Consider the following 64726-nt stretch of genomic DNA (forward strand, 5'->3'; position numbering starts at 1 on the left):
CTTTTTCTGTATGCGGTCAGGTTCACTAGGTAGCTTGGTGACACTTCAGTTCATAAGCAGCTGAAAAGTGAAGGGTCTTAAGCAGACATTTGGGTCCCAGCTCCAACACCAGCTCTTACCTTCCAGGTGTCCAGATGGTTCCCATTAGCTGGTGTGAGATGCAGTGCCCTAAGACTCACACTAAAGAATTCCGGAAAGTGGCCCGAGTACAGCCTGAATTCTTGCAGACCTAAGAAGCTACATTTTACCCCCCAGGGAGGGGTAAGCTGTTTCCAAGAGGATGTGTGTGAACCCAACATCAGGATGCCACGGTCTTTATTCACATACCTTGGGTTGGCCAACAACCACCTTTAGAAATATCTACCAGCAACTTTAACTGTCCGAATATTTTTCTAAGGAATCTTGCAATGGATTTCGTTCTCTTGAGTGATCACTTTCTCTTTTGGAGGTGCCAGCAAATGAACTGTATAATGTTGGAAGTAATCTGTTCCTTCTGACAGTCTTACAAATACATATTTTTTGTGTGACAAAACATTTTTACTAAAAGTATTTTATGTTTTCTCTTGTCTTGAGTAGAGAAAGGAATCTTAAAAGCATCATGACATGGGGCACCTGGGTGGCTCAGTGTGTTAAGCATCCAACTCTTGGTTTTGGCTCAGGTCATGATCTCCCAGTTTGTGAGTTCGAGCCCCACATTGAGCTCTGTGCTGACAGCTCAGAGTCTGCTTGAGATTCTCGCCTTCTCAAAATAAATAACAAAAAAAATTTTTTTAATAAGTAAATAAAAATCATCATGACATTTAAAGCATGGATTTGCCTGGTTGTATCTGTTAAATGACGTGTGTCAAGTGCTTGCTTACTCTGGAAAGGCCTCATCTCAAGGTTTTTTTGGGGGTTTTTTTGGTTTTTTTTTAATATATGTTCCTTTTTAAGCACTTCTGCTTATTGAGTACTTACTATGTGCCAGGCACTGGGTCAAGCAAGTACTCTACATACATCCCCTCATTTAAAGAGATTATGGCTTAGTAAATTACTAAGGGTGCATGTGAATAGTTCTGAAAGTAGTTAGGTAAATACAGTATTACTGAGTACTCCAGGAAATGCTTGTTAAATCTAAATTGAAAAGAGGGTCAGAAAGGGGCGCCTGAGTGGCTTAGTTGGTTAAGCATCCAACTTCAGCTCAGGTCATGATCTCACGGTTTGTGGGTTCGAGCCCCACGTTGGGCTCTGTGCTGACAACTAGCTCAGAGCCTGGAGTGTGTCTTCAGATCCTGTGCCTCCTTTTCTCTCTTCCCCTCCCCCACTCACTCTGTCTCTCTCTTTCTCAAAAATAAAAACATTTTAAAAAACTAAAAAAAAAAAAAAAAAAGGTCAGAACACTGTTTTGTGAGGTGACCAGGAAAGATTTGTGACGTGAAGTAAAAGGAACTGAAGAACTTAGGTAGTGAAATGAAGACATTGAAGGCAGACAGAGAAACTTAAGCAAAGTGCAGAAGCAGAAATGAACATGCAGGCTTGGGGACGAGGAAGGGATGAGGGTTAAGTATGGACAAACTCAGAGGGAACAGAATGAAAGAACTAAGAGGTATCAATTCTTTTATTTTTTTAATCTATGTTTCTTACGTTTATTTATTTAGTTTGAGAGAAAGAGAAGGAGAATCTCAAGCAGACTCTGAGCTGTCGGCACAGAGCCCATCGCAGGGCTCAGTCTCACAAATTGTGAGATCATGACCTGACGCGAAACAAAGAGTCAGATACTCAACCAACTGAGCCACCCAGGCACCATGTCAAGAGATGTCAATTCTTGAGATTTTTTTCAAAGAGCATTTGTCACCATACACATGTGTGTGTAGTGACAGTGGTTACAGGTGAACTCTGGAATCAACCCAACTGCGTTTGTATCCTCTAGCTGCTAGCCAGAGTAGGTTAGGTTGTTTTGTTTGTTTTTGGGTTTTGGATTTTTTTAACGTTTGTTTTTGAGAGAGAGAGAGACAGAATTCCCAAGCAGGCTCTGCACCACCAGCCCAGACCCCGATGTGGGGCTTGAACTCATGAACTGTGAGATCAAGACCTAAGCTGAAACCAAGAGTCAGACGCTCAACCAACTGAGCTACCCAGGTGACCCTGCTTGTTTTTCTTTTTTTTTTTTTTTTAATATTTATTTTGAGAAAGGCAGAGGAGGGGCAGAGAGAGAGGGAGACAGAATCTGAAGCAGGCTCCAGGCTCTGAGCTGTCAGCCCAGAGCCCAAAGCAAGGCTCGAACTCACAAACCGTGAGGTCTTGACCTGAACCAAAGTCAGACACTTAACCGACTGAGCCACCCAGGCGCCCTCTTCGGTTGTTTTTTTATTGTTGTTGTTGTTGTTGTTGTTGTTTAATTAGAAGAGTATTGGGATCAATGTAGCTCCACGTGCAGTTTTAAGAAATAATACAGAGAAATCCCTGTACACTTTGCCCATTTTCCCCCAGTGGTGACACTGTGCAAATTACACAGTATGCTAAAATAATCAACATGTTGACTTTGATAGTAGTGCAAATTATTTTTGTTTCTTTTAAAAAGTCTGTTTCCTTTCTGGCTTAGTATGATCTCATAGGGTTATTATGAGGAAGAAATGCAGAAGTTCCAGTAAGTAGCACTATTATTATGTTACTGTTACTATTATAGATCTGATCATCTTCTAAAGTATCTATTAAGTTCTACGCCTTATGCTAGACATTTTGATCTAGTTTAAATAGTCCCCTTACTGATGAATATTTTAAACTTTATAGGTTTTTCTTTTACATGTTGCAGAGAAAATCCCCACACCATACATCCTTGTGCTTGCCTAGGATTCTGGGGCAACACAGATTCCTACAAGCGGAATGTGCTGGGTCAAAGAAGGTGCATATTTTAAATTTTGGTTGGGTTGTCCCATGTCACCTGCAGGAAGATGCTACCAATTGATTCTCTACAGTATTAGCCACTGTACTTATTTTATCCCTGAACTTCCCAGTAACCCTAGCATGTACTAATCGTTTCCACATTTTGCAGAAAAGTAAACGAAGATTTAGAAAATTAGTTAACTGGTTTTAAGTCACACATACATCCAAGTGGCAGAGCATTAATCTTTGTCCTGTACCTTGTTGCCTCCTTTTTCCAAGTATTGGATAGGACATTGCACATGCAATTAGAGGCTCTTCAAATTGACACTGGTTCATTAATGATGAGTGCTTGTTGGGACATCATTCAAATATGTTGAGCCATTATTCTACCCACCAGTGTTTCAGGAACTAGGATGTAAAAAGGTGAACATGATAGAATTCTTTCCTTGTAGAGCGTAAATTCTAGGCCAGGGGGAGGGGGGAGGGGTGCCTGGGTGTCTCCGTTGGTTAAGTGTCCAACTTCAGCTCAGGTCATGATCTCATGGTTCATGGGTTCAAGCCTGTGTTGGGCACTGTGCTGACAGCTGGGCCTGGAGTCTGCTTCGGTTTCTGTCTCTCCTCTGCTCATGCTCTTTCTCTCCCTCTCAAAAATATATAAACATTTTTTAAAAATTCAAGTGAGGAAGACAGGTGATAACTAAACAAATAAATGCTATAATAAAGTGTCCTAAGGAAGAGCATTTGAAACAATTGGGTAATAACCCTGTCTGACCTGCTGAAGAGCAAGTTAGGTTTTCTCACTGTTGACCATCCAGTATTATATTACAGTGAAGTTTATGTGCCTGTCTTCCTTCTATAGCCTGAGCTTTTAGGGCAGGATTCTGTCTTTGAACCTTCAGAACCTGATATTGTGACTAACACATAGCAAAAGCACAACAAAAAAATTTGAATGTTCTCATAGCTGACTGAACAGCTGTGTCCAAACAGTGATGTTTAATGATATTTGCCAATCTAAAATTGGTTCTAGAGACAAGGATTTCTGTGCGTTGGAATTGTGGTTCTCAGCCTGGGTTAGATGAAGTTCAAAATTGTCTATGAAGTAGGGCGCCTTGGTGGCTCTGTCGGTTAAGTTTCCATCTTCACCTCAGATCATGATCCCCTGGTTCAGGAGTTTGAGCCCCACGTCGGGCTCTATGCCTGGAGCCTGCTTTGGATTTTGTGTCTCCCTCGCTCTCTGCTCCTTCCCTACTCACACTCTCTCTCTCAAAACTAGACATACATTTAAAACTTTAAATTTGAATTGCTCATAAAGCTTTAAATAAAAACAAACAGAGCTCTGTCTCTGCTTTGGAATCTCATGAGGGAACCCACAACAGGGATTCAGGGTGTTTTTCAGCTCGGTGGGGGATTATGATGTGCTCCCCTAGGTAAGCCCAGGCTTGGAGGGAGTGGTTGTTGCCCTTCTGGTGGAATGATCAATGCTGCCTTCCTGTTACTTTCCTGCCATAAGAGTTCTAGTCAGTGACCGAAGACGGCTATAAACTCAAGTGATGTCAGGATATAGAGGAACTTGGATCTAAACTGCTCCAATCTGACTTGTGTGAAAAGACTCAATCAAAGAAAATTATCAACTTTTGGTTTAAGATTCATTATCGGCTAAATAAACATTCCACAGGCTCTTTAAGGTCGTCCTGGGGTTACTCTATAGATCAAGTGAAAAACTAAACCTGAAAAGCAAAATTAGTATTTACATTTTAGAACAAGGACTTCTAGTTCAACATCTTTCATCTGGGTTCCAGTACTTAGTATATATGTGGCAGTTTCTGCATCTCTTTCAGCCTATTTCCTCTGCAAGCTCGGGAAACCAGCTCTTTTAGAGGTTGTCAGGATTAGAGGTTATGTAGCTGGCACACAGGAGCTTCACGAGAGCCTAGTATGCTACTTGCTCCTACTAGAAGAAAGGTATTATGGGCTTTCTCTTGCCTTGTAGGCTTTCATGTTCACCATCTTTTCAAAAGCTTTAAAGAGAAGGTAAATGTGAGCAATGTCCCTTCCCAATTATGTAGACCATGTAATATTCCTTTTCTTCTGTATCATTTTATTATAAAGTTATGTGTCATTTTTGAGGATGAAAAGTGTGAATCCAGTTTAGAGATTTCAATTTTTGAGAGAGCACAAGCAGGGGGAGGGGTAGAGAGAGAACAGAGGATCTGAATCAGTCTGACAACAGGAAGCCCAATGTGGACCTCAAACTCACAAACCTCAATATCGTGACCTGAGCTGAGTTGGATGCTTAACTGACTGAGCCACCCAGGCACCAAGTTTACATATTTCTAATAGAAAAATATTAGCTTTTTAAGGTAAACTTTACCTTACTCAGAAGAAGGCATAATGGAATTTGAGAAGCTGACCACTCAAGAAGTATTCGGCCAACACACTGAGCAGGTGCTATGGAGGCAACAGGGACGGAGGGCTCAGCCAGGAAGACCTGCCCACCCCGCCTCGGCTCCCATTCTAAGGTAGAAAACCTAGTAAGATACACCCATTTTGGGGCCAGGCTGCGTAAAGTAACTGTCCTAAAGCTCTTAATCTGTCATCAAGTTTAATGTTCAAGCTGACCGCCTCAGACAAGAGATTACTACATCACATAGAAGATATTGCACATCACTCCTTTATTATACTGATCTGGAAAAAAGACTTAGTACAGTTACACTCAAAATGAGTACTGGGCCCAAGAGGCAGGACCAAGCAACTGGGACATGATCAGAAACAGATACAGTGGAAGACACACTTGGACTTTATCAAGAGGCAATCACTGCCATAAAACATTAAGGCGGGGAGGGGCTCTAAAACACCCAGCGGAACGAACTCCTAGGCCTCGGAAGTCAAGGAGCTTATCCCACGTTGGTGTGAGGAATGGCTTATTTTGGGATGATTGCATGTGGGAATGTTTCAACCGCCACTAGAAACCCCAGAAGGGTTTTTGGTTTGTATTATTTTATATATATACATACACATACTTTTTTTTTTTAAAGTAAATGTAACACAAAACGTTCAAATTGATCCCAATCTTCTGGAGCCAACTGCAGTCAGAGAGGAATGATTGTTTCAATCATCTTTCACTGGACTGACTGGAGCCCCCAGTCACCTGACTACAGAACAGTACAGGACTGGCTCCTGGGAACACAAATAGGCTCTCTTGCTTCTCATCGGTCACACCTTAATGTGATTCCTCCCTATCCCCAACTCAAGCAGGTCTTAGTAATAAAGCAGTAGCAAAAATCCCCGAGTTACTACCTCTCTACCCTTGGGTAAAAGTTTTCCCTTAGCTTGGGACTGAAGACCCATGCCCCAGAAGTGCCATTCTGACTAGATTCTATGAAGAGAGTGGGTGCAAGAGACAAAATGGCTAAACAAAACTAGAAGGCACTGGTCCCCATCTGCAACTAAAACTTTCGATGCTGCAGATGTGGCCAGTGTGACATGTGCAGGGAAGCAATGTGGAGGAACGGAATGGGCAGGGAGGGCGTCCTTGGGAAAGCATTCTGCCTGCCCGCCTTCACTTTTTGGCCTTGCCCTGGGCAGCCACAGCTTCCATGGCTTTACGCACGGTCTCTTCATCCCCCAGGAACTGCATGGGCTTGATGGGCTTCAAGTTCTTGTCCAATTCGTAGACCATGGGAATACCTGTCGGCAGGTTCAGCTCCATAATAGCCTCTTCGGAAAGACCTGAGCGAAATACACACCATGATCAGCCAAGCTGTCCCTGCTGCAGGTGACAAAGCTTTGGTAGAAATTAAGACACCCTTTCTGATACTTGTAATGACAGTAATGATCTGTATTACAGACCAATCACCCAAAGAATGCCTCCAGTACTTCCTTCTCAGATACTGAAAAGAAAAACGTATATAAGGTGGTATACCACAGATCTCTCTCCCAAAGTGGGGTGTGAAAACCGACAGTGAAGCAGGACTACAGACATCTCAAATGTCCTACGTAGTCCATCCAACCTGCCAAAAACCAGCATATGTAGGCCTCTAGGCCCTCAGGCAAAACAACTTAAGATGCAAAATGAGAGGCTATCAATATGCCTAGCCTTTCCCTAGAAAGGAATAAGTCCCTGATCTCTGGCAGTTCTGCTGTGTCCCTCCTCAAGGGCTCCCCTAAAAATGTACATACCCTCCAGATGCTTAACAATGCCCCGAAGGCTGTTGCCGTGAGCTGCGATCAGTACCCGTTTCCCCTCCTTGATCTGGGGAACGATTTCTTCATTCCAGAAGGGCAGAGCTCTGGCAATGGTGTCCTTCAGACTCTCACAGGAGGGGAGCTGGTCTTCGGTGAGGTCTGCATACCTGCGGTCCTAAGCAATGAAAATCAGTGCCCGCCAATCAGTAGTGGTTACATCTGCGCTGCCCACTCCTCATCCCCTGAGGTGTGAATCAAAGTGATAGGTCAAAGTCTCCCCGGGGCACAGAATGGAGCGGAGAGCTTAGCAAGGGGAATAATTATCTTGCTGCTCTTCCTACCACCATTACTGGATATTGGGAAAATTAACAGTTCAAATGAAACAACTTAGAAGAAAAAAGGTAGGTATAAGGCTCTTCCCAATTCACTTAATCTTACAGTTGGCTTAAGGAGGCCCTACAACCCTAAGGGGCACGTGGGTGGCTCAGTCAGGTAAGTGTCCCACTTCAGCTCAGGTCATGATCTCACAATTTGTGGGTTCAAGCCCAGAGTCTGGAGACTGCTCCTGATTCTCTGCCTCCCTCTCTCTGCCCCTCTCCCACTCACGCATTCTCTCTCTCAAAAGTAAATAGACATTAAAATGTTTTTAAAGGCCCTACAACTAGGAATGGGTTTTTATAAGGTATGGCAATGGAGATAACAAAAAAGGAGACATAATTTCTTTTTAGATAAACAACTATCAACTAAATCTTTTAACAAGTGAAGGTCATTCCTTGGAGAAGGGGAATTACAATTAACTAGCATAAATTATAAACTCAGTGGGACAAGGCAGGCAGTAATAAAAGCTAAAAGAGTGAGGCCCAGGTTCTAGCACCCTGGTCCTAGGTGGAGTGAGTCAAACCCGTTTGTCCTTACCTTACTGATATTGCTGTAGAAGGGATGGTCAGGTTCCATCGGAGGTGGCGGGACATCATAGGAGCGTCTCCAGATCTTTACCTGGGCCTCGCCATGCTTGGCAGCAGTTTCTGCTTTGTTGAGGCCAGTCAGACCCCCATAGTGCCGCTCATTGAGGCGCCAAGTCCTCACCACTGGCAGCCACATTTGGTCAATGGCATCCAGCACCGTCCAGAGAGTCCGAATTGCTCTCTTCTGCACGGAGGTGAAGCAGATGTCAAACTCATAGCCAGCATCTGGGAATCATAAATTCAAAGTGATAAGCCAATCAGGTCCACTATGGAACCAGAATTTTCTCATATATAAATTGAACTAGTTTGTATACCCTAGAAGAAAAGACAGTATTTCACCTTTACAGAAGATAAAATGTTTTTTGTTATAGTTGACAATATACCTCCCAGTGGTTCCCCAATAATTCCTCTAACCCAAGACCTAAACATTGTCAGGAAGCTGACCTGTGCCTTCCATCTGTGCTGCTTTCCTAAACCCCAGAATGCTGTGCTTATGCCCATTTTAAGAACATATTTCTGCTTCAATTCTTTCAAGAAAAGGATCCTTAAGAACTTATAATCTCTTACTAAACAATAATAACCAATATTTATGGAGGGCTTACCATTTGTCAAGCACTGGACTATTTTGTGCGTGTTTTATTTAGTCTTCATTACAATCCTGAGATTACAATCCTTGCACCCCATCTTACCAGATGAGGAAAATAAAGACTAGAGGAATTAAGCAAATCAGTGAAGGTCGTAGCTTTTACACGAGAGATTAAAACCCAAACTCTGTGACTCCAAAATCCAACTCATCACCTCCATCTCCAGCTACCTCCATATTTTTCTAAACCCTAAGGATCTAGGTGTTTGTATTTTTTTTCATCTTTTTTTAATGTTTTTTATTTATTTTTGAGAGAGAGGCAGCTCGAGCAGGGGAGGGTCAGAGACAGAGGGAGACACAGAAGTCGGAGCAGGCTCCAGGCTCTGAGCTAGCTGTCAGCACAGAGCCCGATGCGGGGCTCGAACCCACGAAGTGTGAGATCATGACCTGAGCTGGAGTCAGACGCTTAACCAACTGAGCCACCCAGGCGCCCCTAGGTGTTTGTATTTTAGTTAAAAACAGGACTTCTGCCCAATAATTACTAATAGATTTCATCCTCACCTCCTGTCTATGGGAAAACATTTTTAAACCCAACAATCAGGACCCAGCAAGAGCTCTTAAAGGATGCTGATTAAAACTTCAGTACGTTCCATGAAATTATATTTTCACTATGGAGTGGAAATCATCACAGTCTCTTAATCAGCAGTGCCTTTCTGCTATAGTCAAGTGCCAGCCTGTACATACTTAGGTCAACTGTTAGACCAAGTTTAGGAGAAGCCACTCCCTAGAGAAAGCAGAAAGAGCAGATGCTGTGCCATCTGACTCATTTAGAATCTCTCCTCCATACACTGTAGTTATTAAGGGGTGGTAATCAAGAGTTATGTTGCCCCAACCAACAGATTGCAACAATTAATCTCATGACAGATTATCCCCCCTTCCCACTTTAATAAGGAGATGGCCCTTCATGTAGTGTTTTTCTCCATGAGGCTACAAGGCCCTCTTTGAAATTCAGCACAAACTTTCCTGGGTATTGCCTCATACTGAGGTTGCCAACAGCAATTAATGCAACGTGAAGTGAATTCTCCTGCCAGTCGTTCAACTGAGAATGAGGCCAGTAAGAACTATGCTGATGGGGGAGGGGAGGATTAATCACCAGGAAACCCATCACTACCCACAAGGGAAAAGATGACAAATCTCATCACAGAACCCCAGGACCAGTCCTAGGAGACTCCATTACCATCTCCTCCCTAACTCTAAAGGGACGAATGGCTCCCCAATAAAAGGCTGAGTCATTGGCAAGTGCAAGCCTCATCTCCCATGCTGAAAAGCTACTGGCTGTTTCACTGCAATTATTTCCCCTTGCGATGGAGTGTCTCCTGTTGTATGCACAAACAGGTCCCCAAGGAGAAAAGCAGTTCCACTCAGAACTAAAGCCTCTTCCTTTAACTTCCCCATAAATAAAAGCATAGCCTAGGACCTTCCCAAGGGTGGGGTGGATGGTGCGGTATGTGGCGTGGACCTCATCCTCTCCCAAGAGTAAGACAGCATGCAGAAACTCAGTTCTCACTAGCTTCCTCCTGAAACGATTCGAGAGTTCCTAAACCCTACTGTCATTTAAAGCTCTGAAGAATTTAATATATTTACTTTAGGTTTTTTATGTTCACAATGATCTTCACCATTCAGATTTCTTTTAGCTTTTTTTAAATATAATCATTTGTGCTGCCCATCATAGGTATTAATCTTTTAAATGGCGTTTTTTCTAAACCAATACTACCAACATTTACTTAAAAAGTGAAATGGGAGGGCCCCTGGCTGGCTCAGTTGGTGGAGCATGCAATTCTTGATCTCAGGCCCTTGAGTTCCAGCCCCACATCGGATGTAGAGATTACTAGAAATAACTAACCACCAAAAAACCCCTGAGATGGGGGTTACTTTAAAGAAGAGATTACAAGTTTAACCATTTGATCACTCAGCTGCAATTATCTTTGTCCTGGGCTAGTCATCAGCAAACCACCACAGCCCCGTACAGTTCTTCCTGCTAGACAGGGAGAAAATGGCCTCCTTTCCCAGCACTTTCCCTTGACCAGACTCTCCTAAACGTAAGTCACACCAAGCCAACTCAAAGCAGACACACAGCCAGCAGGATTACATTTCCTACACTTTCTAAACCTCTGCTTCAATTCAAAAGGATCTAAAGTGAAGGCAAGAAGCTAGAAAGAGTAACCTGAGGCCAAATACCTGTTCCACATCAGGCTCAATGACCCTTTTAAATGGCTGCTTCAATGTCCAGGGGTTAGAAGAGATGCCCTTAACCATCAGTGGAAGCACCTCAGTACAGAAGGATTCTCTGAGTTGCTGGCAGCTTATAAAAGGCATTCCAAAACCTGAGCGCTGTTCGCAGCAGGGGGCAAGCCGGGGTATACGAGTTTATCTCATTGCCGCTTCCACCTTTGCCCAGCGTCTACCTGTTACTCAACCCAGAACTGGAGCGAGCGGGATGGACTAGGAAAAAGGAGATACGACCTTGACCAAGTCATCTATGCAATCCTCACTTTTCCCAGCTATAAAAGAGGACCAGGGAAGGAAAGAAAAGAAGGGGGTAATGATCTACTTTATGAAATCATAGAGAAGATCAACTCAAATCTTTCATTCATTCATTCATTCAGCTACATTTGTGGATGCATTTCCGGCACAGGATTTGGGGGATGCTGCTGAATAGCAAAGGCCTACCCAAGCACGTGGGTTTGAGGCCTGTAGTCCGCCAGCGCCGCGTTAACGCCGCCCCCCCCCCCGCAAGCCCCAGCCGGGGGACAAGCGTGTGTTCTGACGCTTCACTAGCATCCGCAGAAGCCTTTTGAAAAGGCTTGGTTACAGCTGCTGAAGGCAGCGGCCATCCAATTTAATACCCCGGCCCCCAGTTACTGAATGCTCAGACTAGTAAACGGGAGAATTTCGCAAGATGCTGTCGTGGAGAATGCAGTGGGTTGCGGGACGACCGCCCCCAGTCCTCTTCCCGGAGTGGCTCATCACACCACTGGGTGACCTTGAGCAAGTCGCCCCCCCACCACCACCACAACACCCTGAAACCATTTTGCTAGCAAACTAAACTGCAGGAGAACTGAAGCACAAGGTCAGCCCTCTCCGTCAGGGCGCGGGGGCGAACCAGGCGACCCTCAACTAGCGGCGCCCGCCCGAGCCTCCGCAGCACCCTCCCCCAGCCCGCCCCGGCCCGCTGCTCACCTCGCAGAGCCTGCCCGCCCCGTTTCGCCTCCTCGTGCCCGGCCGGGCTCAAGTCGGCGTCGTACCAGCCGCTGAAGCGGTTCTCCAGATTCCAAGCGCTCTCTCCGTGTCGGATCAGCACCAGCTTATAGGCTGCCATGGCTGCGGTTCCGGGTGCGACGCAGACTGAGTCTCGCTGAGATTCCGGAGTCGCTGTCCGGCCCCAGCCGCGCCTGCGCGGTCTCACCCCAGCACCCCGCTCCCGCGCACTTGCTCTTCCAAATCTTTCCACTCCCTCGGGGCCGCCCTCCGCCCGCCGGCTGTGCGCATGCGCCCCATGCCTGAGCTGCAGCCACCAGGGGGAGGGGCGCGCTCGAGGGCTCCAGAGCGCATGCGGTCTCAGCCGCCTGCCCCCTCGTCCACCGCGCGGGTCACGGAGCGCACGTAAGCGCCGAAAGGCGGTGGGACTTTTGCGCGGTGCCCGGGCGTGCGTGCGGCCGGTAGCGTTAGAAAGCGGCCGGCTTTCCTAGTGTTGCTACTATTCATAGGCCGATTGTCTTAATAAAGTGGCTATCATTTGAACCGCGCTTAGCTACGCCAGGTCACTTTCCCACCCGTATGCAGAGTTTGATTCACACACCTCTGTTTGAGTCTTCATTCTTTTATTTTATTGCTTTGTATCTTTGGGCAGGTCGCTTAACGTCGCCCAGCCTCATTTGTGAATGGACATAATAAATACTCAGCTGGTGCCTGTCCACCTGGAATGTGCTCAGTAAATAGCCGTTACTATTGCGATCTCATTTTAGCCGATACTGATCTATTTTACACGTAAGAGAACTGGCTCTGACCACTGGTTCCAAAGCCCTGCTCTTTACAATAAACACTGGGCTGTTTGTCCCACCTCTTCGAGAGTCTCATGGCTTGGCCTCTCTCTAGTCAGTGTCTGAGCCCTTTCAAATATTCCAGAAAGAGGAGAATCACTGCCTGTTCCTCCCCTACACCCAATCTGCAGTTTAAGATCTGCTTATCTGGACAGCTGTCTGCTGCCTATGCCTTTGTCTCCTGGTTTATTTCAAACAGGTCACTTTATTGAGCACCAAACAAGTCAGTCAGTGGACTAGGGCCAAAGATGGATTGAATGCGTTTTCTCCCCATTAGAGCAAGTGAAGTGCAAAGAAGACCCACATGTAAACAGCTAACAATAAAATGTGTGGTGTGTGCTACATTTAACAGATTCTAGAAAAGTTTTTAACATGCAGTAAAAAATAAAAGTGCCAGACAGTGTTATACGTGCTTTGCAAACATTAACTCATTTAATCCTCATATCCTCATAATGATCCTATTAGGCAAGTCTTATACATTTTTATTTACTGAAGAGGAAAATGAGGCATGACGTGAATTGCCCAAGGTTACAGGACTTAAGATTCAAGCTGAGGCTTGCTCCTAAATCCATGTGTGCTCAGACCCAGAGATATAAATTGGTCAAAATCACAGCTCAGAAGCAGAGGAGAAACCAAGATTCAAACCCAAGCAGTTGAATGGCTTTGGGTGCCCTCTAACCACAATGCTCGTGCCTCCCTCCTCTGCAGCTGGGAGATGGAATTCAATGACCAGAGAGATGACTGGGCTGAGGTCCGGCTCTAAAAGCTACACCCAGAACTCACAGAATCCCAAAGCTGCAAAGTGAGAAATGGCCCACATGGCCCACATGGGGATCCCTGAAAGACTCCTTTTGGAGGTTCTCCCTCTGCTGGCTCCTACTGCTTGGACATCCCAATCCTGACACCCAGGCCCTCTCAGGGAGAGCTTTTCCAGCCTCAACCTTGGCTTTTCAGACTGTACTTTTTGTCCCTCTGCCTTGGCCCTAATCCACTCCCAGTCATGGCTCCTGCCATGTCCCTTTCTCCTCCCCCTGCTCTCTGCTTCAAGATTTCTGTGCTCTTATCTAGTTGAGGTCTCACATTTATGCAATGAGTAGGAGATATAAATAGGAAGAAACCTGAGTTCAAATGTCTCTCTGATTACCCATGGGACATAAGATGGGTCACTCAACTTCTCACCCTCATTTTTCCTATCTGTAAACTGGAATAATAATCATATTCATAGCTACCTAAAACACTGTTGTAAGGAATAAGTGAGATGGTGCTTGAGAAGCACTTAGCACGTGCCTAGCAAATAGTCATACTAATAACAATAAATATATTATTAACATTAATATAACATCCTGTTATCAGCAGTATGATCAAGAAGACAAAATAGATCAGGGCACCTGGGTGGCTCAGTCGGTTAAGCATTCAACTTCAGCTCATGTCATGATCTCTCGATTTGTGAGTTCGAGCCCCATGTCAGCCTCTGTGCTGACAGTTCAGAGCCTGGAGCCTGCTTTGGATTCTGTCTCGTCCTCTCTCTTTGCCCCTCCCCTGCTCACACTGTCTGTCTGTCTGTCTCTCTCTCTCTCAAAAACAAATAAACTTAAGAGGAAGAAAGAAAGAAAAAAAGAAAGAAAGAAAGAAGGCAGGCAAGAAAGATCTGGGGTGTCTGGGAGGCTTGGTCAGTTGAACGGCTGACTTCAACTCAGGTCATGATCTCCAAGTTCGTGTTTGAGCCCTGCACTGGGCTTGCTGCTATCAGTGCAGAGCCTGCTTCAGATCTTCTATCCCCCTCTCTCTGTTACTCCCTCACTTGCACTCTCTCTCTAAAAAATAAATAAAACATTTTTTTAAAAAGGCAAAAATGAGGTGCTTGGATGGCTCAATCGGTTAAGTATTCGGCTTTGGCTCAGGTCATGATCTCACAGTTTGTGGGTTTGAGCCCCGCATCGCGCTCAGTGCTGACAACTGGCTCAGAGCCTGGAGCCTGCTTCAGCTTCTGTGTCTCCCTCTTTCTCTCTGACCCTCCCCTGCTCGTGCTGTCTGTCAAAAAAAAAATTTTTTTTTAATTTTTTTAAAGGCAAAAAAGATTTAATAATGTAAGAGTTGCCAGGGGAGGGCGACTAAGCGGCCAGTTTGCTGGGAGAGCTGCATGCACTGACAACCCCCACCTGCAGACCTGGAATGACCCGCACCATTTGAAAAGCACCAGCGGCCATTTTATAGCTGGTCAGGTAATAGTTCCAGGCCCTGCCAGGGACCGACGACCCCCACTCTCCAATCTGGACTGTCTCAAACTGGAATGCCTCACCATGGAATTCCAGCATCCCTCACCTCACCGAAGTGAACAGCCAATTGAATCCTGCCACAATCCAAAAATGCCCCTACTTGGCTATCTGCCCACCTGAGCTCACACCCGGAACTCCTGCACCCATAAAACACCTTGCTCTCCCATACCAGGCGCGACTTCCCTGACTCCCCACTCCAGAGTCTGGGAAGTCGCCTGGGAATTGCAGACTCCAATAAAGGCTTTCTTGGCTCCATACCTTGGTCTCTCTCTTTCCTCTCGCCTCTGCCTCCATCTATTAAACCTTACAAATAAAAGGCATCAACTCAAAGGGTATGAGTCTGGGGACCCATGGACGGATTTCCCTTCCAGCAGGATACCTGGTGGAGGACGGCTTACCCACGGGATAGGGACGGGCAGAGAACTAGGATACTTTGGGCAGGAGGCCAAAGCCATCTGTGCCACCAGCCTTGGCAAAGAACCTAGGAATCCTATTTTATTCCTTCACCAACACCCCCCTGCCCTCCCCCTGCCTCCAGAAGGAACCGTTCATTTCCTTGAAATGCTGGGAAACTGTGATAACTTCATGCACCTCACAAATAGGATAGCTTGCTTAAATCTTCAAAGCTTTTTATGCATGCATCAGATCAACTCAGCTAAAAACTCCTTGACGACAGGCACAACGCCTTAACTATATTATCCAAACTCCCCGTCATGCACTTACGTGATGCCTTTGCCCTTGGGAGACCCACTGAGTGTCAGGGCTGGGAGAGACCTCAAAAATCCTTCACTACAACTCTCCATCTCCTGCTACCCCTATTCCCATGTAACAGAGGAGGAACGTGAGATGAGACATTCCAAAAGAGCAGGAGATGAGATGTCAGTGAGAAGTCAGAGGTGATCCGTGGGGAAGGGCCCCGAAGTTGGAGTTTGCAGTGTCAGGAAGGGAGGCAGGAGCTTGGAGAGATCTGGAAAGCGAGCACTGTGGGAAGACCTTGAAAGTTATGCACCTGAAAGCCAGAATTCCCAGGCAGAAATGGTATTCACTCAGCCTCAATCACGGCATCACAAATCTGGGAAGAAGCTTAGTGCCTATCAAACCAAAGAGATCTCTCAAATGTCAGTGAAAGGTAGGGAAAAACCAGTGGGGTTTGCCCTTGACTACCGTTTTTGTTTTTTTTTTTTTTTTTGTAAGCTGAATTGTTATCTCTACTGAACACTAATGCACAGACATTTGTCAGGGCTGACTCCTGGGCCCTTCTAAAGAACTGGGTGGGTGCAGGAGAGAACTGGTACATGCAGAGGACAAAGCAGGAGTGAGGGGCTGATTGCAGTTGGGGTCTGGCTCCCGGAGGACTCTAAGGGACCCATTGCACAGCTCCTAACCAAGTCCCTGCCCTCACTTTCTGCCCTGAGGGGAGCAACTGTGGCCAAATAAGACCTTCTTCCTGGGTGGAGTGTGGGGGCAGGGATCCGCGCTCCAGACTCTTCTCATCTGTCATCTCCTGGGCCAGGGGCACTCATCAATGTTGAGTCCTCATCTCCCCCGAGGCCTCCAGTCAGCCTGGAAACCTTGAACTCTTAGGGCAAAGAGCTTCCCTTCCAGCTCTGCCCTGTAATTCCCCAGGCCTGGGGGAGCTCCCAGGACTGTAGCAGCTTTCACCCAAGCAGCATGTTGGTTAAGCTGTTACAAAAACTCAGATAAGGATAATCCGCAGGCACAACCTATTAACCTCCACCGTCCCTTAAAACAATAAAGGACTCTCACAGCCTTCCCTCCCTATTTATTTCTTCCACAGTAGCATAACTTCCTTATCAAGCCCCGAGCTTTTGGTGAAGGGCCCAATTTATAATTGCAGTGCGGTAAACCAAGTTTTCTGCTGGCTGGAAGTGGGGCGGCTCCCCATTGGGCCCACAAGGCTCCCTGGCAGGACAACCCATGTCCTTACTTGCTGAACATCCTGCAAATTCATCCCCTGATGTTCAGATGTCCCCAGCTCAGCTGCTATCTGCAGAAGAGAGGATCCCTGCCTCAGAGAAGGAGTCCAGGGGATTATGGCTAATGCCCCAAGACTGAGCGTGTAAGGCAAGTGCTTCGAGGAGGGCTGAAATGCACCATCGGACAACAAACAGCAGGGATCAGTGTGGCTGGAAAAGAAAGAGGACCTGTGGTTCTTACAACCCCCTGGACAACACCCTTCCTTCTCTGGCCTCAAAACCTAGCCTCGGGGGCCTCTGGGTGGCTCAGTTGGTTAAGCATCTGACTCTTGATATCAGCTCAGGTCCTGATCTCACCATTCCTGAATTTGAGCCCCATGTTAGGCTCTGTGCTGGCAGTCCAGAGCCTGCTTAGAGTCCTCTCTCTCTCTCCCTCTCTCTCTGCCCCTCCTCTACCCAAATAAATAAAAATAAACATTAAAAAACAAAACCCACCCTCAGACCTGAGTGTCTGGCCCGGCGTTGGCACAAGCCCTTCTCTCTGGGTTCTAGAACTCCTCTGGTCTCTAAAACCAGAGGGGTCCCTCTGCCTCTAGGCCCTGCATGTGGGAATTATGATAATAAAGCTGCTCAATGAGCAAACTGTTTTGACACTTCTACTTCCCTTGGCATAGAACTATTTTCCTAGTCTACTTCTTCAGATTAAACTTTAAGTACAAAACAGGCAGACATTTATTTGGGAATAGTTCATATTAAGAATGACTAAGAGATCAGTGGTATTAGCTAATACAGGATCCCTGAGAAGCAGTTATGAGACAGGATTTGCATAAAATGTATGAGGGGAAATGCCTGAGACAGAGCACGGGGAGGTGACGGGCTAACAGAATAGGTGTGACCCTCATGAAGGAAGGAGGAAAGGAAGGTTGTGTGGGTGGAAGCATGGACTGCAGAACATTTCCGAGGAAATTCAGGAAGGCTGTTGAGGAATTCTCGAGCCAAGAGCACTCCTCAGAGCAGGCCTTGCCTTTGCGTCGCAGGGATACTAGTGACAGGGGGACAGCCTGTGAGCAGCCGGCGTGGCTTCTGTCTGAATGCTGTGAGGGATTTCAGAGTGACACAGCCCGGGCCCTGGGCCAACCAGCTGTTTGAGATCTGAGGGATGTATTCTAAGGACCGAGTAAGGACATTCTACACACTTGTCAGAATTAGTGCTGGGGGTTCGGGGCTGAGAAATACTGGGTATGGAGTTTTTCTGTGAGGTGACAAAATATTCTAAAATTAGCTGTGGTGATGGTTGCACATATCCCTGAAGTGAACTAAAAACATTCAGTTGTGCAATTTAAATGGGTCAAGTGGATGGTATTGTGAATTCTCTCTCAATAAGGCTGCTTTAAAAACTCTGTGAGAGCTTACCCCCCAAGAGCCATTGCTCAAGGGCAGGGAAGGGGGTGCGGGGATAGTTCGGGGACATCTGCCAGGAAGCAGTTCTGGGGCAGCTCCGACTCTCCTCAGGCAGCTCCAGGGACGCCCCTCAGGGTGTGGTTGGGCCTGTGCAGTGGTTCTTACTGAGCCAACGGACAGACTTGAAGGCGGTGTGAAGGGTGTGAAGGCGAGGCCTCCGTGGCAGCAGGGACAAACACTCTGAGGTCTGGCCTCAGGCCCCAAACTCTGTCCACAGGCACCTCATGTCTCCTTCCAGGCAAGTGACTGGGAGTTAGGCTCCTAGATCCCATTTCTGACTTCACATGTGACCCCAGGACAGGGCCTTCCTGGGCTTGCAACCAATTTTTCTCCCTGATCCTTGTCTGGGGAACACCCAGCCCCAGGGCCTTGGTGGGAGGTGATGGACACCGGACCTTCCTGCCACAGCCTGGACCAGGCAGGGGCCTCACACCAGACAGCTCAAAATCCCCCAGAGATCTATCATCTTGCGCAAACGTGGTTCACTGTTAAAGTGAAACGCCCTTGGGAAGGTGAATGGGTTTGAGCTAGCAGTCACTTGAAGGAAAAAAGGTTCTCATTTCCCAAAGATTGTCCTGTTGCCATGGCAGCGAGTAACCACCAGAAGGGTTTTAAACCATTGAATGGATGACAGCTCATCTCTGTTTTACTGAACAAGGACAGTTTGCCTCCGTGACCACACTTCTGTGAGCCAGCCAATCAGCAACGGCCACACTGCGTCACCAGCAGAGCCCTACACTCTGCCTCTTCTTTGTCCATCACTGACCTTCCCCCTCCCAGCACCTCAGAGAAGATCCTTGCTCCCCTCAAAGAGATCGCACCTTACAGGCACTGCACTGCTCTGCTTAAGGAAGTACTAGATTCAGCTTTTTGTTTCACACATTAAGAAGTGGTCTCTTCTATAAACATGTGTTCTGAAATATCCCCTTCCTGGGAGTAATGGAGTAATTTATCCTCACTTCTAGGGCCATTGCTCCAGTGTCCTTGGTGAATTAGAAAAAAGCCAACTCTTAGACAAGGGCCAACAAGGACTGGGTTTCCAATCCCTCAGCTGGGAAATGAAGCAGTCCACAACTCGCACAACTGCGTACAGCAACCCTGTTCACCCCTCATAACTGGTCAGCCAGTGAGTGCTGCCCATTCTCCCTCCTAAATACCTTTTCTAATTGGTCACCTCCTCTCAGCCCACTGCCACAGCCTTGGTGTCAGGCCCCTTGGTTCTTGCCTGCGCTAGAGCGCTAGTCTCTAACTGGCTCCTGTGGCTCCAGTCTGGCCTGACTCTAGAGCAAACATCTCATGCTCCTGCTGGCCCCTGTGCCTTTGCAGTTGCTGTTCCCCTGGCTTGGCCTGTGTGTCCACCGTCACCTTTCTGATCAACTCCTCCTCGTCCTGCGCGATTCAGCTCCAACATCACTGCAACAGACTGTGTATGTCCCTCCTCCCCAAATTCATATGTTTAAACCCGAACCCCCAATGTATGGTATTGCAAGGTGGGTCCTATTGGAGAGAGGTGATTAGGTCATGAGGATAGAGCCCTCATGACTGGGATTGGTGCCTTATAAAGGAGACAACACACACACACACACACACACACACACACACACACACACACACATGAGACACCACAGAACTCCCTAGCACCTTCGGCTGTGTGAGGACACAACAAGAAGAGACAGTGGTCTATGAATCAGGAAGTGACCCTTACTTGATGCTGAATCTGCCTGCCCCTTGATTTTTTAAAAATATTTATTTATTTTTGAGGGGAATGGAGAGGGAGAGAGAGAAAAAAAGAGGGAATCCCAAGCAGACTCTACACTGTCAGCATGGAACCCAATGCAGAGCTCAAACCCTTGAACAGTGAGATAGATCATCACCCAAGCCAAAAGAGGGAGTCTGAGGCTTAACTGACTGAGCCACCCAAGCGCCCCTCCCTGCACCAGGATCTTGGGCATCCTAGACTCCAGAACTGTGAAAAACAAATTTCTATTGTTTATAAGCAGCTCAAACAGACCCAGACAGTCACCTTACCTGAAAGTTGTCCCTGACTCTCCCCCTAGGCCTGACCACACCCGGCCATGCTTGGGGCTCCCACAGCTCCCGGGTGCACAGGGGTGACTGCACTGATCATCACCACCAGGCACCTTTGCTGCCACTCCAACTGGCCTGTAAGCACTGGACCTTTCATCTCTCTGTGACCAGATGGTCGCAAAGGACAGGCCCTAGGAATAAAGTAAGTTACAATTCCAACTCCATCACTTAATGTTGTTGGGAACGTAAGCCAGTTACTTGATTTTTCCTAGCTTTGGTTTCCCCTTTTGTAAAACGTGGATAACCATTCTTGGCATCTTCCAGGAATAGGAGGCCAGGATGGAGGCATCATGAGTCTGGTTTTCAGTTGAGATAGAGAGAGAAGATAGTGGTTATATCCACAAAGTCCAGAATGGGGTGTAATTACCTCCAGGACTGGGCTTCATGACAATCCTAGACGTGGATTCTTTAACAATAAAGAAAGTGATAATACAGTTTTCAAAACACGATAGCACCTAATGCACAGTGTCAGTGTGAGGTCTCGGCAGAATCGTGCAAGTAAAATGCTGGGCATAGTGCCCAACTCTGTAAGGACTAGTAAATAGTAGTTATTGCTATTATTACAATGAAGAGTTCGACACAGAGACATTCATTAAGTGTCCATTTCCTCTCCCCGTCTCCACTGCAATGCCCAATACACTCAGTGGTAATGTGTACCAGCTGAATAAATGGAAGACCAGTATCCCTAAGGTACAAGCCCCTTAAAGTGTTCTCCCAGATTGTAATTTTCAAAAACTCCCTATTAAAATCCAGATTCTTCATCCAGACCCTCAGTGCCCTTCAGGATCTGCTCCAAATGTACTCTGTCAGTTTCCCTTTTGGAAAGTCACTTCCTAATTGAAGATATCCCTCTGACGGCCATCCGAGGTGAGGGTGTCTTCTTGGCCCCCCAAAGCTTTACTTGAACCTCTCTGTGTCTCTAGCTGAGCTCTGATTATGTCATGTATTCGTCTGGCGAATAGATGTACTGCACACCTCCTATGGGGCACACACTGAGGTAGGCTCTGATGACACAAGAGTGGACCAGATGTGGTCCCTGTCCTCAGGAGGCCCACGGTCAAGGAAGAGGCAGAGAAGCAAAATATAGTCCTACATACATGTACTGCCTAAGTGAGGGCAAAATGCAGTTCTATGACTTGAGCTTCAGTGAGCATGAAAGTTTCAAGGTCCTGGAGAGAACCAGGTACAACATCCTCAATTGACAAAGGAGGAGACTGAACGCTTGTCTTTGTGCTTGTGTCTGCACCACTAAGCTGTAAGTTTCTTAAGAGCAGAACACAAGTTTTCTAGCATCTTTATGTACCTCCATGTGCTTGTTTAGTACAGTGTCTTGCATATAATTACTGCTCAAGAAATAATTTGTGGGCATGTAACTGAGTTAAATTGTTTCGAACCAGGGGCACCTGGGTGGCTCAGTCAGTTAAGTGTCTCACTCTTGTCTTCGGCTCAAGTCATGATCTCAAGGGTCCCTGAGTTCGAGCCCTGCATCTGGCTCTGAGCTGACAGTGCAGAGCCTGGTGAGATTCTCTGTCTCCTCCATCTGTCCCTCCCCCACTCATTCCCTCTCTCCCTCTCTCTCTCTAAAATAAATACATTTAAAAAAAACTGTTTAGACCCAGTCTTCCCAACACCTAGCTGAGCTCCAGAGGCTGCTCAATGCTTACTCCCTGTAAGTTCTTCACTTCTACCTTAGCAATGGAACGCCCACTGGGGCAGAGGGGCTGCAATGTTCCCCACTAAAAGGCTCCATTTCTCAGCCCCTCTGCAGTTAAGTTTGGCCAAATTACTAAATTCTGGCCAAGCAGGTGTGAGCAGAACTGGCTTAAGGGGAGCTGACTTGGCTGAGAGTGCCCCTCTTGGCTCTTCCTCGCTTTCATCTTACTCAGTCTGGGCCTGGATTGTAAATGTGATGGTTGGAGCTCATGCAGCCCATCTCTGGAGTATGAGGTGACACGGAGGATGGAAGTCACACGCCACGGAGGGTGAAGCAGAAAGAGAAAGGAAGCCCAGGACCCTGAAGATTCTGTGGAGCCACAATATTAGCCTGGATTTGCCCATCTACCTCCTGATTTGCTGAAGGTGGAGAATTAATCCTGTGTGTTTAATTAAGCCACTCTCTTGGGGTCTCTGTCACAGCAGCTGTGCATAATTCATTCCTGATACAGAGGCCCTGACATGAATGGGGAGTTGGAAGGAGTAAGTGGGGGAAATGCCTAATTCTGGAGTAAGAATGTATTTGGGGGCATTGGGATGCCAGGTTAGAGTGCCAATCACATGGTCTCTGCTCACCCCTATTCCCTTCTGCCTATCATGGACTCCCACTGTCAGGTGGCAAACAAGGGTGGAGTCTACCTTGGGGGCAGACATCCCTTTGCATAAGAGCACGTCTGTCATACCCCAATTTCAGTCCTTTTCAGAATCTGGGGTCCTCCTTTGCACACCAAGCCATCTGCTCATCCCCCCCTAGACTTAGTCTAGGAAGCAAGCTCTTCTTCTTCTTAAAAGCTCTTCTTTGGCCAAATGGAATGTTAATGCCCCGGAAGCGGAGGGACCCGCAGCCTTCCGTCACAGTAATGCCCCAGGCATGGGGCTAAGCTTTCTGCATGTAGTATCTCAACTCAGCCTCAGAACAGCAGCCCCATTTTCAGGTGAGGAGACTGTGGCTCAGAAAGTTCAGTCACCTGCCCCTGGTCACACCTGGGACGTGGCTCCAAACATAGGCTTGCCTAAGGCCAAAGTCTGGGCTTTGACTCTGCTCCAGCAGTTAGGACAGTCCACCGGTGCAGTTGTAAGCCCACTGCCTTGCTCACGATCGGCTGCCCAGGGTGACAAAACCTTCTTCCTCCCCCAGAACTTGAGCCCCAAGTTAAACCCCCAAATTATCCATCTGCTTCCTCTTTGTTTGGGGCAAGAAGCTAAGCCTCAACTTCCCTTTCCTCCTGCCCAGTGTCATAACAGATAACAGCCTGATTGACCTAAAAATGGCTTTCCTGTTGGCCTTGGGCTGAGCGCTTTGGGGGTAGCAGCCCTGTCCCTCCACGTGAGCTTCACAGACAATTTTGAGAGCAGTGGTTACAGAGGAAGCCCCTCAGCTAAGGGTTGGATCTCTTGGCTTCTGCCCATAGACCAACTGTATGATGTTGAGGGTGTCGCTGAACCCGTTGGAATCACATTTCCCCATCTGTGAAATGAGGACACAGCTCTGTCCTCCCCAGTTACGTAATAGGTTAGAAGGTACTTAGGAACTCAAGAAGAGCTTTTCAGATAACAATAGTGAGTTCACATTTATTGCCTTCTCATTAAGTGCTGGGCAGTGTGCTGATAAGCAGTATACATATATTATCTTACTTAGTGATCATAAACTATGGGTTGGCATTTTATAGCTGAGGGAAACTGAGGCTCAGAGAGTAAGGTGACTTGCTCAAGGTCAGACAGTAAGTGGTAGTACTTGGATCCTAACCCAGAGCATCTAACCACAGGACTCATTCCAGAAATGTGAGTGGTCCTTATTAGCCATAAATTGTATGGATTATCATGGAGAAGGCTAATTAATTTGTCTGGGTGGAAGACAATGCTGGAATTCATGGAGAGCAAAGTTAGTCCTTCATCAGAAAGGTGAACAATGGTTGTACAAAATGTGAGAAAGTATGCTCAGGCCATCTGGATGCCTTGTGTCCCTTCTCCTGACACCATCTTCTGGAGGAGGCCCTGAGCAGATGCTTCTGGAGGGAGGCCCAGCCCACTCCAGACAGGTCATTCGACCAGAGGCCATACCCAGTTATAATTTAGTAGACTCAGAGGTGCCTGGGTGGCTCAGTCAGTTAAGTGTCTGACTTCGGCTCAGGTCATGATCTTGCAATCTGTGAGTTTGGGCTTTGTGCTGACAGCTCAGGGTCTGGAGCCTGCTTTGGATTCTCCCTCTCTGCTCCTCCCCTACTCACGCTCTGTCTGTCAAAAAATAAATAGCAGACTCAGTTTTGAGGCCAGCAGGTGTCTGCTGCCTGGGAAAAGGATGGGAAGGCTGCCACTCACCTGGCCCCTTCATCTCCCCATCCAAATCCCAGGCTGCTCAGCCAGTGGTGCTGCTTCTCTCCAGGGTTTCAGTTTTAACTGGCTATTTGCAGAGCCCCCTCTGGTGGCAAAGGTGCACCACTACACCCTTCGCAAGGTACCACTATTTTTGGAGTTGTACGTCATTTTGACACACACACACACACTCTTATATGGAATCCTCGGGGTAGCCCAATGGGTTCAGTATTATTATCACCACTTTACAGAATATGACACGGACACTCAGAGAGGTTAAATCCCTTCTCAGTGTCATGCGGTAAAGACAGACCAGACTTTAACCAACACTTTCTGTGTCTTTTCTCAGTGACTATCTCCACATCTAGACCTCCTGTCTACACTGTCTACAACAGTTTTCAAACTCAGTTCCCTTTTCCTCCTCAGGCCACCACTTCCCTTTGTGCAGCCATCTGGCCCAGATCTCAGCCTGTGTCCCAGGAGTGGCCTCTGTGCACAGGTGATGGGTTACGTTCCGTGACTGGAGGTACAGGCCCTGGGTCAGCACGGAGTTCTTTTCTCTGCAGTGACACTTCCTCAGTCTTTGTGCTCTCTTCACTCTGCATTCCAGGAGAACTTTCTGTTTTTTAGTAAATCAGTCAAGAGTAACATATATACAGAAGAGCGCACAAATTATAAGTGCACAGCTAATGAATCACGACACAGTGAAGACATCCATGTAAACTCCCTTCTGATAAAAAAATCAGAATATTACCAAACCCCGTGTACTCAGTTACCCCCACCATGTAACTGTTATCTCGGCCTCTAATACTGTAGATTAGCAAAGCCTGGTTTTGAACTTCTTAGTGGGATCATGCAAAATGTTCCTGTGTGTGTCTGGAGTCTTTCTTTCAATTTAGACCATACATGCTGTTGCATGTAGCAGGAGTTTGCTGGTTTTCATTACTATATACAGTTGAATACTATATTATTTCATGATACCAATGTAGCACAATTTATCTATACACTCTGCTGTTGATGTACATGATGTCATTTCCAGAATTTGGCTATTATGAACATTACCAAATACATGTCTTTTATGCATATAAGGATATAGCTCTGTAGAGTATATGCCCAGAAGTGAATGGCCGGATTACAGAGAAGGCATGCACTCAGTTTTACTAGATACCGCCACCCAAAAGTGGGCGTATCAGTTGATACCCCTCCAACTGCATACGTGGCCAGTGGCTCCCCATCCTGACCAAAGCTTAGTATTGCTAATCTTTCTAACTTCAGCCATTCTGGTAGGTGCATAGTAGCATTTCACTGTGGTTTTAATTTGCATTTCTCTGTTGGTTAATGAGATTGAGCATCTGTCATTAGCATCCATATGTAAATTGGCCATTTGAATATTCACTTTTGTGAAGTGCCTGTTCCTGTCTATTGCCCATTCTTATTGGATTGTCTGCCTTTTTCTTAGATTTGTAGGATTTCTTTATATATTCTGCCATACTTTGTTAGTTTTAGGTACTGCAAATATCTTCTTTCACTCTGGCTTGCCTCTTAGTGCTCCTTGTGGTGTCTTTTTGTGAGCAGAATTGCTTATATCTAGTGTACTCTAGTTTGTCAGTCTTTTCCTTTATGGTTACTTCTGTGTCTCATCAAATAAGCTGCCATGCTATGGAAACTTGTGCAGGTCACTTGACCTTTTCTGAATTTGGCAAAAAAAGAGTTGGCTCAGATATTCCATGAAAACTGGCTTACAGGGGCGCCTGGGTGGCTCAGTCGGTTAAGCCTCTGACTTCGGCTCAGGTCAGATCTCACGTTCGTGGGTTCGAGCCCTGCGTCAGGCTCTGTGCTGACAGCTAGCTCAGAGCCTGGAGCCTGCTTCCGGTTCTGTGTCTCCTTCTCTCTCTGTCCCTCCCCCTCTCATGCTCTGTCTCTCTCTGTATCAAAAATAAATAAAACATTAAAAATTATTAAAAAAAAGAAAACTGTCTTACAGATATTTTGAATTTTACACATCAGTAAACTTTTCTTTTTTTTTTAGAGAGGGTGCAAGTGAGAGAGGGGCAGAGAGAGAAAAATCCCAGGAGGGGCAGAGATTGAGAGAGAGAGAGAGAGAGAGAGAGAGAGAGAGAGAGAGGCAGAGCTCACCAGAAGTGGAGCATGAGCTCACCCAAATCGGGGTGTGTGCTTACCTGATGTGGGGCTCGAAATCAGGAACCATGATATCATGACCTGAGCTGAGGCCAGATGCTTAACAATTGAGCTACCCAGGCACTCCGTAAACTTGTTTTTTAAAGGAGAAGATCTGACAAAAGTTTGCCAACTCTTTATGTTGGCAAATAATAGTGTTTGTGGGAAAAACACCCTTCCATTTTGCCTCACTATTGCTTTGTAAGAGAAAGGGCATTTGAACGTCAGCATCACTAGACTGTACTTGTTTTACTGCAGAGCAGTAAAAGTATTGACCCTGACTGGCATGTGACCTGTGACTGTGACCTGTACGACCCCTCAGGTGCCTGCTTCTAGCACCAATATTTCAGTTTCATGAATTTCATCCTGGCCTTCCCTTTACTCTCCATTTCTAGCTCCTTGATTCTTGGACCAAAGCTCAAATTTTGGTACTCCTTAACTCCCTCAGATATGTATGTTTTGAGCTTTGTGTTTCTATCTGTGGAGTCAAAGACCATCTCAGTTTGGCCAAGTAAAGACTAATTACTGTTATTGGTATTTACATTTATCCTTGAAGCCATGCCCAGCGTGGAGCCCAATGTGGGGCTTGAACTCATTACCCTGAGATCATGACCTCAGCTGAGGGGCACCTGGGTGGCTCAGTTGGTTAAGCATCAGACTCTTGATTTTAGTTCAGGTCATGATCTTGCGGTTTCTGAGATTGGGCTACTCCACAGTGATCAACAGGGATCCTGCTTGGAATTCTGTCTCTGTCTCTGTCTCTGTCTCTCTGCCCCTCCCCCCTTCTCAAAATAAAATAAACATTAGAAAAAGAAAAGACCTAAGTCCCTATTGAACTTGTGCCCATTTTAGTCTGTCCTCTTTCCTCCACAACACACACATTCGTTCATTCAACAGTGGGTTGTTGAGTGCCTACGCTATTGCCAGGCACTCTTCTAGGTCCTGGGAGAGAAAGTGACGAAGGCAAACTTTTTATCTTCGTGGAATTTATATGGTAGATTTATGTTTTTCACAAACTCTATACAGATCAGTTGCAACCAGTTGTGAGAACCATTTTGCAAAAGGATATTTAAGAACAAAGGGTGTCTGGGGTAGCTGGGTGAGTCAGTTGGTTGGGCATCCAACTTTGCCTCAGGTCATGATCTCACAGGTTGGGGGTTTGAGCCCCATGTCACGCCCTGTGCTACAGCTCAGAGCCTGGAGCCCGCTTTGGATTCTGTGTCTCCCTCTCTCTCTGCTCCTCCCCAACTCTACTCTGTCTCTCTCTCAAAAATAAATAAACATTAAAAAAAGAAAAAAGGAACAAAGGGTGTCTGAGTCTATTCAGGCTCCTATACCAAAATAACATATGCTTGGTAATTTATAAGCAACAGAATTTTTATTTCTTACAGTTCTGGAGGCTGGAAGTCCAAGATGAGGGTGCCAGCATGGTTGGGTGAGGGCTCATTTCTCGGTTCACAGGCAGCTCCTTCTTGCCATGTCTTCACATGATGGAAGGGACTAAGGGTCTCTCTTGAATCTTTTTTATAAGACACCAATTCTAGAGGTGCCTGGGCCTCCTACCCTGTGTTAAGCATGGAGCCTGCTTGGGATTCTCTCTCTTTCTCTGCCCCTCTCCCACTTGTGTGCACACGCACTCTCTCTCTCTCTAAATAAATAAATAAACTTAAAAAAAAATAAGACACCAGTTGCATTTAAGAGGGTTTCACTATCATGACTTAAATATTTCCCGAAGGCCACACCCCTGACATCAAGGTCTTTGGGAGATGGGATTTCAACAGATGGAGTTTGCAGGGATACAAACATTCAGACCAAAAAAGGTGGCGGGGGGGGGGGGGGCGGATTCACACTGTACCAGGTGAAAGAAGCTGTATGCAAAAATTTTGTCAACTTCTGGGGCGCCTGGGTGGCTCAGCTGGTTGGGCCTCCGACTTCGGCTCAGGTCAGATCCCACGTTCGTGGGTTCGAGCCCCGCGTCAGGCTCTGTGCTGACAGCTAGCTCAGAGCTTCGAGCCTGCTTCTGGTTCTGTGTCTCCTTCTCTCTCTGCCCCTCCCCTTCTCATGCTCTGTCTCTCTCTGTATCAAAAATAAATAAAACATTAAAAAAATTTTTTTTTAAATTTTGTCAACTTCTGGTTCATTTGGAAGATTGACTTTTTGAAGTGTCTTTGTCAGTGGGAGCTAAAAATTGTTTGTAAAATGAATGTCTTAAAGCCTAATCAGAAAAAACTCAGCAGGGAGGCACCAGCCTGGCTCAGTTGGTAGTGTGCAACCCTTTTTTTTTTTTTTAAGTTTTAAAAATGTTTTTTATTTATTTTTGAGAGACAGAGAGAGACAGCGCGAGCAGGGTTGGGTCAGAGAGAGAGGGAGACACAGAATCCCAAGCAGGCTCCAGGCTCTGAGCTAGCTGTCAGCACAGAGCTGGATGCATGGCTGGAACCCACCAACCGTGAGATCATGACCTGAGCTGAAGCCGGACGCTCAACCAACTGAGCCACCCAGGTGCCCCTAGAGTGTGTAACTCTTAATCTCAGGGTCCTGAGTCTAAGCCCCATGTTGGGTGTGAGTCTACTTTAAGAAAACAACAACAAAATAACCTCACCAGGATCCAGTTGTAGTTTGACAAAATCAGGTTTGTTGATTTGAAGTAGGGGAACAAATTCCGGAGGAATCTTTAAATCCTGCACCCCAAGACAAGGGAGGAAAGTATCTTTTTAAGGTCTGGGTTTCAAATAAAAGATTTTGGGGAGGGTCGCAGGGGCGTGGAAATCAACCCAGGATTGGTTGCCGGTTCTGACCTGGGATTAGAAGAGACTAAGGAGAGGGGACTGAGTGCTGCCAGGAGGGAAGGTGGTTTAGCAACTGGGGATCCCAGTACTAAATACGTAATTGGATTTCGAGCATCACCGGCTGCTTTATTTTTTGTCGTTTGGGGACAAAAGATTTTCACTCTTCCAGGTTTGGCCAGGTTTTGACTCTTTCAAATAAATTTGTTTCCACGCCTTACTTTTGAAATTAGATGTTTAAAAAACTTATATAAACACGTTTGTTTTTTAACCTACAAAAGAATTCTAGTTCTATAAGGCCCACTCCAGAGGCTGAGAACGTGACCCTGGAGTAGAAGCCCCGGGGACTCCTAGCTACCAACCCTCTCCGAGTGGTTCAGGGATTCTGAGCCCCCAGGCACCGTAAAACCGGATGTTGACTGTCTCGCCATAGTAACAGACACAACCCCGGAAGTTACCTCAGAGAAAGAGGAAGTGAAGCAGTCCGCGGGTCCACGTGGGTCCTGCGCGTGTTTCCCGGGCCCTGGTAGCCGGTGTTTGAGCTCGGTCCCGGCTTAGAAGACATGGGTCGCTCGGGGAAGTTGCCTTCCGGTGTCTCGGCCAAGTTGAAACGCTGGAAGAAAGGCCATAGTAGCGACAGCAACCCTGCCATCTGCCGCCACCGCCAGGCCGCCCGCAGCCGCTTCTTCAGTCGGCCCTCAGGTAGGGTGTCCAGACCCCGGCGCGCTGGCGGCGGCGTTTTAACGGGCCTGGGCCTCATGGCCTCTCAGGAGGCTCCGGGGTCCAGGTTTTGAACCTTTCTTCTAGAACGTCGGATGCGTAGCCTGCAGTAAAGGCCCACCCTCCCTATTAGATGCGAAAACTGAGTCTTTAGTAGGGAAATGGCTGGCCCAGGGTACCGCGGGTTTCAGAGTTGGGATTCGGCTATAGTTAACTTTGGGTGGCTCTTTACAAAGGGCTTCCACCTGCATTTACTTCCCAAGCCCATGCGTGTTGCCCCCAACGCCCGCCCCGGTCGACTCCCATCGGCATAAGACACGGAAGCAAAAACTTACCTGCAGGGTTCCGTCTCTGGGTTTGCTGAGTTCTAGGCGTTTGGGGGGCTGAAAAGGCAGGCCATGTTCAGAATCAGCCTCTCGAATTGGGTGCCTGGACTCTGCTAGTTTTTGTCGTATGAGTGGCTCCTGGCCAAAAGGACGTTCGGCTAGAGGTGGGGGCCTCACCGGTGCCCCCTATTTTCAGGAAAAAGCGACCTGACAGTTGATGCGGTGAAGTTGCATAATGAGCTGCAGTCAGGGTCCCTGCGGCTGGGCAAAAGCGACGCCCCCGAGACGGCCATGGAAGAAGAGGTGGCCCCGGCGCCTACGGAGAAGTCCTCTGCCACCTTCCTGAGCGGCCTCTCCGACTGCACAAATGTCACCTTCAGCAAAGTGCAACGCTTCTGGGAGTCCAACTCGGCTGCCCACAAGGAGGTCAGGAGGAGGGTGGGGAGGAGGAGTCAGACTCTATTTCTTCCAGGGCTGGCTGCCTGCTGCCGGTGACAGCTGGTATTGTGGGATGATGTGTCATCTCTCCTACCCTGTGTGGTTCCCTACTCGCTAGCTCACCTAGGGCAGGCTCCACTTTCTGCTTTCTTCTAACAACTCCCCTACTTAAGTGTACAGTCCTTCAGAGTAGAAATATTTTCCAAATGTTTATCTTGTCAGCTAACACAGGACATTTTACATGGAATGGTTTCAAGAAACATTTGTTGGGGTGCCTGGGTGGCTCAGTCGGTTAAGCTCCAGCTTCCGCTCAGGTCATGATCTCATGGTTCGTGGGCTCGAGCCCCGCATCAGGCTCTGTGCTGACACCTAGCTCAGAGCCTGAAACCTGCTTCAGATTCTGTGTCTCCCTCTCTCTCTGACCCTCGCCTCTCTCTCGCAAAAATAAATAAAACATTAAAAAAATTAAAAAAAGGAAACATTTGTTGAGTAAATTAACACTGAATAACAATGGAGAGAAAATGTTTTCTCTAATGAGAACTACGTTTTATTTGTATTTTTTAGTTGATACTTTTAAGTTATACATATTTATGTTCATTATTTAAGTTGAAAGATGTCAAAACTATAAGTGATACCAAAGTGAAGAGAGTAGGGGCGCCTGGGTGGCTCAGGCGGTTGAGCATCCGACCTCCGCTCAGGTCACGATCTCACGGTTCATGGGTTCGAGCCCCACATCGGGCTCTGTGCTGACACCTAGCTCAGAGCCTGGAGCCTGCTTCAGATTCTGTGTCTCCCTCTCTCTCTGATCCTCCCCTGCTCACACTGTCTCTCTCTGTCTCTCAAAAATAAGTTAAAAAAATTTTTTTTAATTTACCTTTAAAAGAAAAACAAAGTGAAGAGAGTAGAATAAAAAGTGAAAGTGGGGCATCTGGGTGGCTCAGTGGGTTGAGTGTCTGTCTTCAGCTCAGGTCATGGTCTCACAGTTCGTGGGTTCGAGCCCCGTGTCGGGCTCTGTGCTGACAGCTAGCTCAGAGCCTGGAGCCTGTCTTCAGGCTCTGTATCTCCCTCTCTTTTTGCCCCTCCCCTACTCATGATGTGTCTCTCTGTCTCACAAAAATAAATAAATTTTTTAAAAACTTTTTTTAATTTTACAAAATTAAAAAAAAAGAAAAAGTAAAAGTTGTTCTCCCTACTTAACTCGTTTTTGGTAGTTACTGTTGATGGGTCTTCATGTATCTACCTGGCCTGCACTGTGCAACAACATGTTTGTAAAGTTTTTAGTAGCCATGGTAAAAGAAAGTAAAAAGAAGAAAATGAAATTAATCTTTATATATATATAAAGTATTATCATTTCAATATATAACCAATATAAAATGAAATGATTAGGGCTACCTGGGTGGCTCAGTAGGTTAAGCATCTGACTCGATTTTGGCTTGGGTCGTCATGATCTTGTAATTTGAGCCTACCATCAAACCTCCCCCTCCCCTCCCTTTCTCCCTCCCCTTCCCCTCCTTCAGCCGCTCCACTACTCACACACATCTCTCTCAAAAATAAATAAGCATTAAAAAAAATAGAGATGATTTGCATTCTTTTTTTTTTAATGTTTTATTTATTTTTGATACAGAGAGAGACAGAGCATCAGAGGGGGAGGGGCAGAGAGAGAAGGAGACACAGAACTGGAAGCAGGCTCCAGGCTCCGAGCTAGCTGTCAGCACAGAGCCTGACGCGGGGCTCGAACCCATGAACATGAGATCTGACCTGAGCCGAAGTCGGAGGCTTAACCGACTGAGCCACCCAGGTGCCCCTGCATTCTTTTTATTGTATTAAGTCTTCAAAACCTAGAGTATTTGTTACCTTACATCTCCATTTGGATGCTAAATCTTCTTTGGAAGTACTTGATTTGGTCCTAAAATTTACAATCACAAAAGTAGGTTCCTATTTCCAAGTTCTAAATCTGTGTTTTCATAAAACTTACAATCGCAAAAGTAGATCCATGTATCTAAGTTGTTTTAAGTCTGTGTTTTCCAACAACTAAAATATTTATTTTGAAATTTAATTTATTAAAATATTTAAGATTAAAGATTCAGTTCTTCAGCCACACTAGCCATGTTTCAAGTGCTCTTGAAACCCTCTTGTGAACATTACTGTTCTAGACGTTTTTTGTGTGTTTTTCACTCACATTTTGTTAGGTTTACAGATCATATTTTATTTTTATTATTATTATTGAAGGTTTTATTTATTTTTGAGAGAGCGAGAGAGACAGAGAGAGCACAAGCCAGGGAGGTGCAAAGAAGAGCAGGAGATAGAGGATCAGAAGCAGGTTCCACACTGACAGCAGAGAGTCCGATGCGGGCTTGACCTCTCAAACCACAAGACCATGACATGAGCCAAAGTCAGATGCCCAACCAGCTGAGCCACCTGGGCGCCCCCCAGATTATGTGTTATATGCAGTGTTCTGCAGCTCTTCCCCCCACTGAACAACGTAGAGTTACTCCTCGTCCTTTTCGGTAGTCGTGTAGTATTTCAATCTGTCCTACTTAGCATGTAGTAATAGTGCTTTATCAGCCCTCTGTTGATGCTGTGGTATCGTTCGTTTGTTGCTGCAGTGAACACACTTGGACATAAATGTTTGCAGTTGCGTGCAGGTATTCCTGTAAGAGACAGTCCTAGAGGTGGAATTTTGGCAAACATGTCTGAGTCTGCCTATTGGCTAGGCCTCGTGGCGTGCACCCCTGGCTCCAAATGCAGTTCAGCTTGTCTATCTGTAGGCTTTGTCAGGAGAATACTTTGTGCAGGAACAAGGAAAAATGGCCAGTGCTGGGATGGGCTCAGATCTTAATAGATGTCATAGGTGCCTTCTCCCCACCCCCGTGCAGATCTGTGCTGTTCTGGCTGCTGTCACCGAGGTGATTCGCTCCCAGGGAGGGAAGGAGACAGAGACTGAGTACTTTGCTGCACTGGTGAGTGAGTGTGACATGGGAGCGGGTGTTCAGAACAGCAGGTGATCCCAGCTGTAGAGAGAAGAAGGGTGCTCCTGGCGGGGTGGAGCTGGGGCAGGACATCCTTGAATAGAGGAAGGTGATTCACAGGCTGGTTCAGTCAGAAGGGCATGTGACTCTTGATCTCCAGGTCATGAGTTCCAGCCCCACTTTGGACCAAGAGATTAACCAAACCAACCAACCAACCAAACAAACAAAACACACCAAAACTGCTGTCATTCTCAGGTGGCTTGATAAGGCTGATGCTATGTGCCACACTGTCATTCTAGAACAAGAATCTACCGCTCTGGTTGTTGTTGGTAAAGTGTGGCCAGGGGTGGGGCAGGGTTGGGGAGCCAAGACCCTTTTGTGGGGTTCACTAGGCTATCAAAATTATTCCCATACCAGTACTAGAACATGATTTGCCTTATCATCTCATTCTTTCATGAGTGTACTGTGGAGTTTTCCAGAAGTTACGGCATGTCTGATGGTATTATTTTTGACAGCAAATTGTGGTCATGCATGTTTGTATTTTAAAATGTTCTTAGTTTTAATTTTTAAAATATAAGTTTCAGTAATATAACCTATGTAAACAAAACTTCTTTAGGTGATTCTCCAAAAATGTTAAGCGTGTAAAAGTTTGAGAGCCACTGCTGGATCAGGAGTTGGCAAACTGCGGCCCATGGGGACAACCTGAACCATGGCCTGTGTCTGGACAGCCTTAGAGCTGAGAATGGTTTTTATATTTCTAAAGGTTGTTCAACAAACACAGAAGAATACACAGCAGAGACCATATCTCACCTGCAAAGCCCAAAATATTTATTATCTGGCCCTTTATAGACAAAGCCTTCCAACTCCTGCTTTAGAAAAATGAAATAAATTAGATAGCAATATATGGTTTCTATCATGTGCCAGGCATGTTGTGATTTACATGTATTAATTTGGTGAAACCCCACAATTTTTATCTCTCTTTTACAAGAGAGGACATTGAATAACAGAAAGGTTCTGTTGCTAGCCTAAACCACATACTGGCATGGCCGGGATTTGAACCTCTGAGGCCAGTGCTCTTGGTCATAACCATTCTGCTGGGCACATGGTGTCCCCAGCCCCGTTTGCCCAGGTTACACCTCTCCCATTTGCACCCTGTGGTCTGGCCTGCAGATGACGACAATGGAGGCAGTGGAGTCCCCCGAGTCTCTGGCGGCCGTTGCTTACCTGCTGAACCTTGTCCTGAAGCGGTGAGTCCTGGCCCTGGTCCGAACCCCAGGTCTGTTTCGGAGAAAGGGGTACAGGCAGGAGGAACAGGATCAGGGAATTGTTAAAAAGAACAAGAGGCTCAGTTGGTTAAGTGTCTGAGTCTTGGTTTCGGCTCAGGTTACGCTCTCATGGTTTGTGGGATCGAGCCCCACGTCGGGCTCTCCGCTAGGCATAGAGCCTACTTAAGAGTCTCTCTCCCTCTCTCTCTGTCCCTCTCTTGCTTGTGCACGTGCGCGCGCTCTCTCTCTCACTCACTTTCCGGAAAAAAAAAAAAAGAACAAGATCCTTAAGTATCAGGTGGCATTATGATGAGGCGCCCAGGGTGGCTCAGGATGTTGTGTACAGAGTGTGAGCGCTGGTGCCTAGGAAGGGGGTGGCCCTGCTGCAGTGAGTAGGGCCAGGGCATGGGCTGGGCTGCTGGCACCAGGATACCTGGAGGCCTGCAGTTAGGGGGGAGGTGGGGAGAGGATTGAGGCGAGCTAGTAAGGGCCACCTTGTGGGTAGCAGAGGACGGGTGGTGAAGAGGGTGAGGAGGCGCGGAGCTCCGTGCCGTGGCATGCACGCTGAACTGCTGTCAGGAAGGGCAGGCCCCTGTCCTGATTCCCGCTCACTTGCTGAGTAACTGGGCCAGCACTGCCTACTTCTGTCTAGCCTCCTCCCTCAGACCCGGGCTGGGGCTGCGCCAGCTGCTCTAGGAGGCCCCTTGGGGTTCTGAGCATGTCTCTTCTCTCCCCACAGCGTGCCCAGCCCCGTGCTCATTAAGAAGTTTTCTGATACCTCCAAAGCCTTCATGGACATCATGTCCGCTCAGGCCAGCAGCGGCTCCACGTCTGCCCTCCGATGGGTTAGTGTCTGGGTCTGCTTCCCCCCTGCCATCTTCCCGAGCCCCACAGATCACAGATTTGGCTGAAGCTTGGATCCTTCCTAGGTGGGGGATGGGGGGAGGATATAGGCACTGTGTAGACCTCAGATGGATCCCTGCACGATTTTCTGGAACTGGTGAAAACCTGGGCTCTTGTCCCACCTGGCTGAAGCCAATGAAGCTGAGAGACTCTGACTCTCTTCTCAAGGTCCTCTCCTGCCTGGCCACCCTTCTGCGGAAACAGGACTTAGAAGCCTGGAGCTACCCCGTGACCCTGCAGGTGTACCATGGGCTGCTGAGCTTCACCGTGCACACCAAGCCCAAGGTGAGGCTGCTTGGCCCCCAGAACATGGAGGAGGGGTACTCTAGGAAGTGCTCCGGGGATGTCTGTTGAAGTGGGCTTGGGGAGGTTGCCCTGGGGACTGGGCTCTTGCCCAGACAATCTATTTTATGCCTCTCACGCCTTACTTGCTTAGCTCTGGAGCGTGAGGGGCAGCTCTTCAGCCTATAGGAGGCATGGTTGCCGCCTGGCTCTCCTGAGTCTCCGCTGCCTCACTGGTCAGTACCAAGCTTAGCTGCAGGGGCAGGAAGCAGCAGAGTGGATATCCAACCTCCGTTGGATGCTGGATTCACTGCTTGTGTGTGACCTTGGGCAGCTCCTTACCCGTCCAAGCCTCGGGTTCCTAGCTGTAAAGTAGGGATAGTAATACCATCCTTGCTGCAAGGGTGCGTGGAGACTCCAGTGTCCCTCACAGGCCGGCACGGCTCCTGGCTTACAGCAGGCACACAGGAAATGGTGGTCAGCCACTCCCCTTCCTCCTGAAATGTAGGGCAGGGAGTACATAACGGAGGCAGCAGTCAGTGGACACTCAGTGTGCTCAGCACTCAGTCCCAGGGAGGCGCACACCTCTTTCTCTGTGCATGGTGGCCTTGCCCTCACCCTCCTCAGGCCTCTGCTGCAATGTCACTTCACTGGAGTGACACTTTCCTGACCGATATATAAAAACTAACAACCCTTGCTGTATTGTCTGCAAAGTACTTTTACCTGCTGGTATGTGTATGTTTGTTTTCTGCCTCCCAAGTACACTGTGAATTGTTTGTTCTGGTCACGGCTAGACCGCCAGCTCTGAGCACAGTGCCTGGCTTGGCGCACACCTTGTATTGCTGGGTGACCAGCTGAAGGAGCAAATCCCTACAGGAAAGGTGAGGACACTGAAGCTCAGAGATGAAGCATTTGGCTTGCTCAGGGCCGTTTGATGACTCAGGGAGAGCAGGGATTGGAACGAGGTTTGTCTCATTCCCCAGCTCAGGAGTCTGCACACAGGAAGGCCTGGGTACAGCATCGGCCACGTAGCAGGCATGCCACTGATGCTTGTCGGTTGGTTGTGACAAGCACTGAGGCTGCTGGTTGGATGCTGACCTGGCTCCAGCCCCAGCGCCCCTTTCCTTGCCCCTCAGATCCGGAAAGCTGCCCAGCATGGAGTGTGCTCGATCCTCAAGGGCAGTGAGTTCATGTTTGGTGAAAAAGCCCCTGCCCATCATCCTGCTGCCATTTCCACGGCCAAGTTCTGCATCCAGGAGATTGAGAAGTCCGGAGGTGGGAACCAGGTTGACGGCAGGGCGGATGGGGCTGAAGCCAGCCTGGGAGGACGGGGCTCCCTACAGAGAGTGGGCTGGAGGCTCAGCGCCCTCTTGTCTGCCAGGCTCCAAGGAGGCCACCACCACGCTGCACATGCTGACGCTGCTGAAGGACCTGCTGCCCTGCTTCCCAGAAGGCCTGGTGAAGAGCTGCAGTGAGACTCTACTCAGGGTCATGACCTTGAGCCACGTGGTGAGCTCAGCCCAGGAGCCAGAGGAGCATGTCTGGGTTGGGGGCTCAGCTTCAGACCCAGGCCCATGGTGCTGATGCTTGGGAACTTGCTGCCAGAGCAGGGCCTAGGGTCTCCCCATCCCAACTCTGCTCTTACCTCCAACCAAGAACACCGGCCATCCTGGTATTGGGTGGACCAGGTGCTCTTTAGGGTACAGGTCCCATTGGGAGCTGGCCTTGGGGATCAGGTCAGGGGAAGGGAGAGCCATGGCGGGGCAGGTAAGTTGCCAGCCCTCTCCCAGCTTGAGCTCTGTTTCAGTCACAATCGTGGTTCTTTTTTCTTTCTTTTGCTTGTTTACTCACAGATCTGTATAATGTCTTTAAAGACACAGACAATGATCCCCTGCATTTCTGTCGTGCTGGCAGAATTCTCTTAATTGTTATGTACCCTCTGGTAGTGTTTGTTTGCGTGCATGTTTTAAGTGTGCATCATACAAGTCGCATGATCATTGTTTAAAAGGAAAATCCCACACAGAACAACTTGCTGTGTATCCTTCCAGCCATTTTTTTGGATAAACCAACATAGATAAAAAAGTGAAGATACAGTTATAGTGTGCACACCACTTATAGTTTGCTTTTTTAGCCTATTATGTTAAAAATATTTTGTTCATGTTTCTCTGCCTTTGCTTATATCATTTCAGAATTTTCAGTGGCTGCCAAGCCTTCCTAAAGTGACAGCCCTCTGAGTGTGCGGGTGTGGGGGGCATGCTTGAGGTCAGGGCCCTGGGTCTCCCTCCAGCCAGCTTCTAGAGTAGGAGATTGAGGAGCCCAGGGCAGCTGTGGGCTCTGCGGTTCCCCACTAAGCATGCGTGTCTTCTCCAGTTAGTGACAGCCTGTGCCATGCAGGCCTTTCACAGCCTCTTCCACGCCAAGCCCAGCCTGGCCACCCTGTCAGCAGAGCTCAACGCCCAGATCATCACGGTGAGGCCTGGTGGGAAGGGGGAGGCCAGTGCTGTGGTGGGGGGAGGGGGGGACGTGTTACTTACCTACAGAGTGAGGTGGAGAGGGCTGGATGGGCTGCCCAGAGAGGAGGCCAGGAGGCCAGGAGGCAGGCATCCAGGAGACTGGCCGCCGGAGTCACATCAGTGTCCACAGAGCTGGGGGCCCTGAGCCTTCACTTACTTAGGAAACTGTTTCAGCATGGTGTCGTGGTATAACGTACACCTTGAGCAGAGGCTCTCAAATTTAGGGATCCCTGGATGGATTTGAGGAAGTGGGTCATAAACACCCCCCAAGTTTATTTGCAAAATGTGCGTGTGTGTGCCCGTGTGTACTTTTCCAGAGAAGGGCTCTGTGGCTTTTGTGAGAACTAAAAGGTTGTGTGACACAAGTTTAACTGAACTGCTTCTAGAGAGTTTGATCTCATAGGAGCAGAACTATAATGGCTTCATGGAGCAGGGAAAGGCAGGACCCGGGAAGTCCAAGGGGACTGTCAGTTCTAGGGCCATGTGTGTAGGCCTATCACTGGGACACGCTAGTGTGTGGGGATGGGAAGGGCTCATTGTCATTAGGCTGCTGCTGCCCCACTTGCTCAGTACCCTGCTTATTCCCTGTCCCACCTCTAGGCCTTATATGACTATGTTCCCAGCGAGAATGACTTACAGCCCCTGCTGGCCTGGCTTAAGGTCATGGAGAAAGCCCACATCAACCTGGTCAGGTAGGGGTACGGTGGAGGGGGGTCCTAGGGCCCAGAGCCAGGCTCCCTGCTCTGCAGTGCAGATGGGACGGATGTGAGCCAGGAGCTGGAGAGGGCTGGCAGCATCCCTTGTTGAGTGTACTGTAGACCAGCTACTGCAGTTAGGAGGCACGGGACAGGGCAGGAGGGTGTGGCCTGTGTCAGCCAGAGCCAGTGCTCTCCTCCCTGAACAGAACAGTTAGGAGCAAGCTCCGAGGAGCAACCGGGCAGGCTGAAAGCAACTCACTAGGACACTGGGGGTCCCTGAGTTCCATTCTGGTTCTTGTCAGCCCTTGATTCTTGTGTGGCTGCTTTCCTTCACAGACTGTCTCATGTCCACCATGTTATGCCTGTTCTCTTCTGCTGAGGGGTTCCCATCACCCGCTGTCAGGCACCGTGCTGTGGGCTTGGCATCGTTGCTTCTGGTCACTCATCACAGCCACCCTGGGAGGAAGGGCCTAGCCTATTCCATGAGGCTGACACAGAAGCACTGTGAGGGAGCTAGTCATGCCACTGTTGAGGAGCAAGGGCATGTCTCCAGCCCCGGTCCTCTTCTGCACCATCCACCTTTTACCTGGAGGTGCTGGAAAATAGTCCACTTCTTGGCATGAATCCTACCAGGAGACCTCCCACAGTTGTGCCACGATATACATCCCAGGCTGTTTGCTATAGGTAATGACAACCCTAGAAACCAAGAAACAACCTAATGTGCCCACTGAGGGGACTGTTCACTATACAGTGAGATACTGTGCAGCCGTTAGAAAGTACCAGAGTGGATATGTGCAGGTGGACATAGAAAGACCCCCAAGGGGCGCCTGGGTGGCTCAGTCGGTTAAGCGGCCAACTTGGCTAAGGTCTTGATCTCACGGTTGGAGAGTTCGAGCCCCACGTCGGGCTCTGTGCTGACAGCTTAGAGCTAGAACCGGCTTCAGATTCTGGGTCTCCCTTACTCTTTGCCCCTTCCTCATTCACTCTGTCTCTCTCCCTCAAAATAAAGACATTAAAAAAATATTTTTTTTTTAATAAAAAAGAAAGACCCCCAAGACATATTGAGAACAGGGTGGGTGATATGACTCTGTGCACTCTGGAGCAGGACTTACCAGGGTGTGAATCCTGACGCCTCCCTCTCACTAGCGAAGTGGCCTTGGGCAAGTTACTTGACTTTTCTGTGCTTTACTTTTCTTACTTATGAAATGGGGATGGTAATAGGACTTAATATCAGGGGTTGTGAAGATTAAGTGAATGAATATGTGTTACATGAGCACTTGACATGTGAAACACGGCAGGTAGCTGTTAGCACGCGTCACTACTTTGTATATGTATAACAACTGCGGGAAGAGTGTTGGAGAAAGCTAACCTTGATATTCCTCTGGGAAGTGCATCCGAAGTTCAGTCCCGGAGAAAGTTGTGATCTGGGAAGCGGGCTGTATATTTTATTCTCTGAAGACCTATTTGAATTTTTTCACATTTGAATGTGGCTACTTGAATGACAGCACTTTCTAAGAGTCTTATGCTCTACCGACTGAGCTAGCCGGGCGCCCTGACAGCACTTTCTAAAATTGCCCGCGTTGGGGTGCCTGGGTGGCTCAGTCGGTTAAGACTCCACCTTCGGCTCAGGTCAGATCTCACGTTCGTGGGTTCGAGCCCCGCGTCAGAATCTGTGCAGACAGCCAGCTCAGAGCCTGGAGCCTGCTTTCGGTTCTGTGTCTTCTGCTCTCTCTGCCCTTCCCCCTCTCATGCTCTCTCCCTGTATCAAAAATAAATAAAACATTAAAAAAAATTTTTTTTTAATTGCCTGCTAGAAGGACCCTGTAGAGCCCTGCAGATCAGTGACTGTCACTGGACTTGGGTATCTGGTTCCTGAGACCCAGGGCCAGGCTCCACAGAAGCCTTTTGTCTTGACAGACTACAGCGGGACCTGGGACTGGGCCACCTCCCTCGCTTTTTTGGAACTGCAACCACCTGCCTCCTCTCCCCACACTCACAGGTGGTGATGGCTGCCACTCAGAGCCTTCGGGTATGACAGCTCCAGCCTCAGGTTGAGTAGGGGAAGTGGGAGCACAGGGGGTCCTGCTGGCCGCCCTGTCTCCCCAGAGTCATGCTGGAGATCCAGCTGCGCCCCGGGAAGGAGGTTCTCTTGGGAGATGGGCCTAGAAGTGTCCAGAAGCGGTCACCTGGGAGGGCTCAGGTGCACTGAGGGCTGCTTTGGGCCAGACAGCTGCCGCGTTTTTTTGCAGGAGATCCTGAAGGAATGTGTCGCTCCCCACATGGCCAGCATTGGCTCTGTGACTTTTTCAGCCTCGGGCCCTGCGCAGTATGTCGCCAAGATGTTCAGGTGAGAAACTAGTGTCCGCGTTAGGAGGGAATAACATGTTCCTTGTAGAAAGTTCCATGTAATGACAGGTGTCCCACTTGTCACTTGCTGCGCACATGTGTGCAGTGCCAGAGCAGCCGCTGTGGATTCGAGCCCTGGCCACGTTCCAGGGCCTATGATACGATGCTCATGACCGTGGACTCTGGGCCAGTCATCCGGGGCAAGTTCCTCCGTGTCTAGGTACCTCAGGATCCTCATCAAAGCTTACTAATGGAGGTGTGGGTTAAATGAGGGAGTGTGTGGAAAGTTCTCAGAACTGTATCTGCGACATAGTTAAGCGCTTGGTGCATAAAAACTTCTACTGGTCCCTGTGGTCCTGGGAGATACGTGCTGACCCTTGGTTGACAGGTGGGCAAGCCGAGGTCACCCAACTACAAAGTGGCAGCCTGACAGCAGAGCCCACTCTTACTCACATCTGGTGCTGCCTTCCACACCTGCAAGAGGAGCCATTCAGAGATATGGCCACTGGCTGTCCTCGCCCTCCCTGTGGGCAGTCAGGAGCCTTGGAGCACCGTGCACCCTGCGGTGGTCCCAGGGAAGGGGCTAGGGGCCTGGTGTCCCCCCTAGGTTGGCCTGCTCAGCTCCAAGGTGTGGTGCTTTGGGTCCTGCTCCCTGTGAGGAAATAGGCCTGTTGCCTGTGGATACATCTGTGATGAGGTTTCGGGAAAACCCAGAAACAGAGCCACCCCCACATCTGGCTCACCCATTTCCCCCTACTAACCCCCTATTGGCCATTCTTTCCTAAAATCTCCTGGGCCCTAGACTGGGAGATAGAGCCAGCCTGGCGCAGCTCTCCGCTCTGCGCCCAGACCACCTGTGCCTACCCTGGCATCCCACCTCGGGTCAGCCTGGGAAAGCATGAGACAGTGACCAAGCATGGGCTTTGGAGGCCCAGTATGGCCACTAGCAGAGTGACCCTGGCAGCTTATTTCTACTCTCTGAACCTCATTTTCCGCATCAGAAGATGTAAGAACTAAGGTACCTCACAGAGTTTCTTTAAGCAATAGGATTACATAAATGAACCTCAGCACAGGGGCTCCTTCAGAAATGTTTGTTCTCCCCCTTGGTCTTTCCTGGAGCTCCACCCTTACTGGCCAGCTGATGGTCTGTTGCTCCCAGTGCCAGCCATGGACTTGTTGGTTGGGGCCCATGTGAGCACAGACTTGGCCCTGACTGCCTGCTCCCTTGGCAGGGCAGTGGAGGAAGGCCTGACATACAAATTCCATGCGGCATGGAGCTCCGTCTTGCAGCTGCTATGTGTCTTCTTCCAGGCGTGTGGGCGGCAGGCCCATCCTGTGATGAAGAAGGTGAGCTGGGGAGCTGCTGGGGCCAGGGCAGGAGGTGGCGATTGGGCTGTCGGTCCCGTGTCTAGTACCCCTGTACTTCACCCCACTCTACACCCCAGTGGCGCCCACAGCAGGTGCCAAGTACTGTGTCTCCAGGAAGGTGACTGAGCCAATCTGGGGGAAACAAGAAGAGGGGTAGGCCTTCCCCCAGGCCCCCTGCCAGGAGCTGCTCACCAGTCCTTTCTGAAGTGGGTGGCTTGAGTAGGGAACCAGTGGGACTCTCTCACCCCCACCCGCTTTTTGTTTTTAATTCTCTAAATTTTCTGTAACAAGGGATTATAGTGTTTTAAGCAGACTAAGGTCCCAGAGGTTACTGCAGCCCAGAGTAAACCACTTAAGGATCAGGGATTCCCCCAGGGACCCCCTCCACCTCTGAGAGAGGGTAGGGGCCTGAGGTCCCGGGCCCCTTATCAGCAGCTCTTGGCCTCATGGTGCCTGCACTGACTCCCACCATTGCTCACTGGAAGAAAGGAGCCACCCTGGGATGGCAGGGGCTTCCTCGAGAAACCTGGCTCCTAATAGATCAGGTTGACAAATGTGACTTCCTACAAGTGAAGCTCTGGGGGGCTTGAGGGCACAGCTCCGTCTTGAAGGGTAACTACCCCTCCCCCTCAGCATCTGCTGATTTGCTAATTGTCACATGTGAGTTTGTTTTTTTGCCTTTGTCTTTCCCATTTTTCTTTTTTTTCTTTAATTTTTTTTAATGTTTATTTTATTTTAGAGAGAGAGAGTGAGTGGGGTAAAGAGAGAGGGAGACAGAATCTGAAGCAGACTCCAGGCTCTGAGCTAACAGCACAGAGTCCGACATGGGGCTTGACCCCATGAATGATGAGATCATGACCTGAGCTGAAGTCCAATGCTTAACCAGCTGAGCCATGCAGGCGCTCCCCTACCTCGTAAAAAAATTTTTTTAATGTTTACCATTTTTCAAGATAAATTGGAAATCTACATTTGTATGTGAAATCTGATTTTTATGGGTGACTAAAAAATACAGATTTTTTTTTGAGAGAGAAAGAAAGAGCATGCACAAGGGCAGGAGAATGGCTGAGAGAATCCCAATCAGGCCCCAGACTGTCAGCGTAGAGCCCAAGGCAGAGTTCAGTCTCATGAACTGTAAGATCATGACCTGAGTCGAAACCAAGAGTCGCACTATTAACCAACTGAGCTATCAAGGCGCCCCAGATTTTTTTTTTTTTTAATTTTAGAGAGAGTGCCAGTGGGGGCGGGGGGAGAGAGAGAGAGAGAGAGAGAGTCTTAAGCAGACTCTGCTCAGTTCAGAGCACAACATGGGGCTAGATACCACAAACCTGGGATTATGATCTGAACTGAAATTAAGAGTAGGACAGTTAACCAACTGAGCCACCCAGGTGCCCCAAGAATACAGACTATTTTAAAATCATGGGGCTTGGGGAGTGGTCAGACTTGGCACCAGGTTAAATTTGGTTGTTGGTTTGTGATCACTGACCTAGAGTTTAACCTGGGTCCATGCTCCTGACTTCATCCTCTTAGAGACTTGGGCCCCGACTGAAGTGTGGGTACCTGTTCTATCAGCGTGCCTCGACGTGTGATCTCTCATCTTTTTGCTTCAGTGCCTACAGTCCCTGTGTGACCTGCGCCTCTCCCCACACTTCCCTCACACGGCAGCTCTGGATCAGGCAGTGGGGGCTGCAGTGGCCAGCATGGGCCCCGAGGTGGTTTTAGAGGCTGTGCCTTTGGAAATTGATGGCTCTGAGTAAGTGTGATCCTGGCTGGCTTCCGTATGGGCCCTGGGGGATCTGCTAGCTCGTTCTTTTCCAGCAGGTGCTCATACGGGGGGTGAAGCCTGTGTGTCATGTGGGGGTCAGCCAGAGAGGCCACAGCAGGGCATGGACCGCTCCTCAGCTCAGCAGGCGATGTGCTGCTGGGCGTACTGCCATCCAGGATGTCCCCTCCTCACTGGCCCTTCCCTGTGTCCTTTCAGAGAGAATCTCGATTTCCCAAGGAGTTGGCTGCTGCCTGTCATCAGAGACCACGTCCAGGAAACACGACTTGGTTTCTTCACCACCTACTTCTTGCCCCTGGCTACCACCCTGAAGAGCAAAGGTAGGGGCCCCCGCTCAGTCCTTGAGCCTTGGTTGGAAGGAGCCAGAAAGGGCTCCTTGTCCAGCACCCCAGCCCTGGGACCCTGGGCAGCGTCCTTCAGCCAAGCAGGTGGCCAGCTAGTGGTTGAGTGCCTGCCTCAGGGGGGCTGTCCCTCTCTTTGCTTTGAGGCCTGGCCAGGCATCTGCCCTGTGGCAGACACACAATGGCCTCTTCTCTTGCTAAGGAAATAATTAGAGAAGTACACACTAACTTACACGTATACAGAGCTGTTCCTAGTAAAAATCTGACACAATGTACGTGTTCCTCAGCAGAGTTCTGGTGAATTTCGTTATGATAAAGTCCCACTATAGGCCACAGGGTGGTCTTTATGAAGAAAGGGAAACCTTTTATGGGAATGAGCATGTTTAGTAGATGGTGAGTTGAACAGATTAGATGCAGATCTCAGCTTAGCCAGGCCATGGCTGGGTGACTTTGGACAAATTGACTTAACTCTTCTGGGTCTGCTCCTCATGAGTAAAATCAGGGTGATAATTGCCACGTGCGGTTTAAATGAAAGAGTCACATACACGGCCATTCCACAGCCTGCCGCTTACAAAACCTTGTTGTTGAGGTAAACCGGCTTTCAGAACAACATGTATATTGTACAGTCCTGCATATGCTTTTAAAAGTGTGTACGTGTTTAAAGAAATGTAAAAAAGTCAGAAGTGGTGGTGGCTCTCCCTGGGGGAGTAAGATTATCAGGAGACATCCACTTCCTGTTTATGGTATTTCAATTTGTGGGGAGGGAGGAATCACCCACATTCGTGTTTTCAGTATGGGGCTTTGGTTTTGGTAAAAGGCCTACTGGCCCAAAGGGTGCTCAAGGTCCCACTGTGTCCTCGTGTCACATTGCAGCGATGGATCTGGCCCAGGCGGACAGGACGGTGGAGTCCAAGATCTACGATACGCTCCAGTGGCAGGTGCGGGGTCGCTTGGGGGGGACAAGGGCTAGATGGTGCAGGGGCTGGAGTTGCTGGGCGTCACTGTCCTTTACCCTCCCCCTCTCCAGATCTGGACCCTCCTGCCTGGGTTCTGCACGAAGCCCACAGACGTGGCTGCCTCCTTCAAAGGGCTAGCGCGGACACTGGGCATGGCCATCAGTGAGCGCCCAGACCTGAGGGTTACTGTGTGCCAGGCCCTGCGCACCCTCATCACCAAGGGCTGTGAGGCAGGTATGTGTGGGTTCTGGGGTTGGGGGCTGTCAGGGGAATGGCTGCGATGGCCCGGGTTCCCTGGCCTATTCCACCTCACTGCCTGAGCCATAGTGAGCACTCTGCAAGGACCTGGGGCTTCTGGGGACCCCAGGAGTTAGTAGCACACTGAAGGCTCTCCCTTGTCTCTCCACTCCACTGTGCTGACATCTGCTGGGTGTTGTCCAGTGGTGTTCAGGGCTTCAGTGGGCGGCTGGCTCTTGGCGGATGCACAGGACAGAGCCATGGAGGAACATAGAGCACGGTGGCACCTCTTGTCCCGGAAAAGCCCCAGATCCATAGGTTCTGGGTCCTGTCACGGGTCCTCCAAAAGCATGCCTCTAGGCTGCAGCCCCAGCAGCCTTTGGGGCAGGCTTGACTCCTGTCACTTTTATGCAAACTTTGGTCTTCCTGCCAGAGGCTGACCGTGCAGAGGTGAGCCGTTTTGCCAAGAACTTTCTGCCAATCCTCTTCAACCTGTATGGGCAGCCTGTGGCGGCCGGGGACACCCCAGCCCCTCGCCGGGCCGTGCTGGAAACTGTGAAAACGTACCTCACCATTACGGACCCTCAGGTGAGCTGGCGGTGCAGAGGGAGGAGCAGTTGGGGTGGAAGAAGGGCCCCACCTACAAGGCTCCCTTGTGCCTCTGCCACCTGGGGGCCAGGGCACCTGATAGCAGTAGTGGCTGGGTCAAGGCTTCTGAGTGGGAGGGGGGAGGAGGGCAGGGCAGGAAAAGAGAAGAGAGTGCAGTCCTGTGACCTGCTCCTGCTCTGTATTTCTCTCTTCACCACCTCCCTCCTGTTATCCCCTTGGGGCTGCCAGTTGGTGAACAGCTTCCTGGAAAAAGCCAGTGAGAAGGTGCTGGACTCTGCTAGCTCTGACTTTACCAGGTAAAATGCCCCACTTGAGGTGGTGCAGCCCAGGGAGCCAAAGGGTGTGTCTAGCAGAAACCCTGTAGATTCTCTCAGGAATTATTTAGGAAAGTTTTGAGTTATTGAATGTCCTAGCTCTACTATGAGACCTAACTGGCTCCTCCTTCCTGGAGAGGCATTAAGGCCTGCTAGGGAAAGCTGAGGACCCTGCGAACACATTGCCCAGGTTCAAATCCCAGCTCCACTGCTTAGAAGCCATGTGACCTTGGACAGGTTACCTACTGACTATATGCCCTCAGTGTCCTCATGTGTGAAGTGGCCATGATAACAGTACCTCCAACAGGGTTGCTGTGAGGACTGAAGGCTTTAAGACACATAAAGCCCCTGGAACAGCACCTGGTACCTTATGGGTGCTAACTCCGTGCTAGCTGTGGTGGTTGTTCATGGGCCTCTTCGTCCCTTTTCATCCTCACCCTGACTTCTCCCACCTCCTCTGTTCCCAGTAGATATAAGACGCTGATAGTCTGTACCCTTCTCCAGCCCCGCTAAGCCCTTTTTTGGTCTCTTGCTCTGAGCAGATTGTCCGTCTTGGACCTGGTCGTGGCCTTGGCTCCTCATGCGGATGAAGCTGCCATCAGCAAGCTGTACTCTACCATCCGGCCCTACCTAGAGGTGAGCCGTGCAGGCTGGAGTCCCGCATGGCCACACTTGGGGGATATGGGGACCCTTTGGAAGGGCAGGACCTGTCTTCTCATCTGGACCCTGTAGACAGATACAGAAGTCCAGAGCAGGACCACTTCAGCTCAGGAGAGGGGTCCTGGGGGAATAACTGCTCCTTTGCGATAGCAGGGAGTCAGGGCGAGAAGGTGGAAAGATGAGCGGGTGCCCAGGCCTTGGTGCAGTCCGGGCACAGCGAGTTTTCCCCACTGGATGAGCGTTACCTGAGGCCAATGAGCGGAATGGATTGCAGGGCTGGGGGCGGCTTCTGTCACTGCAGCATCGTCTGCCTGACACACAGGCAGCCTCTCACCGTCCATGCTCAGCCGGCGCTCTCCTCAGACCTCTTGAGCTCCAGGGATGGGCTTGGGTTCTGAGATCCCCCATGCTGGTCACAGTTAACGGTGGCTGCTCTGTGACTGTTATTGGACAGCGGTGTGTACGTGTGTTGGGGTGTTGGGGGAGGATGTGTGGAGAACCCTCAAACCTCCCTTGCTCACCCATCCCTGACCACCATACACCCTCCCAGAGCAAGGCTCATGGAATACAGAAGAAGGCCTACCGAGTGCTGGAGGAGGTGTGTGCGAGCCCCCAGGGCCCCGGGGCCCGCTTCGTGGAGAGCCACCTGGACGACCTGAAGAAGACCCTGCTGGACTCGCTGCGGAGCACTTCCTCGCCTGCCAAGAGGGTGAGGCCTCCACGCTCTGCCTGCAGGAGGATGGGTGGCCTCCACAGCATCTGTGCTCTGCCCACAGGAGGATGGGTGACGCCGGGAGGGGACCACCATAGACAGGGCCTTCAGAGCCAGGTGGCATTGAGGGGTCCTAACTGTTGTTCCCCACTGCCCCGCAGCCCCGTTTGAAGTGCCTCATACATATTGTGAAGAAACTCTCAGCGGAGCACGAGGAGTTCATCAGCACCCTCGTCCCGGAGGTGAGGGGTGCAGGAGGGATGTGTGTGTTTTGAGGAGTTCCTTGAAGTGTGGCTTCTTGTCACACTTGTCACACTTCTTGTCAGGATCAGGGGAGAACAATATTGGGGTTGGGTGGCCTCAGTTCTCTGCCTGGGAGCTTGGGTGCCCCGATCTGCCCCCTTTCTGCTTCAGGCCACCAACCAAATCCATGGTGGCCAGCTCCGGAGTATGCACTCAAGGGGGTGTCTGGGCAGGTGATCCTGTGTACCAAGGAGGTGTCAGTGGGTGCTCGGAAGAGTGCTTTTGCCCTGCTGGTGGAGATGGGCCATGCTTTCCTTCGGTTTGGCCCAAACCCAGAAGGTGAGGCATGGGTGACCCAGAACTGGGGTGGGTGCTCGGCTCACGGGCCTCTGGGAGGCACCCCTCCAAACCGTTGGCTGCGGACCTGGGCAGGCTGCACCTCTCTGGCCGGAATCCCCTCCTTGAGGGGCCCAGTGTGCAACACACAGAGTGACTCTGCCCGGATGTGATTATTGTTATCTTGCCTTCCAGAGGCCCTGCAACGCTACCTCATCCTGGTTTACCCTGGCCTTGTGGGCGCTGTGACCATGGTCAGCTGCAGCATCCTGGCCCTGACTCACCTCCTGTTTGAGTTTAAAGGTGACTGCTGCTCTCTTGAAGGCCTGGGGAACCCTGGGGATAGGAAAATGCCCAGAAGGTCAGGACAGAGTCACTACCAGAATGGGAGCGCTACCACCTTCCTTCCTCGGGGGAGGGAGAGAGTCAAAGGCAAGCCTGGCTGCCACATGTCTCCTCCGCTGCCTGTGTCATCTTCCCTGCCCACCTGCATCCCACTGGCAGCGTGGATCGGAGGAGCTCGGGTCTCATGCCTGGGTGTTGGTCCTGGTTCTGATTCTTACCATTCGTGCCAGACATTGAGCAAGTTTATGAACCTTTTAGAACTTCAGTTTCTTAGCTCTAAAATAGGTGAGAAAAACTACCTTCTCACAGGATGGCTTTACTCTAGGGAGAGTGACTAGGACCGTCTGGGCACACGGAAGTCCCCTAGATGTTAGCTCCTATGCATGTGACCGGCCAGGGGTGTTGGGTCCTGAGGGGGTTGTGGGTGTCTCTGACAGTGGCCCTCTGGTGACCCCAGGTCTCATGGGGACCAGCACAGTAGAGCAGCTTCTGGAGAACGTGTGCCTGCTCTTGGCTTCCCGTACCCGTGATGTGGTCAAATCGGCGCTGGGCTTCATCAAGGTGGCAGTAGTTGTCATGGATGTGGCGCACCTGGCCAAGCACGTGCAGCTGGTAGTAAGTGTCCCCCCGGCCCCCAGCGGTTGGCAGTATGGCCTCTGGCCTGCCAGCATGGACCCGTGAGTGTTGAGGCCAGCAGGTTCCAAACATCGGTCTAGCTGCACACTATCTTGTCTCTCAGAAGGTCATGCAGGAGCTCTGGAAAGGACTGGTGGGGTAATGCCCATCCGGTGGGGGTGAGGAAGGTGCATGGTGCCCAGGCTGCCTCTTGTGACTCCCTCTTCCCTTCCGCAGAAGCAAGGGTTTTGCAGGGCAATGGTCCGTAAGCAGGCTCCTTGGTTTGCAGATGGAGAAACTGAGGCCAGAGCTTTCCCCAGGTCACAGTGTTAGTGAGAGTAGCTCTGGGGCCCGAAGCCAAATCTCAGGACTGGCCCTCGGGGCACTCCCCCAGCAGAGCCCTGCATCTTGCTTTCTTTTAACCCTCTTGCATTTTGCCCTTCTGGGTTTGAGGAAGCTCCTCTGGACACCCCTGCTGGGCTACAGAATGGCCCAAAGAGCCCTCTGGTACTGGGTTCCTGATCCCTCAGCTGGGCACGGGTGTACTGTTGGCTGGCTCTGTCCCCCAGACCACCTGCCAGCTACATCCACTGTATCGCTTTTTCACGTCCTGCTGGGTTGTGTCAAGTCAGACCTCTGGGTCCATCTTGCCTTTTGTCTTTGTATCTGGACTCGGGTCAAGGCAAGAAAGGGCAGATGGGGGTCAAGGTAGCCTGCCCCTGCCCTCCCCAGCCTGCAGCCCAACTGGGGACCAAAGATACAAAGATGAGAAGGGCTAGAGGAGTAGTTTGTCATAGGGTTCTGAGAATTGTTAAGAGCCTGCCTGCCTTCCTTTATCTTTTTCAGTGTTTACTTATTTTGAAAGAGAGGGAGAGAGAAAATCCCAAGCAGGCTGTATGCTGTCAGGGCAGAGACCGAAGAAGTGCTCCATTCCACGAACCACGAGATTAGGACCTGTACCTTAGACTGAGCCTCCCAGGTGCCTCTATAAAGGCGTTTTATTTATTTTTGAGAGACAGCACGAGCAGGGAAGGATCAGAGAGAGAGGGAGACACAGAATCTGAAACAGGCTCTAGGCTGTGAGCTAGCAGTCAGCACAGAGCCCGACGCGGGGCTCGAACCCATGAACCATGAGATCATGACCTGAGCCGAAGCCGGACGCTTAACCGACTGAGCCACCCAGGCGCCCCTATAAAGGCCTTTTAAAGGATCGATGGGGCCCTGTGCCTCCAGCCCTATCTAGAGACACTGCAGATAGTGAGATCTGCCGCCCACACGTGAGCCCCAGCCAGGCCTGATGAAGGTGTGAGAATAGTCTGGCCCGAGGCCAATGCAGGGTTCAAGTGAAACCTGGTGATGTTAAGACAAAGTATGGGCGGTGGAACTAGATAGACCTGGACCTGGGCTGACTGCTATCTCTGGCTGTGTAGCAGCCACTCAACTCTCTGTGCCTCAGTTTCCTCATCTGTAAACTGAGAGTGATAACAGTATCTGCCTCATGGGGTTGTTCTAAGGACTCAGTGAGGTAATGCAGGTTAGGTGTCAGCTACTTTCAGAAGACTGTAAAGCTATAACCTTGGTAGGGTAGTCATGGATTGTCACAAAGGAGGGTTTAGGGGGAAGGTGGAGGGCTGCCCAGGTTGTGGAAGCACCATTGGACCGAGGGGTGGGCCGGGCTGCTCTGACCCTCACCCCTTAGCTGGGCCTGTTGGTCCGGCTTACCTGGTCTGCACCATAGTGAGAGGGCAGACAGGGTAGAGGGCATCCCTGAAACCTCGGTGCTCTGCCCACCAGATGGAAGCCATCGGGAAGCTCTCGGACGACATGCGGCGGCACTTCCGCACAAAGCTTCGGAATCTGTTCACCAAGTTCATCCGCAAGTTCGGGTCTGTGCTGTGGATTGATGGGGAGCAGGGGAGGAGTTGAGGGGCTTCCCATATCAGCAGGGAGCCCGCAGAGAAGGGGCTGGGTCCCTCCCCCATGGCTGGAACCCTCCTCTGCATAGCACTCTCTGGCCAGTGCACCTAATCAGCCCCTCATCCCTCAGGTTTGAGCTGGTGAAGGGGCTACTGCCTGAGGAGTACCACAAAGTCCTGGTAAACATTCGGAAAGCTGAGGCCCGAGCCAAGAGGCACCGTGCTCTGAACGAGGCTGCTGTGGAAGAGGAGGAGGAGGAAGGAGAGGAACCTGCCCAGGGCAAAGGTGACAGGTAAGGTGTGGGATGGGGGTCCTGGGAACCTGGTCTTTGACCCACAGCCTGACCGGGTTATACCCAGCTGCCCCTGCCTCTCCTGGGAACACCCTAACTTGGGAGTTCTCTGCACTTAGCATCGAGGAGATTTTGGCCGACTCGGAGGATGAGGATGCGGAGGAGGAGGAGGAAAGGAGCCAGGCCAAGGAGCGCCGGAAGCTGGCCCGACAGAGAAGCCAGGCGTGGCTGAAGGAGGGTGGCGGGGATGAGCCCCTCAACTTCCTGGACCCTAAGGTGGCCCAGCGAGTCCTAGGTAGGCAAAAAGTGGCTGGCACATGAGTCCAGCCTTGCTGCCAAGATCAGGGGTTAGAGCCTGGGGGGCACCTCTCACTGCCACAGTGGACATCAGTGTGTTGCAGGCACCCATCTGGAGCCCAGACCTGGGCTCGTTGGTTTGGATGGGGCTGTGGGTGGGTTAGGACTGGCCTCTCTCCTCACTGTCTGACTCCCACTCCAGCTACCCAGCCTGGGCCCGGCCGGGGCAAGAAGAAGGACCATGGCTTCAAGGTGAGCGCTGATGGCCGCCTGATCATCCGGGAGGAGGAGGACGATGCTGCCACGGCCAAGACAGAAGACGAGGAAGGCACTAAAGGTGGGACCGCCGTCCATTCCAGGGGCGCGGCTGCTTCTGGCGCGAGCAGGGCTGCACTCACTCGGTCATTCATTCACTCGTTCGTTTATTCGCGCATTTGTTCTGTGACCACTTGTTGGGGAAGTGTAGGTAAATACAGATAACGAGGGGCTTGTATCTAAGGCAACTTCCTCAAACTTTTTGAATTTCTCAAACTTTTTTGACCACATTGAGACAGCTTTTCATGCAACCTAGCCATCTGTACAATATGTACATAATTCAAACAGAACTTTCAAAATGCTGTACTTCCTCTTGACCGTGTGTGATGCACTTTGTTGACCTCTCTTTGTTCTGTATCTTTCCTTCCCTCCTCTCCTTTTTTTTTTTTTTTCTTTTTAATGTAAATTTGGCTGAGGCCCCAAGCTCATTTAGAGGTAGCCCCAGACTTTCGGGGTTTAGGGGTAGCAGCCCCCTTCCTGACTGCGTTATCTCCTGTTGTCCAGGAACCACTATGCCACTGTGTGTGAAGTCTCCGAGTCCTGTGGAGTCTTTCCTGCTCCCTCTCTCCCATGTCATCTGTTAGATCAAAAAGCCTCTGTCTTTAAAATGTATCTGCCTTTCTCTCTCTCTCTCTCTCTCTCTTTTTTTTTTTTTCCCCATTGCCATGATCCTTGGGCCCTTGACTCACTGCAACCTCCTAACCAGCATTCTCGCTGTGTCCCCTGCCCCCAGCTTACCAGCTGTGTGACTGTGGACAGTTAACCTCTCAGTGCCTTAATTTCCTCACACCGAAATGGACGTAATACCGATACCTACTTCAGATGGTTGTAGATGAAATGAGTAACCAGAACAGCTATGTACATGCTTGGTGTAAAGGTGACCACACTGTTTCCTGATCTGGTCACAGCACTGTCCCCTCTTGTCACTTTATACTTTCCAGGCTTCTTGCTCCCTTCTTGGCCCATATGTCCTTGTTGCTGAGAACACCTCTCCTTTTCTTTCTGCTTCTCCACTTTTTAAAAAATAATTTATTTTTGAGAGACAGAGAGACTCAGAATTGGAAGTCGATTCCAGGCTCTGAGCTGTCAGCACAGAGCCTGACACGGGGCTCAAATTCACAAACCACGAGATCATGACCTGAGCCAAAGTCAGAAGCTTAACCGACTGAGCTACCCAGACACCCCATCCACCTCTCTGCTCTTAAAGATCCAACCCAGGTGTTTTTCTGTGGCCTTTCGTTGGCCCCCAGCTTTCCGGCACCATCCCCCAGCACTCCCCACAAGCTTGGCCACTGCCCAGGCTACGACCCTTAGTCCTGTGTTGTCTCCTGGCATTATTTGCTTGTCGGTTGACTTTGCTTGAGTTTGTCTTCCCTCCAATTGGTCTGTTTCATACTTTTCTTTTATATATATATATATATATATATATATATATATGTATGTATACACACACACACACACACACACACACACACACACACACAGGTAGCTTTTTAAAGAAATTGTGATGTAAAATGCACGCAACGTAAAACCGCATTAACCATCCTGAAGCTTGCAGTGGACTAGTGGTAAGTACGTTCACGTTGTTGTATAACCAACGTCCAGAACTCTTTTCACGTATTAAACTGAAGGTCTGCACCCATTAAACAACAACTGTTACCCCCACCCCAGCCCCTGACAACCACCATTCCAGAATCTGTCTCTAAAAATCTGAGTTTGAATATCCATTTAGGTGCCTCATGTAAGTGGAATGATTGAGTGTGTGTCTGTCTGTGACCGGCATGTTTCACTCAGCATAGTATCTGCAGTGTTCATTCAGAATTCCCTTTGTCTACGCAGGCACTTTGCCCATTTTTTATTGAGATATTTGCTGTGTGTTGTTGAGTGTGTGGGAGGTCTTTACGTAGTCTGCTTAATCCTTTATCATCTGTATGATTTGAAAACCCATTCTCTCATTCATTCTGTTGAGTGCTTTTTCAGTCCGTTGATGTGTCCCCTGACGCACAGAAGTTTTAAAATTTTGAGATAGTCTGTTTGATCTATTTTTACTCTGGTTGCCTGTGCATTTTGTTGATTCGTACTTCTTTGGCTTATGCCCACACAGTGCTCAGCACATATAGGGCAAAAAACAAAAAAAAGCATTCTCAGGCAGGAGAATGAGGCTGTCCTCTTGGCAGAGCAGAATGTATGTGGGGCTGGGGCACGCCTGAGTCCTCAGGAAACCCAGGGCTTTCTTAGGGTCTTGAAAAACGCTGTATTTGTCTCAGGAGTAGGATCACCACTTCCTTGAGGGGCTCTTGTCCCTGGGGCCTGGGATGGGAAAGATAAAAGGGCAGTCGGTGTTCAGGGGTCTTGTCTCCCACAGAAGGATGCAGGTTTTCTGGAGTTGCCAGTTCAGTCAGCCTACTGAGCCAGGAGGAGGCAAGGGGAAGTTGGCGTGGGCTTTGGGAAATGAGGGGTGCTCCCTGTGTGCTCACAGGCCTTTCGTTTGGTTCCAGGGGAGGATGAAGAGATGGCTGACCTGACGGAAGACATGGGTGGAAGGAATGTGAGTACTTCCTCTGCTGGGGGGCTGTGATCTCAGGGCAAAGCTTGGGGTGGACAGCTTCTCAGCCACCTCTCTCCCAACACACACACACACACACACCCCACCCCCCACCCCCGGTCTGCTTCCTAAATGCACAGGAGAGCCTTGAAGCTGTGCATAGCAGGCAGTCCAGGAGATGTGGTGTGCATGTACAGGGTGTAGCGTAATGGCTGACTGCTCCGCGGGGCATGGGAGACACCTGACGCTTCCATGCCAGCTGGGTTGTCCAGCTGAAGGAAGAGAGAGAGCCCTTTGTGTCTCCACCGAGGGCACGTGTTATGCAGGCTGCAAAGGCAACAGCTGGCCTGTGTGTTCCAAGGGGCAGGTTCCTGCATGGGGCCATTTAGGAGTGCGAGGGGCCCATGTGTCACCTCGTCTAATCCTTACAGGAAACGGGGACTCTGTCATCCCTATTTCCAGAGGAGGCTTATAGCAAGTAAGTAGCCTGGCCAAGTTCACAGGGGTTGTTAGGTGCAAATGGGATTTAAACCATGGCCTTCCAGCCTCCTGAGCCCAAGGACTTAACCTTGGTACCTCCTAGGATGGAGGTACCTGCCCCCCTGAACCGGCGAGGGTGATGCGGGCCCAGCCCCTCACTGTCCCTTCCAAGCCCAGCCAACAGCACTTCTAGGGTGTCTTGGAGCGTGTCTTCCCTCTCTGTCTCTCAGGCCATGGCCAGCCTATCCAGCCTTCTGGGGTGTCCCCGTTGGGGGACAGCTGCTTAGGGATATGATATTAGTAGTGCAGATGCAGGCCCTGGGGTCCCATCTTGGCCTGTCTAACCTTTCAAACTCAGTTCCTCTTCTATAAATCTTGTGGAATTATTGGGTTGGCTTGATGAGACTGGATGCGGAAAGTGCACAAGTATAGTACCTGGTGACCGTCCCCCAGTTACTGCTCTCATTAATGTCTTGTTCACAAATGCCCTATCCCTGGCCAAATGCCCTCCGGGCCAAGGAGCTACCTGGTTATCAGGGCATTGCACCCAAGCAGAATTCCGCGTGAAAACCAGACATAAAAGATCAGAGAGTTATGGGGTCAGATGGTAGCTGAGGGTCTGAGAGGACCCTGATGCAGGAGGTCCCCTCTGAATAGGAGTGTTGCACCAGCTAAGCTGCAGTCACACAGGCACGTGTTGCCCTGGGACAGGAGTTCTGTGTGAAGCCGGCAGGAGAGATTGCCGTCCTGGCCTGGGCTGGAACGTACTTCTGCGCTGCCTGGCCATGTAACCTTGGATAGTTTGTACCCTCTCTGAGCCTTGGTGTTCCCACCTGTAAGTGGGGGATTGAATGCTTGGCAGAGGACCTTTCCTGCTAACACAGTTTGCAATTGCTTTCACTACGAACATTAACGAGGATGATTGTGTACCCTTGTTAATGAACTTTGTGCACCACTTTATAGAAGAAACACCAGAAGCTCAAGCAACAGAAAGAGGCTGCTGACGATGAGGAGCTGGAGATGCCCCCTCAGTACCAAGGTGAGGCTTCCACTCTTTCCTCTTGGGATGCAGTGTTGCCTGTCCCCTGCATCGGACAGGGCAGTGGCAGGCAGAGCCCCAGGAGTGCATGGCCCGATTGCAGTCAAGTCAGCACCAGCAGAGACTGGCTGATATGTCACCCAAGACTGGACTGGGGGCTGAGAGTGTCTGGGATGAAGAAGAGCCCGGGGAGATCTGTGCATGGAGCCCCAGCCCTTCCAGAGAGCCCCTGAGCCCCACCATCCCACTCACCTTCCATGAGTCTTCCAGACCACCCCTTTCCTGGGAGGTTTCTGTCTCTCCTGTCCAGCCCTGAGTCAGGCTGGGTTTAGGAGACCACTGTAGCCTGTGTTGAGGGTGGCGGCTGGGAGGGTCAGTATTGGGCCTGCCCAGGGGATTCCCCGATACATTTGACTCTGGCCCCCTAAAGTGTTCCTTTCCCTAGAGCAGCTGCTAAAGGCACCAGTGTGGCTGCCAAATGCCAGGGGAGGCCTCTGTTACTCCCCTCTGCCTCCTTCCCCTGAGGGCAGCCCCTGTAGCAGAGTCCCTACCCCATCTGGAGGTACAGGGTCTCCTCTAGACAGTCCCCAATCCCAGGGGATCCTGGGCAGCTCAGTTGGTTAAACATCCGACTCTTGATTTCAGCTCAGGTCATGATCCCAGGGTCATGGGATAGAGCCCTGTGTCAGGCTCTGTGCTGAGCGTGGAGCCTGCTTCAGAGTCTCTCTCTCCCTCTGCCCTTCTCCTTTGCTCATGCATCGTGTGCATGTGTGCTTGTGCTCTCTCTGTCTCTCTTAAAAATAAAAAAAAAAAAAAGCACAGGCTCTGTTGCCAGGAGCAGGTATATTCTCAGAGCCTTAAGGCCCCTAACCCAGCTAGAGGGCTTATGGCTCCTCCCTCTGTGGCCCCACAGGCCAGGGCCTAGTTTACCTGTTCTGCTCTGAGGTGCTGTGGTCCAGACCCAGACAGTGTAGAGGAGGCCTGGGTTCAAGACTGCTTGCTCTTAGCTCTGTGGCTAACTTGGCCCAATCCTGCTGACTCTCTGAGGTTCTAGTTTCTCATCTGTTTAAAAAAAAAAAAAAATGGGATTCATCCAGATCATCTTTTAAAAGAAAAAAGAGTCCTCCTCCTGAGTCATCATCCATGAGCATGTTGAAATCTGTACTGGAAATAACAAGCGACCTTGGAAGCACCTGGATTTCTGTAACTACAGTTTTCATGTCTGTACAATGGGACAGGAGCTGCCTTTCTTTCCCAGTGTTGTTGTGAAGCCTGAACGAGATCAAGCCTGAAGTATGTCATTTTACAGACGAGCTTAAAGGTTCCAGAAATTAGGAGACTTGCTGAGGTTAGAGCTGGTAGTGGTAGATCAGGGAGTTGAACCTGGGTCTGACTTCAAAGCCTGTGTTCTTTTCTCCTAGAACAAATGGAACAGATTTAGCTTTGAAGACTGGGATGGTTCATGTTAGTGGAGAAGGTGTATGTCCTCCCAGGTCATTGGTAGGTCTGTTTGGCTACAAGTCGTCTGAGGAGCCCACTGGTCTTAACTGTCAAGCCACTGGACAGTCCCTTCTCGAGGAAGATCTTTGTCCTTGGCTGGTAGGGAACAGCTATTACTAGCCTTGATTTCTCTGCTCCTTGCTGGCTCTGTAAAGAGAAAGTACCCACTGCCTTCTACGAGGAGGAGGCTGCTGTGGATTTGCCTGATTCACGGTCTCTGTGCTCCCCCTCTAGCTGGAGGCTCTGGTATCCATCGCCCTGTGGCCAAGAAGGCTATACCTGGGGCCGAATACAAGGCCAAGGTAAGAGTCGTGGGGAGGGACAGACCCTCAGGGATGGGATGAGGGCAGCTGTGCTCATCACCCTTCTGGAGAGCCACCTTTGTGGAGCCAGACTCAGGCCACACTGAGGGGCACACTGAGGTCTTGTTAGCATTTAAAGTCCATACCTTTGTTGGTTGGCATCCAGAGCCACAGGAGCCCTTTGGCACCACCAGGGCACAGAGTAAAGGGGAGGACATGGGGTCTGTTAAGTCAGGGGCAGGGAGGAAGGGGAACCCCATACTCCTAGCTGACTCTCTCTCTGGCTGAGCAGAAAGCAAAGGGTGACATAAAGAAGAAAGGTCGGCTCGACCCCTACGCCTACATCCCTCTCAACAGAACTAAGCTCAACCGAAGGTACGGTATTGTATTGTGCGCGGTCGGGCTGGGACAGTGGGGGTGGGAAGCTCAGTGCTCCAGAGAGGGGAGGGCCTTATTCTCAGTAAACTCTCAACTTAATTGCTCAAATGTCTCCCAGTTTTTTTAATTTTTACTTTTTAATGCGCACTTTCCTGTAGTTGGTGCCCATATGTATTATTGACTTGAACTGCTCTCTTAAGCAGGATAGTGCATATGCCCAGATCACATGCTGTCCACCGCCTGGGAGCGCCCTTTCTCCCCAGTTCCCACTAATGCTGGGGGAGCCATTGGTCAACATTATGGGAAGGGAGACCACCCGTCTGCAGGGAGATGTGACCCTTCTTTCTGTTCCTTGTCCCTGCAGGAAGAAGGTGAAGCTGCAGGGACAGTTCAAAGGCCTGGTCAAAGCTGCCCAGCGGGGGTCTCAGGTGGGACACAAACTCCGCAGAAAGGATCGTCGGCCCTAAAGACCTGGGGCCCTCAGAGCTGCCCTGGGACCCAGTGTAAGGTCCCTTTGCAGCTCCCAAGCTGCTTTGTTGGACATTAGCCCCAGATACTGAAGCTTCTGGCAGAGCCTGAACTCACAATGACTTGTTGGACAGGGCTTGGCTTCCAGAGAGGCACCTGGGATTTTGGAAGCTCCAAACGGCGACTGCCCTTTAGAGATGTCCCTAAGGCCTGGAAATGGGAATGTGGCCTCCCTACTTCTGAGTCGGCCAGTGAGGCAGCAGTGCTTTCTGCCCAGAGCCACTGTGCACACCAGAGCAGATGGTTTCCTGTTTCTTCCAGCCACTCGTAGTCATGTGGCACTTAGCCTGGCTGTGGTCTGGGTGTGGAAGATTTGCTGTGATTGGATGTGGAATAAACACGGACCGCCATGTATTAATCCCTAGAAACACTGTTTTATCACCTGCCCCGCCATGGACAAGAACTCGGTCCAGTTATTCTCAACTGTGGCTTGACCTCTTGTTGTCCAGTTCCAGCATCCAGTCTGAGGCATAGCAGGTAGCTATGGGTCAGGCTTTGAACTTGCCCACCTGATTCAAGAGGTTTCCCTGACGTCACTCGTAGTCTCAGAAGGTGACATTTGGAGGGGCAGGAGGGGCAGTGAAGGCTCTGGGGCTGGTCGTAGAGACAGACTAGAAACCAGGCTGCCCCTGGGCACAGGTTCCCCCAGCAGCTTTGTTCATGGATTCAGTGATATTCATTGGTTCATTGAGCCCCTCTGAGTGCCAGGTCCACCCTGATCACTCACCTCCCTGATTATCACGTCCTGTTTTTCCCTGTATAAGGAGATAAGTTGTGCAAAGAGCAGCATGGTTCTCACCATCCAGCTTTGTGGTCTGGAGCACTGCTCCTGAGGTCACTTTATCGGCCATGGTACCCGTGTGTGCTTTCCCAAAAGGCATCAAGAAGCAAGGGAACCCCAGGGCTAGTCCCCCACCCCCAGTAGGAGGAATTGCCCCTTGGCATTTGATCCGTAGTTTTTCCTCATCTCAAATTCTCCCCATTTCAGATGAGAGACTCCACCCTTCCACCACACACACTCAATAGTTTCCATCCTCGTTTCATGCCCTTGGCTCTGAAAATGCTCCCGGGGGGCCTGTGCACTGTTCTGTTAATCCTCTAAGAGAGCTCTAGTCTTGACTTGATCCATTAACCCACAAATTAGAGCATTTCCTCCCACTGAATCTGGAGCAAAGAAGTGGAGAGGAGCACACTTCGCCCAGAGGTGGTGCTCTTTACATGCCATGTTCACAGAAAGTCTGGGCTTGGAGAGCCAAGAAGGTGGTCTATGATCCCCGTGGTTGCTCTTCTGGACAAATCAGGCCTATCCTAGCCCTTTCCTACTTCCTTTCTCAGGAAATTAGCCTCATGCAGTAGGACACCATGAAAGCAGGAATGGGGAGGGGCTGGTTGTCCTTACTATAGTGTGCTTTCCAAGGACTTTTGTTTCTTACAAAGGTGAGGCTCTGGCAGGTGACCCAGAAAGGTTGGTCTTGGTGATGTGCTGAATTCTATACTCTTGAAAGTAGACTTCAGATGCACTTTATCTCCAAGCAGAGGCAAGAATTAATCTGCCCCAGAAACTTAAGGTGCTAGAAACAATTGTGAAAGTCCATGCTGCTTTTGTCCCGACAATGGGGGTAATGAAGGAGAATTGGGAGTATTTATCAACACAAGGTTTGTTCAATTTCAGGACCAACCACTAGAAAATCTGAGGGTCTACACCAAGATCAGATTTACTACTTTAATTTTATTATGCTTCTGGCAAAGTCAGAATCCGACTTCTTCCGCCTTTCTTTACTGGGGTCCGCTTTCTTAGAATGTGGATTCTTCTCAGAAATGGGAGGCAGAGCACCCGCTGCCCCGCCGCACCAAAACAGCAAGCCTGGCGTTGGCTGAGGACGCGGGCAGCACTGGGGATGTACAAAGGCAGTCCAGTGCATCTGTGGCCGCCATCCTGACCCCTCTGCACACAGGTGGGTCTAGTCAAACCAACCTCAACCCTTCCTGGGAAACGGAGCTTCCTAGGATGGAGGCCGCCGTCCTGGCAGCGGCTGTCCTCTTGCATCCACGGTCTCATTCGTAAGCCTGCCTCAGTCTACGTGCTTCATCCTGTTTTCCTGCGTCATTTGCAAACTGTGAGAAAATTACCTCCTATGTTCAAGCAGTCTCTGTTTTCTCTCTTCATTGTTGTTTTATGTTTCATCACAGGGTAACTTAGGAAATTAGACACTATTTTCTACTTCACTATTAAAGTACTAAGGAATCACAGAACATTTGGCGGGGTGGGGGTGGGGGTGGGGAAAGCAATAGCAGGAGCTAGACTCCTCCCAAATTCTCACTGTTAATCTTCATGCAGCTGACCCTGAAATGACACGGATTTGAATTGCATGGGTCCACTAACACATAAGTTGTTTTTGATAACTACAGCACAGGACTATAAATGTATTTTCTCTTCCTCATGTTGTGAGTGGCATTTTCTCTAGCTTTACTGTAAGAATGCAGTATATAACACATACACCTAATATATGTTATCGGTAAGGCTTCTGGTCAACAGTAGGCTGTTCATAGTTGGATTTTTGAGGGACTCAAAAGTTATATGCGGATTTTGGACTGAATGGGGTCAGTGCCCCAACCCCCACATTGTTCAAGGATCCGCTGTATCAAATATTTCATTCCTGTTTTTATGCACAAGGCGTTTTTAAATACAGAAACAGAGTTTTAAAATACCAGTATACATTCTAAATTTGCTCATGACTATCACAAACTTTTTACCCTACCAGTATAAACACTTCAGAAACATTGTTCTCCATGGCCCGGTTTAAACATCTGTCCAGTGGACGTAAGTCAGTTTACTTACAAAGAATCTGTGAGTCCATAAGTTACTCCTTGACGTACACAGGGACTTAATGCCATCACTAGATGCTGGATCATGTGCAGAGCAATATTTAGAAAGTGACACGATGACTGTTCTTCGCTCTATTTTTGCTATACATTAGTGTGAATAGACAGATGACTGTACTCCAGAAAATAACCCTGATTTGGGGCACCATAAGCTGGCTTGCCATTTCCTGAAATCATGCTTACTGTAGCTTCTGCTGTTAGGACATTTACCAAGCTGTCAGAAAGGCGGGCCAGGCCTGGGGCTATGGGGCCAGAAGCTGTTCGCCCACTCCAAGCCCCACTGATGGGTCGTGGAAGTGCCTAAACAGGATTTTGGGGCCACTAATCGGTAAATATTGATAAAGAATGTTGGGGCGGGGGGTGGGCATGCTCCTTCCTTGGCTGAGGTCTGGATCTCAGCTTTGCAAGTCTAAAATCAGAGTTGATTGTCTTCAGAGAGGAAGAAAGTGACTCACAACAGGCCTAGGCAAAATTATGATTTATGAATTTGTAATGAGAAATATAACTGCCAAGGGGCTTGAGACTGACGTGGTGGTGACTGCTCAGCACACACTCCCTGCACAGGAAGTCAGTCAGAGGCTTTAGCGAGTGTGGGCCAGGGCCCGGGGAATCATGTGAGGGATAATTGGCGTTGTAGCTGAAGTAGGACAGTGTTCTCTTTGTGGGATATACCTGCCCGAGTCGGGTCCCCCTCCAGGTTAGTGCCAGATGCTTCCTCAGGTGTCCTCTAGACTCTTCAGAGCCACTCACCTGCTGTTGAGAAGCGCTTCTGAGGTTTTCATTCAGCTCCCGCTTCCTTCATATGCAGGCATGTCTGGATTGAATTTCCAAACCCACCTCTTCTGGCTCTTACCAGGGAGACATCCTGTTCTCTGTGGGGCCTTGTGCAGATAACTAATCCTATCTGTCAAGTGTGGACTTGAAGGGTTTAACTTCTAGAGGGCGGCTTGATTTGAGATGCCTGGGATGTTACCCTGTAGACCCCAAGGTAGCTATTACAGAGCTGATAGGATTTTAGGGCGGAGTTTCACAGAAGACCCGAGGCACTGATGACAGGCAGATGGGATTGCATGGTGCCAGGAGTAGCCAGCACCTCCTTATGGCTCCTCTGTTGTTTTTACAAGCTTGTCAAGAGTCTTGCTTTGAATGAGAACTGTCACTGTGCCACAGATCTTGAACTTGAGGCCTCTGAGCCTGAAATACACACACAGCTGGTATCTTGGGGCTAGCCCTCAGTTGTAAATAAGCTCATAAAATGATGAGGTGCAGAATTACCTGAGATTTTACAGGCTGCGCATATTGATTGGGTCCCTGTGTGATAATACTTATCTAAAATTGCCTTCCTTAACCTTTCCAGCAGCTGGTTCAGCTGCTTGCAAGCAGGTGGGGTGTGCCTCCACAACAAATAATAAGCCAGGAAAGCTGAAGAAAGTCCTTCCCTGCCCACATGAGGACTATCACAGAGGTCACGTGTATCCTCTCCCTCAGGACCTCACAAGGGCACAACCACACGTGATCCACACCTGCCAGGTTTAAAGCTGCGCAGGTACAGATTACCACCAAACACAACCACGTGTACTATCTCTCAATCCACCCCACCCCGCCCCCCCCAGCGATGGTATGATGATTACCGGCTGTCATTCTCCTGGTCCTTCATAGCTGAGACCCCAAAGGCAGACTTAAGTCATTGGAATAAGGTAGTTCCTTAGTCCTCAGGTATCCCTCCTCCCCCCCCCCCCAGTGCCACTCCCCAGTTCAAACCCATGCTGCACCCTTTGTAACAGAGCCCCCAGGGAGAACACAGTGTTGCAAGGCGGCCTCGCTGTG

General features: G+C 49.5%; 3 protein-coding genes and 1 long non-coding RNA gene across 9 annotated transcripts in view; 2 read left to right on the plus strand and 2 right to left on the minus strand.

The window, feature by feature from the left end:
* Positions 1-534, plus strand: part of LOC115284797 (exosome complex component CSL4) — a 6628-nt gene extending 6094 nt beyond the window's left edge. For 2 of the 3 annotated variants that reach the window (XM_029931278.1, XM_029931280.1), the window contains one exon: positions 127-534. In XM_029931278.1, coding sequence (XP_029787138.1) covers positions 127-233 — 107 coding nt within the window. In that variant the 3' untranslated portion in view covers positions 234-534. The other variant, XM_029931279.1, reaches the window with a different exon arrangement.
* A 4976-nt stretch (positions 535-5510) lies between these two features.
* LOC115284807 (phosphoglycerate mutase 1) lies at positions 5511-12086 on the minus strand. Its single transcript, XM_029931292.1, has 4 exons — positions 11836-12086; positions 7963-8237; positions 7042-7222; positions 5511-6591 (listed from the first exon to the last, which is right to left on the minus strand). Exons 1-4 carry the CDS (start codon positions 11972-11974, stop codon positions 6422-6424), a joined length of 765 nt encoding a protein of 254 aa, XP_029787152.1. The 5' UTR covers positions 11975-12086; the 3' UTR covers positions 5511-6421.
* A 12778-nt stretch (positions 12087-24864) lies between these two features.
* Positions 24865-30907, minus strand: LOC115284794. Of its 4 annotated transcripts, none has more exons than XR_003905340.1 (3): positions 30503-30907; positions 29906-30060; positions 24865-25082 (listed from the first exon to the last, which is right to left on the minus strand). It is a non-coding gene; the product is annotated as an uncharacterized LOC115284794 (long non-coding RNA). The 4 variants fall into 4 exon arrangements; XR_003905341.1 differs by having other exon boundaries at positions 24865-25102; XR_003905339.1 differs by lacking the exon at positions 24865-25082 and adding an exon at positions 28699-28737.
* LOC115284793 (RRP12-like protein) lies at positions 29924-60384 on the plus strand. The gene is made up of 34 exons (XM_029931274.1): positions 29924-30149; positions 30690-30919; positions 33808-33891; positions 35071-35147; positions 35905-36010; positions 36237-36353; positions 37487-37625; positions 37732-37859; positions 38721-38819; positions 39464-39555; positions 41479-41590; positions 41811-41908; positions 43140-43254; positions 44883-45025; positions 45254-45375; positions 46270-46334; positions 46424-46586; positions 47023-47177; positions 47427-47494; positions 48055-48148; positions 48723-48881; positions 49046-49126; positions 49361-49466; positions 49659-49766; positions 50266-50423; positions 52218-52309; positions 52471-52632; positions 52752-52927; positions 53132-53266; positions 55743-55792; positions 57233-57308; positions 59043-59110; positions 59403-59485; positions 59853-60384. The coding sequence occupies exons 1-34, from the start codon at positions 30011-30013 to the stop codon at positions 59953-59955; spliced, it is 3903 nt and encodes a 1300-aa protein (XP_029787134.1). The 5' UTR covers positions 29924-30010; the 3' UTR covers positions 59956-60384.
* The last annotated feature ends 4342 nt before the right edge of the window (positions 60385-64726 follow it).

Source organism: Suricata suricatta, unplaced genomic scaffold (genome assembly GCF_006229205.1).
Source record: "Suricata suricatta isolate VVHF042 unplaced genomic scaffold, meerkat_22Aug2017_6uvM2_HiC HiC_scaffold_21, whole genome shotgun sequence".
In the NCBI taxonomy this organism is placed as follows: Eukaryota; Metazoa; Chordata; class Mammalia; order Carnivora; family Herpestidae; genus Suricata; species Suricata suricatta.

What these genes read in the sequence shown, in the direction of transcription:
- LOC115284807 (XM_029931292.1), bottom strand. Translation starts at nt 11,974, where the DNA reads ATGGCAGCCTATAAGCTGGTGCTGATCCGACACGGAGAGAGCGCTTGG. An exon ending in TCTACAGCAATATCAGTAAG is followed by an intron (nt 7,223 to 7,962) that starts GTAAGGACAAAC and finishes TTCATTGCTTAG; the next exon opens with GACCGCAGGTATGCAGACCT. An exon ending in CATTGTTAAGCATCTGGAGG is followed by an intron (nt 6,592 to 7,041) that starts GTATGTACATTT and finishes TATTTCGCTCAG; the next exon opens with GTCTTTCCGAAGAGGCTATT.
- LOC115284793 (XM_029931274.1), top strand. Translation starts at nt 30,011, where the DNA reads ATGGGTCGCTCGGGGAAGTTGCCTTCCGGTGTCTCGGCCAAGTTGAAA. An exon ending in ACGATACGCTCCAGTGGCAG is followed by an intron (nt 46,335 to 46,423) that starts GTGCGGGGTCGC and finishes CCCCCTCTCCAG; the next exon opens with ATCTGGACCCTCCTGCCTGG. An exon ending in CTTCCTCGCCTGCCAAGAGG is followed by an intron (nt 48,882 to 49,045) that starts GTGAGGCCTCCA and finishes ACTGCCCCGCAG; the next exon opens with CCCCGTTTGAAGTGCCTCAT.